This window comes from Hemiscyllium ocellatum, chromosome 34, assembly GCF_020745735.1.
Source record: "Hemiscyllium ocellatum isolate sHemOce1 chromosome 34, sHemOce1.pat.X.cur, whole genome shotgun sequence".
Lineage (NCBI taxonomy): Eukaryota > Metazoa > Chordata > Chondrichthyes > Orectolobiformes > Hemiscylliidae > Hemiscyllium > Hemiscyllium ocellatum.
This window is the reverse complement of record NC_083434.1, coordinates 16,983,063-17,055,151: the sequence shown is the minus strand read 5'-3', so window position 1 is coordinate 17,055,151 and position 72,089 is coordinate 16,983,063. Positions and strand designations below refer to the sequence as shown.

At 39.9% G+C, this 72,089-nt stretch overlaps 1 protein-coding gene across 1 annotated transcript; it reads left to right on the top strand.

Annotated features, from left to right (window-relative positions):
- The first annotated feature begins 18,548 nt into the window (after nt 1-18,548).
- matcap2 (microtubule associated tyrosine carboxypeptidase 2) lies at nt 18,549-64,429 on the top strand. Its single transcript, XM_060850036.1, has 7 exons — nt 18,549-18,903; nt 25,055-25,716; nt 37,058-37,201; nt 51,826-51,958; nt 53,711-54,016; nt 56,322-56,419; nt 64,094-64,429. Exons 1-7 carry the CDS (start codon nt 18,879-18,881, stop codon nt 64,250-64,252), a joined length of 1,527 nt encoding a protein of 508 aa, XP_060706019.1. The 5' UTR covers nt 18,549-18,878; the 3' UTR covers nt 64,253-64,429.
- Nucleotides 64,430-72,089: the final 7,660 nt, after the last annotated feature.

Genomic DNA, 72,089 nt, shown 5'->3' with positions numbered 1-72,089 from the left:
CAGTGTATTTTATGGGCCCTCTTGTAATACATTAATAATGTCCCTACCTTGTCTTCAACTTCGATCTGCTCCAGAGATGTGTAATAACATCTTGAAATAGGTTGATTAGAAAAATAGGTAAATAAAAGAAAAGCAGAATATTTTTAATAAATGTGAAACTTATACATGTGATATTCAGAGAGAGTTGGGTGTAAAAAAACTTAGTATGCAGATACTGCAAGCAATTAAAAAGACGCAAAACAAGTAAGCCTTTACTGAAAGAATTTAGGATACAAGAATAAGAAAATCTTGTTGCAATTGTATAGAACATTGGAAGACTGCATCTGAAGCACTGTGTGTAGTTTGGTCTCTATATTTAAGGAAATATATACTTGCCCTGGAATCAATACAGCTAATGTTCACTCTACTGGTTCCTGGTATGAAAGGTTTATCCTAGGATAAGATGTTGCTTACAAAGAAATTTTACTTTTTGGAGCTTAAAAGAACCAAGTGATCTTATTGAACTATATAACTTTCTGAAGGGGCTCGACAGGCAGGATGGTTTCCCTTGGTTGGGGAATCTAAACTGTAGGGTAAGATAACAGGATAAAGAGATAATAATTCAGATCTAACACAATGAGAAATGTTTTCAATTATATGGTTATAAATCTTTGCAATCCTCTACCCTGGGATGTTGTGGATGCTCCATCATTTAATATATTTAAGGCTGCAAAAGACAGACTTTTGATTTTTCAGGGAATCAAGGGATATGGGAAGTTGGTAGTAAAGAATTTAAGCAGAGGATTGAATGGCACAGCAGGAACATATCGTCAAAACTTGCTCCTAGTTTGTTTTTAACTGTCAAAGTTAATATGGTAATAGTCACAAGTGATGTGCTGAAGGATTATTGACTCACATTTATAAAACTTTTCTCAGGCTGGAAGAAGCCATTTTGGATAAAGAGAGAGGGGAGAATTGAGAGAAATAAATAAGTAAGTAAGCCTGCTTTTCAGTGCAGTGAGTTTTTCATTGCATCGCTTTCTCATCACTCTCTGGTAATGTAACCAGATTTTTTTTTGACATATCTGTGTAACGTCTTAATAGGAATTTAAATTATAAGTTTGATGTTTGAAGTGCTATCATGTCTGAGTTCGTGTTATGCACAAATAACAATTCAGTAGTATTTATTGGAATGTATTGATCAAGCTTCTTTGCAAAGGTTATGTTATTCTATTCAAACATTTTACCAATTCCAGGTTTTATCTGATAAATTCTGTCACAGGGCAGGGATGTCTGGCTAACTGGATTGCTCTACCATCAGTGCAGAATAGTGTGGAGAACATGCATAAGACCACAGCTATCAAGCATTATATTTTTAAACAAAGGTCCAATCATGGTGGTGCATTCAGAATTACCCAATTTAAATACATTAAATATTAATTTAATAAATTAATAATTTTGTTTTAAATCAGGAGTTATGACATTAAAATGCACAGAAATGAAGAGTTCTGCAGACGGCTCAGCTCATTAAAGGAATAAGTGCACTGTTATACTGAGCCAAGTGCATTATGCGCAAATGTGTGTGACACATTTCCTCTTGAAATGGCAGTTCAATACTTGCAGTGCAGGAAGTAGATTGTTGTTAATGGAAGGTAGCTGGAAAGAGTATCTGTAGTATGTATTGGTAAAAAGGAAAATAGTACCTCACTAAATTGTAAATGCAGTGGAAAGTAAAGTTCTTATAATTGTAGCACAAAATACATCTTTGAGCAGTGATTGGCAGAAAATAATTTTTCAAATGGTTTTAGGGCTGTTAAATGTGGATTTATCTAAATGTCATTTTTTTTGAACTGCTTGAAAAGGTTGCTCCTGCCAACATTTGTAATTGAGTAAACTGTACTGGCTAGTGGCAGACAGTGTTTACAAGAGATATTTGAAACATCTTAAATTATCATAGACAAATAGCATTCCTCTATAATTTTTTAAGTTTGTTTATTGATCTCCTGATATGTCTCTCTCTTCCTGTGCAAGCAAATTATTCTACACAAAGCTGTAACTGGCTGAGCATGAATCCAAAAATTGACTGAATCATATTAAACCAATGAAATTTGTACATTAACAGATAAAAAAACTTTAAAAATTAGAAGGGATTATCAGTTTTCAGTTTGGCTTCCTCAAATATTTGGAATATAGAACAGAATACGGAAACACTAAATTAGGCATTTGAAAATATTATTCCCTTATTTGCATTCTAAAATGGAACCATTGTATGTCAGCTGCTAAACAGAAGTACAGGCTCTTAAAAAGCATTTTTTTTGTAGTTGCCAGAGCAAGATAAATCAATGTTTATGTATTATGAAATTGCAGCCAACATCACCTGTGCTGCTCTGGATGCATTCAGTATAAAAAAGCACCTCCTATTTCCAGCATGCCCAAGAATGAGATAACAGTGTTTCTCAATGGAATCAGTGTTTATTTGCTGAATGTTATATTGTTTAATAGAAAATCTACCTCTGTTGTTGTCTTAAGAGAATCTGTTAATGGCATTTAAAAGAGCCCTCCAATACAAGTTTTCACCTATGGAGAGTATTCAGTAAATTTTACAAAGTAATCCTGGAGGAGGAAGATATCTGTCAGAGAAGTGTAACAAAATGCCTAAGTAAACACTGCCAGGTTTAAAACACTATACAGAAACTGAAGTGGGTCAAACACAAAACGATTGTGCATTCCACTAGAAGTATCAGCTTGGTTCCATTAGTAACATTCTTGCTTTCAAGCTGGAGTTAAGATGTAAACCCATAATATAGCTTGATACTTCAGTGCACTGGAGGGAATGCTGCACTGTTGGAAATATTTCCTTTGTACATGACAGTAAAATAAATATTCTCCTCATGTTTCCTATTTTAGTGGCACATTTCGAAGAAGAGCAGAATGAATGCCTTGTTTTCAAATGTACACTCACGACATCCAAAATTATCAGATTATCTAATGTCCAGTTCTGGATAAGCAAACATTTACTTCAGTTAAATATTCAGAATACTGAAACCGATGCTTTCAGTGCCAGCTGCAAATTATGTTCCCTATCAACTGAGTCAATGCTTCTCCTTGGCAACTGACAGGCACTAAAGCAGACTGTTGGTGATTTTGGTATACATTTGAATTTAGTATGAGCTTTCAACCATGTATTAACACCATTACTATGATTACTTCCATCTCTGTAATATTGCCCGACATTGACCATCTGCAGCATCTTCTATTGAAACTTATTCATACATTTTTCATCTTTAGACTTTCAATACACTTCTAGCTGGACTTTTGCATTCTACTCTCCATAAATCTGAGTTTATCACAAACTCTACTACTTGCATCAAATGCTGTTAACCTATCAGCTCTGTGCTCGCTGACCTATCTCTATAATCACATGTAGCCTCATAAACCTTCTATGTTCATCTTTGGCCAACTCTAATTCTGATTAACTGAACCAATGGTTGCAGTGCCATCAGCTGGTATGCCCCACTCTCTATCATTTTCTCCCAGCAACTCTGTTTCTTTACTTCCTTTTCCACATTTAAAACATTAATTTAAACCTACCTCTTTAACCAAACTTTAGGCCCTTGGACCTAATTTCTCCTTATAAGTTTGTAATTTTGTAATACAGTCATTCCTCTGTATTCATGAAATCAGTTTTCACAAATTCGCCTGTACCAAAAATGAATAAACAATTAATTAATATCTGCAGGCTAAGATCATGTATCTGAGACCACTTTCATGGCTGGGATACTTGTGTAGACTGTGCTGCGTTGCATTAGCTATGGTCTGTCACTTAGGCTACTGACCGTACAAATACTGACTGTATACACTTCTCTTTGTGCGAATTTTCATTCTCTTATGTTACAATATCATATTCTATTTAATTATTGATATAATGTCACTAACGCTTCTTATTTTAACTCAAAAATAATGGGCAAAAAGTCATAATCTTAAGATCAAGGAACCTAAAGCTAGAATTATTAAGCTCTGTACTCACGAATTCACCATTCATGAGGGTTTTCAGGAACAGAACCCTTGCAGATATGTAGGAAAGACTGTACTTTTGTGAATTGCCTTGGGATCTTTTATCTTGCTAAAGGTGGTATATAAATATAAAGATGTTGTTTCTTTTTATTGTGTCTTAGCCAACATTCCTAATCTATCAGCACACCCCAGCAGTGGGTTAGATGATCATTGATCCCATTTGCAGTTGTTGAGAAATACTATGCACAAATGATTACACTTGTCTAATATAACACTAGCTATATGAAGCTTTTCAGAAGTCTGATGAAGAATTTATCAAAGGCTTTCTATTAATTTCCATTTAGACATGTCAGCTTCTGCATATTATATTGTACATTTCAACTTCAATTCTAATGCTGCTGTCTATTAAAAACCAGAATCAAGGTTCAATTAAGCTGACCATCACTAAAAATGAACTTTGTCTTTTTTTGAAATGGAAAATATTTTGTCATGCCATTCATCTCCCCCTGCACATAGATCCCTTAAATGGCAGCAGGATCAAAGCCGAGGGATACTTCAATACTCTGGACAGGATCTGATGAAGCTCTTTGATGTACGTTAACTGTATACAGATACTAGGGTTCGAGTAATTTGCAGACATGTTACTAATATATCTTTGGGAATGAATTGAATGTATGAAACATACAAATACAGAAACCACTTTGACTCTCAGGTTAATTCTTGCAGGATGAACAACGGGAAAAATATATTATATCATGGCAACATCTAATAACCAGTTACTCGTGCTCATTTTTCTCTGATCTTAGGAAAGCATTAGTTTGAGGTACAGTTCCATAAGTACCAGTAGTCCTCCAGTATCATGCTTAAGTAATGATTTGTTTTGTTGACATGACACCTGCAGTACCTATTCTTCGGCTATTTGGCAGTTCGGGGTTGGTGGGGGAGAAATCGAGTCTGTCAGGCCTGACAACAGAGTGTAAAAGGCAAGAGGGATCTAGGGGGGGAAGTGCAGTTGTGGCCCTGGGATTGAGCATCGGCAGGATACTCCAGCACTGGGGCCATGAGCTAAGAGCAAAGTACAATTGTGAAGGAAATTAGCAGGATCTACAAGGGAGGGATATGGTAAAGCATGGCTGGGAAGGGTATCATGTGGGAAACGGTGTCATCCATGGTCAGGAGCACTCTGGCTTTGGGCAGAAGAGTTGCAGGTGGGTGAAGGTGATGGCACCATATGACCACATTAGGCATGGTCACTACATCTGCCAGGGGTTGTGTCGGTAAAGTAGAGTGGTGCAGACTGCAGACATATGTGGACAGGCTGGGTGTGGACTTACAATGTGTGAAATGTGGGGGTTTACAGGATGGGCTACTAGCAAGGAGCTCTGGATGTTTAGATGCTGAGCATGAAGTTGGATGCATTCCTGAAGAAGGACTTATGCCCAAAATGTCGATTCTCCTGCTCCTTCGATGCTGCCTGACCTGCTGCGCTTTTTCAGCAACACACCTTTCAGCTATGAAGTTGGATGCTACTGGCACAGAAGCACTCACTGTTAACTTCCATTATGATATAAGTCACAAGTGTACAATGGGCAAGAAAATGGCTGCATGCACTAATGGAGAGGGTGGGATAAGTGACTAGACCTGTGAGAGCAACCAGTGATCATAGGGATTTTAAAGGGAATGGATGTTGATCACATATCTATGTGATCTACAGTATTCAGATATGCAGGGTACCTACTCCCCGGCAATCCTTTAGCATAGGGCCAATGTATATTGCACCTCCCTGGCAGAGGCATTGATGGACAACTTGTTGACACTAAAACTTTACACACTGAGGGAGCTGAACACTAGAGGTGTTGGATGAGGACCTGACCCAACTCCATGTATATGCATTGTTCCCCAGCTTCCATATAGTGCAGTAAGCCTCCACTTATTGGGGTTTCAGCAATGACTATGACTATGTAACAATGCATTTAGTGCCGACAAAGAAAGACTAACAAACACATGTAATGTGAAAGGACAAACATTTATAGTCTTAGAGCATTGAAACATACCATTCGTTCCAACTCATCCATAAAAACTAGATTTCCCAAATGTCCCATTTTCCTGGATTTAGCCCATATCCCTCTAAACGTTTTCTGTTCATGTACCTGTCCAAACGTTTTTTAAATATTATATTTAAACAATACATGCCTGCATTTATTGCTTTTTCTGGCAGTTCATTCCATTTATGCATGACCCTCTTTGTAAAAATGTTGTCCCTTAGGTCCCTTTTAAATCATTTCCTCTCATCTTAAACCTATACCCTCTAGTTTTGAACTCCCCTAATCTAGGCCTTTACAATTGACCTCAACTATGCCCCTTACAATCTCATAAATGAAGCTGACAGTCATGTACAAGCCATTGTTACTGGTATCACCGAAGTGTCCTCAATAAGTTTTCTTCCCTCCCTCCCTCCCACTGCATCTTAGTGTGCCCCTGTGTTCCACAGCTAGAGTGGAGGGAGCTTGCTTGGCTGTCAAGCCTGTTGGCCCTGGAGGTTTTCTGGTGTGTCTCCAGAAACAAGTTGAACCTCCACAGCTTGAACTTCCCAGGGTAGATGTGGAAGGCCCAACCGCATCAGCAGTCAAAATTGCTGAAGGACCTGTGTGTTGTTCTTCTCCTTGATGTGTATCTTTTGTCAACAACCTGTCTCATTTCAGAGAAGGTGTTGGATGAGAACCTGACCCAACTCCATGTATATGCATTGTTCCCCAGCTTCCACAGAGTGCAGTAGACCTCTACTTATTGGGTTTCATCAATGACCATGATTATGTAACAATGTGTTTAGTGCCGACAAAAAAAGACTAACAAACACATGTAATGTGAAAGGAACGGTGTTGAAGTACCCCATCCTTGTTATCATGACATCTGTCCAATGGATGGAGTGTAGGTTTGTCTGCATTTGAAACAGACCCTGAGGGTTCTGGGCCTGGCATTCCATGGCAATTGCCAAACTGTCCATGGAGGCTGACACATAGTTGCATGATTCACTGTGCTGATACAACTTCTGGATTATGAGGGCCATTGCTTCCCACATATGGTCTCCCACTGCTGTTCTGTTATGTGCATTTGGATTGGTGACACCACAGGGTCCTCTCTTGTCTGGGGCTAGCAGGTGCTGATCTTCAGTCATCCTCTGAATACCAACGGACTGGGTGTTTCTTCTTCAATCAGCTGCAAGGCTGTCACAGTGACGTGCTCACTAGCACGTGCTCCCACACTCTCTAAGCCTAATGTCTCTACCAAGATGTGAGCTGATTGGGCATTTAAGAAGCAGGCAGGATGCTTCCTGTGAGGCCTTGGTACTCTTGTCCTTCGGGCTTGAGGGTTGACTTTTAGTGGAGCTGGGCATTTTTCCCCAGAGGATATGGGGAGGCGACCTTATTTGCAAGGTACAAGAGGGAGACTCCATTTTAGCCAATAGTTAGAAATGGTTGTGCAATGAATGAGACTAACAACACAGTCACTGGGAAAGTGCTGCAGAAGCATGCAGAGTGGCATTCGTTCATTTGACTGGACATGGATGTCCCTGCAACCCTGTGGGAGTGGTCCCAGACTTCTCCTGCAATGGCAAAGGTTCTCTCTTCCTCCTGGGTAATGACATTTATATTGATCTATATCTCCAACAGAGGAAGGAGAAGGAATAAGAATTTGTGACTAGAACCTAACTCACTTTCTCTGCCTGATCTCTCATCACCTTGGGAAACACTGGCCAGTGAAAAACCAATTTGAGAAAATAAGCATTCACCAAGAGTCTATATATCTATAGACCTTGATACTGCTGTGACTGCACATCCACAAATTAGCCAACTGTGGCCTCGGGTTTAAAATCTATAATTTTAATGCAGTAAGGATTCTTACTTTGTTTGACTTTAATTTTCCATGTATCGCTTTTTTTGTTACAAAATGTATTCATTGTGTTTGATATCACAATTTTGTTTTCTTGGTGGATTAGTAAGTAATAAAATTACCTTTTAATAAAACCTGGGTAATTGGCTCTTCCATTTTCTAGCTCATTACATTTTAATTGAAACATGATAGCTGCGTGCTAGGAAGTAAATAAAATGAAGAACTACAACCAGATCCTCCTCCTCACCTGTTGGATCTACTTCGGGGCTCAGAGTATGGAATATTCACAGAGGTGCAACACAGCATTGGAATTGGGGAAAACAAATTATTCATTTGAAAACAGTTTTTTTTTAAACACTGCAAAATGGTTTCTTGAATCTGTCAGATTAAAGGTGCTAAGATGTACATGTATGATATGAATCCTTTTGTACAGCATAACAAAGTTACATACAGAAACTAAAACCCTTGTCCATTTAAGATTTTAAAGGTGTAGCTAGGCACTTAGAAGTGATGTTCTGTCCAAACACTACAAAAACAGAAATTACAAAATAGTGATGAAATATCTCGAGGTAGAAACTGAAGATAATGAAACATATAAATTAAAACTGGAGCAGCAAATTAGAATTCCAGCAACAAAAAAAGAGAGGAAAGAGAATTCCGGAGATGGAATTCCAATTGAAACAGCTCAAGTCGAGAAGGGAGAATGAATGCAGCTCTGGAGAGGGAACTACACCAAATTTCGATCTAAAACTTGCATCCTGGATTGTTGGAAGCAGAGGCAACAGAGATAATTGATGCAATGGTAATAATTTCTCTAACTTCCATGGTTGTTGAATTATTCCTGCAGATTGGAAGCTTGAAATGTCACCCCAGTAGTTAAAAATGTAGCAAAGGTAAAAACAGGAAACTACAGATCCATCAGGCCTACATTAGTAATAAGTAAAATACATAGGATGTGGCTGTTGCTGGCTGGCCACCACTTATTGCCTGTCCCCAGTAGCACACAAGAAGATGGTTGTGTCCTGCCTTTTTGAACCACTGCAGGCCACATGCTGTAGGTTGACCCATAATGTCTTTATGGAGGGAATGCCAGGATATTGACTCAGTTACAGTGAAGGAGTGCAATATATTTTCAAGTCAGGATGATGAATAGGCTTGGAGAGGAATTTGAAGGTGGTTATGTTCTCAGGTATCTGCTGCACCTACCCTTCTGGATGGAAGTGGTTGTGGGTACAGAAGATGCTTTCAAAAAGAGCCTTGGTGAATTTCTGCAGTGTATCTCGTAGACAGTACACACTACTGCTCCTGACTGTCAGTGGTGGAAGGAGTGCATGCTTGTGAATGTGATGCCAATCAAGCAGGCTGGTTTGCTTTTGTCTATCTTAAAGGATGTAATAACTGGCCACTTGAATAAAAATGATGTGATTGGGCATTGTCAGCATGGATTTGGGAATAGAAAAATGGGTTTGAAAAGCTTTTTGGAGTTTTTTAGGATGTTACTAACAAATTGATAAAGAAAAGTCAATGGATATGTTATACTTGGATTTTCAGAAAGAATTTGTAATGATGCCACAGAGGTTGCTTAAAAAAATTAAAACTCATGGGATAGGAGGTAGTGTACTGGCATGGATTAGTTATAGACTAACAGACACAGAACAGACTGCAGGAATAAATGAGCATATGTCAGGTATAGACAGGATAGATCAAGTGAATCCTTAGAAGAATATAAAGGAAGTAGGAGTATACTTAAGAGGGAAACCAGGAGGGCAAAAAGGGGACATGAAATAGCTTTGGCAAATAGAATTAATGAGAATCCAAAGGATTTTTAAAAATATATTACGGACAAAAGGGTAACTAGGGAGAGAATAGGGCCCCTCAAAGATCAGCAAGGCGGCCTTTATGTGGAGCCGCAGAAAATGGGGGAGATACTAGATGAATATTTTGCAGCAGTATTTACTGTGGAAAAGGATGTGGAAGATATAGACTGTAGGGAAATAGATGGTGACATCTTGCAAAATGTCCAGATTACAGAGGAAGAAGTGCTGAATGTCTTAAAATGGTTAAAGGTGGATAAATCCCAAGGATCTGATCAGGTGTACCCGAGAACTCTGTGGGAAGGTAGAGAAGGGATTGCTGAGCCTCTTGCTGAGATTTTTGTATCATCAATAGTCACAGGTGAGGTGCCAGAAGACTGGAGATTGGCAAACATGGTGCATATGTTTAAGAAGGGTGGTAAAGACAAGCCAGGGAACTATAGACCGGTGAGCCTGACCTCAGTGGTGGGCAAGTTGTTGCAGGGAATCCTGAGGGACAGGATGTACATGTATTTGGAAAGGCAAGGACTGATTAGGGATAGTCAACATTGCTTTGTGCATGGGAAATCATGTCTCATAAACTTGCTTGAGTTTTTTGAAGAAGTAACAAAGAAGATTGATGAGGCAGAGCAGTGGATATGATCTATATGGACTTCAGTAAGGCGATCAACAAGGTTCCTCATGGGAAACTGATTAGCAAGGTTAGATTTCATGGAATACAGGGAGAACTAGCCATTTGGATACAGAACTGGCTCAAAGGTAGAAGACAGAGGGTGGTGGTGGAGGGTTGTTTTTCAGGCTGGAGGCCTGTGACCTGTGGAGTGCCACAAGGATCGGTGCTGGGTCCACTACTTTTTGTCATTTACATAAATGATTTGGATGCAAGCATAAGAGGTACAGTTAGTAAGTTTGCAGATGACACCAAAATTGGAGGTGTAGTGGACAGCGAAGAGGGTTACCTCAGATTACAACAGGATCTGGACCAGATGGGCCAATGGGCTGAGAAGTGGCAGATGGAGTTTAATTCAGATAAATGTGAGGTGCTGCATTTTGGGAAAACAAATCTTAGCAGGACTTATACACTTAATGGTAAGGTCCTAGGGAGTGTTGCTGAACAAAGAGACCTTGGAGTGCAGGTTCATAGCTCTTTGAAAGTGAAGTCACAGGTAGATAGGATAGTGAAGAAGGCATTTGGTATGCTTTCCTTTACTGGTCAGATTATTGAGTACAGGAATTGGGAGGTCATGTTGCGGCTGTACAGGACATTGGTTAGGTCACTGTTGGAATATTGTGTGCAATTCTGGTCTCCTTCCTATCGTAAAGATATTGTGAAACTTGAAAGGGTTCAGAAAAAGATTTACAAGGATGTTGCCAGGGTTGGAGGATTTGAGTTATAGGGAGAAGTTGAACAGGCTGGGGCTGTTTTCCCTGGAGTGTCGGAGGCTGAAGGGTGACCTTATAGAGGTTTACAAAATTATGAGGGGCATGGATAGGATAGATAGACAAAGTATTTTCCCTGGGGTCCTGGAGTCCAGAACTAGAAGACATAGGTTTAGGGTGAGAGGGGAAAGATATAAAAGAGACTTATGAGGCAACTTTTTCACGCAGAGGGTGGTACATGTATGGAATGAGCTGCCAGAGGAAGTCGTAGAGGTTGGTAGAGTTGAAACATTTAAGAGGCTCTTGGATGGGTATATGAATAGGAAGGTTTTGAGGGATATGGGCCGGGTGCTGGCAAGTGGGACTAGATTGAGTTGGGATATCTGGTTGGCATGGACAGGTTGGATCGAAGGGTCTGTTTCCATGCTGTACATCTCTATGACTCTATAACTCTAGTGTTGGCAGATTAGTCAGATATCGCAAGGATCAGTACTTGGGCCCTAGCTGCTATATGTGAAAACCAAATGTAGTATTTCCAAAGTTGCATAAGATACAAAGTTAAACAGGAATGTGTATTGTGAGGAAGATATAATGCTCTTTCAGGAGGATTTGGTCAGGCTTAGTAATTGGGCAAGAACATGGCACATGAAATGTAACATTGGAAAATATCAGGTTATCCACTTCATTAGGAAGATAAAATATGCAATGGATTTTCAAATAGTGAGAGGTTAAAAAGTGTAGATATTCAAAGAGACTTGAATGACTTTGTCAATAAGTTACTGAAGGCTAACGTGCAACTGCAGCATGTTTTTAGGAAGGTAAATCACACGTTCGCCTTTATTGCAATAGGATTTGGGTACAGGAGTAGTGAAGTTTTGCCTCAATTACATAGCAGTTTGGTAAGACAGCATCTGGAGTAGTGTGTGTAGTTTATCTTAGGATAGGTCTTTTAGCCATAAAGTGCAATGAACTTGCTTCTGGGGTGGCATGACTGTCCTTTGAAAGGAGAATGGACAAACTGGTCTGTGTTCCTAGAGTTTTGAAGAATGAGATATAATCTCATTGAAACCTATAAAATACTTCAAAGGTATAGGCAGGTTAGATGCAAGTAACATGTTTCCCCTGGTTGGGGACTACAGTTCAAAGTGGCACAATTTAAAATTAAGGGGGATGCCATTTAGGATTGAAATAAGGAGATTTTTTTTTCCCTTGGAGGGAGTTGAATCTTTGGAATTCTTTACTCAAAAGGCTATGGAAGTTCAGTCTTTGAGTATATTTAAAGTAGAGCGTGATAAATTTTTAAGTATCAATGGTGTAAATGATTATGGAAATTGTGTGGGTAAAAGACTTTGGCTTGTTCATTTGGCTATGATCCTATTAAATGGAGAAGCAGGCTGAAGGCCTACTCCTATTCCTATGTTTCAAAGAACTGAAAAGTTATCACAGTGGCCAGTAGAGCAATGGACAATGCAATTACAGAGCAGATTGACAGGGGGAAGCTTATGAATTTTATTCACTCTTACCTGAGGAAAGTGCCTCCAACTATGAGACAGCAAATTTTTGAGTCATATTTTCACATGATCCTGCTGACAATGATGTGGTTGGACAGGTGACTAAAAATCAGACGTGAACATTGACAACTTAGGCTTAGTCAATCTTACTATGCTGTCAATAGTTTAGCCTAATTTAAACCTAGTTGGCGAGGTTTGTGGAAAGCAAAACGTTAATAAAACAATACGTAGAGGTCTTTTGAAACTTGACCGATGTGGATGAGATTATACTTTCATGATAAGTTCTTATTTCAAATTGAACTTCTACACTTCCTTTATCAATGTGACTTAAGGCAGACCCAGCTTTTGTTTTTAATCTGGTTGACAGAGATAACAAATAACATAAATGTTTTTGACAGTGCCCTAATGCAGTCATTGTCTAATGCAGTCGTACAGTTGAAGGGGCCACAGACTGTTCAATAGTAAATGATTTTCTGTCTATCTGTTCATGTTGTATCCCTGTTTGAAACGGTGGGGGCTCAGGAAAAGAGCTCTTGGGGGAGGGGGCGGGGAGGAGCTGTTGTGACCAAAAAAAGGTTGAGAATCACTGCTCTAAAGGAACTGTATGGAGATGATCTAGCTCTGGTAATAATACAATAAATAAGTATTCTGACAAAGTGAAGATTGTTTTATAAGACCACTTATTAAGCGCATTAAAATAATGTGGTCAAAAAATTGGAAGCTGAGTGACAGCATAGAAAACGGGAAATTGAGGGGGAGGAGATTATCTTTTGAAGGGGGATAATCTGATCTTTTATCGTTTGAAGCTGGGTCTGCCTTAAGTCTCGTTGATAAAGGAAGTGTAGAAGTTCAATTTGAAATAAGAACTTATCATGAGAGTATAATTGTGTCCCCGAGGATAATAGAATAGAGAGCAATTGCAATAATAGTGTAAAAGTTCATTACCTGAGCATTTTAAATTTTAATCCACAACTATTTGCCTCTCCTCTACTAACTATTGGAACTTTACACTTTCCATGATGACATGCAATTGCATGATAGCGACCTTCCTTCCCAAACTCTTACATATAGCTATAATTTTCCTGATAAGAACATGTTAGGATAAACACTTTCAGTGCATACCAGCTAGTGCCAAAGTGTTTAGGAAATATTCCATGCCCTGAAGAAATGGCCTGACCAGACTTACTTAGCTCGCTTTTGACCAATCGATATGGACATGAAAACCTTCAGGAGGTAATTTTCCTCCAGATAATTTTCTTTCAGATGTTTAGAACTTCAAAACTCTTTTCAATCCAGACACATAACAGAACAGAGGGTAGCAGGATCCAGACAAACAGCAATTCTGGCTATCGGTTAATGCAAAGACTTATAAACTCAGGGAATGTAGGCTCTGGGAACTATCACAAACTAGAGAGATAAAGATGAGGTGATAACTCCTGAGATAAGCTGGAGAAAAGAAAAGCCAGGCAGAAAAAACAGAATTGCCTTTGACTATGAACTGGGGAAATATAGATGAGAGGCTGGTGGGAAACCATCCCAAGCGTGCCTATTATAGGAACCCAATACATGTGAAGAAAAATTGTTGGCTCTAGATTCTTCAGAAAATCAAACTGCAAGACCAATGTCTGAAGCATAAAAGGTGGATATTGTATGGTTAGGCTTGACTGTTGACCAGGCAAGATGTCTGGAGTTCGTGTTCAAATGAATGGTGACCATTGACTGTTTTCAAGAGCCAGAGAGAGAAATTAGTATAATTCAAAACAAGTGCTCACAGACTTTGCCAGCGTGTGAAATAACAGATTTTGCACTTGAGAAAAAAACTAAATTACAGTTTGTTGATCAAAGGTCAAGTGGAAAAGAGCATACAGAGGAACGGAGCAGCTCTCAGTCAGGACAGGAGAAAGTTAAGGTGAAGCTTCATTGGAAGAGGGTAGCAAAAGCTGAACCTCCAAATGATAGCAGTAGTACTCCAGGGAAAGTGGAACAGGTTAAGGGAAGACCCCTTCCCAAAACAAGGGGAAAAGGCAAGGGAGCATATACTGCACCAGACACCACTGGCACTCAGGGGTTAAAAAAGGTACTTTCTGTGGTCAAAGGAAAGAACCAAGGTTCAGTTCTCAACATGTTCAGTCAAGCTGAGATATATTTAAATGAGAGTGAGCTGCAATATGCATGTACAGACATCCTACAGCAGGCAAATATCAGATTATTGCCCATTGACAACCTTCTTTGGAATTCCCTGCCTCAGAAGACATTGGAGACATGGACAGAAAAGGATAGATTCTTTTTGGGCAGGGGAATTAAACAGATCAGACATGATCTCATCTAACGTGGAGCAGGGTCAAGGATCCAAAAAGTCCGCTTCTGCTTCTGTTCCATACGGTTGTAATAGAACATAGAATATTTATGTATTCTCATCTTTTAGGTATTTCATTCAACTATTTAACATTGACACATCAAAATTACCATCTGATCTAGTATGAATGCTCAAATAGTTCAACTAACCAATCAAGCTTCACACTTGCACTGATTCTTCTTCAATGCAACATAATATTTTTCTGAAGACCCAGTTTAATTACTGGTGATGGGACTATCACTCTCCAAATGAGATTATTAATTAACAATAAATAGAAACTTTTAAGAAATAATAAACCTACACCTTGAAGATGCTTGTATACCCTTCTTTAGATGACCTGTATAATATTGCACAATCAATTTTCAGTAAACCTGATCTCACAAAAAAAACTTCACCCTGGAGAATCACTCAGATCATAAGTGCATTTGTTTAATTTCCACAATTTTCCATCTCCATTTGGTGCCTGCAGAAATGAGACTTTTTATGATGAATTATCTACATTTCGCTGAATTTGTGGCTGGAAGAGCTGAAAAGATTTTAACATTTAGTTTTAAAGTTGTGGGAGAGTCACAGTAACACCTATATCACCCAATCATTCTTCAAAGCCCTTAGCAATTAGGTGTGCTTTAGCATTTTAAGTTCCACCTACAAGCACTTCCATACAAATCCACGAGTAACAGACAATGTTTCTTCTAAACTGCATGATTGTGAGCACTGAGAGGTTCTGCACATGCCAGCTGACCATATGTTAGAACTGAAAATAACTGGAAAAGGGTAGTATTTGTACTAGGATTTGGGGTTAGGGTGTGGAGGTGAATAGAATACATGACATAGTTCTCAGGGAGTGAATAAGAAAGGGATAGGCAGCCTTCAAGACTCAACATTCAGTTTAACATTTTCAGAAAGTGTAAATTATCCTTCCTGTTTGTTACCCTTCCTCCACACCCCTAGGTCATGTTTGGTATGGGTTGCTCCCAGAACAGCCATTTCTTGGAGCTCCCAGAACAGAACATTTTCAACCATTTACACTCCCCATTCACATCATGCTGAGCATGTCTTTCTCTATCTTGCCTTATCATAAGCTATTTCTTTGCCTTTTTCTTTTCTTCTCTCCCTGGGCATTTTCCATGTATTCTATTCACTCTCCACCACTGTCCCACCCTTTCCCAACTACTTTCAGTTCTGACAAAAGGTCACTGGATTCAAAACATTAACTCTGTTTTTCTCTCTATAGATACAGCCAGACCCCTGCAGGAATTTCTCTAATTTCTAATTTTGCTTCTGCAGAATAGGTTCTCCAACAAGTCCAGGTAAATGCATCTTTGGTATTACTTTCTACACTGAGGGTAAAACCTCCACAGTCTTCTTGTTATTTGTTTCTCTCACCTCTCCTCATATGCAGAGCTCTACCTCTGCTGCTAAAGGTATTACCTTTAATCATTATGAAAACTAATATCTGAGAATTATTCTTCCACTACCAACAACTGACTACTCTGCACTAAGCTGGATTCCCAATGTCTGGAAACCTAATCCCTTCTGTCCATGTGATTACAATGCCAGTCTCAGACCCTACCGTACTCCACCACCACCTTGCTTGCCTAATCAGGAATTAGGCATTGTCCTATTGGATTTGCTGTAGTACTGACAGGAATAGCTGTGATTTTGATACAACTCAAGGGTCCTATCATCTGGATTTGATTCATTGGATTTCACTGTTGGGGTAGAGAATTGGAGGACACATTGCAATAGTTACAATTGTTCCAATTTTTCATCATCTTCAGCTTCTCCAGATCCAAACTTTGTTTTGTATTCAAATGATTGAACCTCTTTGCCTCAGACTATAGTCCCTTTTGTCTTTAGTGGCACCTGCCCGCTACCCATTGCAGATTTTCATATCCCACCATTCTTCACTTCTAGACTTAAAACCTGATACATATTTAATTTTTTTCCAGTTCAGATGAAGTGTTCACAACATTTTTATGCAGACACTTCATGTCTTACTGACTATTTACAGCATTTTCAGTTTTAATACAAAATCACCAACATCCAAAGTCATTTCCTCTTGTAATTTGTTGTACTAGTGATGTTTGGGAAATGAATGGTTGTACTAGTGATGTTTGGGAAAGCCTTTTGCCTTTCTTCTAGTAGTGCCAGGGGATCTCCACATCCACTGAAAATGGTAAATGGAACATTAAATTAAAGTTTCACCCAAAATATTGTATCTTCAATAGGATGCCCTCATCCAGATAGAACATGTAAGATTCAAGCTCACAATCTTGGTGAGTGTTTGTAAGCCCTAATACTTTAACCATTATGGATTAATCACTATATGTTTCATGATTCAAAATATTCAGCAAATGATGGGTAGAAAGCCATTCTATCTAATACTCCAAATATCCATTTATAACATCTTCGCTGCCAATACCAATGATTACTCAAATTCTCTTGATTTGGATTTACTTTGATTCAGAAAATTTCAATATGTAAAGTGTATTTCCTATGTAAAGGGCATTTATGAAAATTTGCAAATCATGGAATTCAGTATTAGCAACAATGAGCATCCACTGTGATCTGAACACCTCCAGACAGAGTTGTTTTCTCTGCAAACTTGCCTGAAAGAGTATGTCAAAAGTATTATAATTTAAATCAACAGGTTGTGCTAAAATCAGTTGAAATTAAATTTTCCCTAATTTATGTTCTCTTAATTATCTAGGTCTAATTGCCACAAGATCTGAATTTACTATACTTGTGCAATGTAATATTGTTTGACTTAAAAAAGTAATTATCGTCACAGTAATTTATTCTCTTCACACATTATGATCCCTTGTATCTTCTGTAATGCACAAGGCTGGTGTACTTTCAGGCCAATACAACTTAACTATGTTAATATGGTATTTTCCCAGAGAACTACTCCTGATATCTGGGGATATTTCCTACCTCAAGGAGTGTTGGGTACGGGTTATGAATTGTTTGAGGTAGTTCACTGACACCAATCCTTCAGTCCCTACTTTGTCGTGGGCCTCTCCAGTGATGAGTGCTGAAGGATACACCTCAGGAGTTTATTGACCGAAGAAGCATTTTCCTTAGATGACATTAACGCTTGTTTTCTGCAAATACAACTACATTTGGCCAGGCAACATTACTAGTATCTTAGGCAGTTAGTAAACACTGTAAACCTGCTCCCTTTGATTGCTCCAGAAATGCGCAGTTTATCCTATCTGTGACATTATTTGGATGGACGGAGGCAATATAACATTAACCCTTCTTACTATAACATTATGCAACCGTGAAAATTCCTGAATGCATTCCTTTGAATGGTTTAAATAGTATTTATTGGCAGCTAAAATATTCGTTATTTGGATTTGGAGGTGGAACGAAGTCAGAGTGTCCATCTTTCCTGAACGTATTGGCTTGTCGTCTACAAACATTGGATTTCCAACATGTTATTTTCTATTAAACTAGAGTTTAATGTTGAAGGTAACCATTGCAATGAGAAACATACGCGATGTTCCCAAGTGACGAACGTCACATAGCGTCGGTTATGACGAAACAGAGGGTTACCTTGGGAACACAGAGCAGGGGCTGGAAAGCGGAACGTGAGAATGACAGGTGAGGAGTCGGCGACGCAGTCGCCATGGAGGAGTTGGGAGACTGCGGCAGTTCTGCGGAGCTGAGCCGAACACAGGCTGTCCAGGTACACACTGTATGGTGAAAGCTCCTTTAACCACGATGGAGTTCAGTGCAAATTACAAGCCCGCTGCTTGTCTTTCGTGACGATGCGTCGAATTGATGACACTGTTGTCATATATATGTATGTATAGAAATTGTGCACCGTCAATTTATTTTTGTCCTTCTCTGCAACTGGAAAGAAAAGTATAAAACGGGATCCATCCTCTTCTGGTGGTTTCATCTTGCAATTGCCGGTCATCAGGGATGTTGGAATCAATCCGAGTAACCGGTACGTGTCACTTCCTGTTCTGCGGGGACATTGAGCAAAATATCCAGTTATTACTGTAGTGAGAGCGCGGGGAGGTTAGGTCCGTCTATTCACTGCTTGGAACATTTAACGAGAAAGTCTGACTTAACACCTGCCGCATTGCAGTTGTCGATGGTGTCAACTTTTTGTCATTGATCTCAATCATGTCCATTTTTGAGAACGTTTCTTTTTGCTTTTTTTTCAAGCAGACACCTAGGAATATTGTTTAATCAATGATTTATTTTCGTACAGCTTGAACATTGGAAGATATATTTTAAAATAATATTTAATGAGGCGTTTGTCTTTAAAACATTTCCAGGCATCACGTTTCCACTTGATTGACTAGGCTGTTCTGTTATTAGCCAAATAATAGTGCAGAGATTAAAATGAATAGTTCTGATGATATTTATTTATATTATTTGCTACGTGCTGCCATATTTAATCCCCAAACGAGTTTACCTCTAATCTATCGTCATAATATAGAATTCGTCGTGAAGATTGACGTAGTTTATTCTGAGACTAGGGCCTTTAACTTAAATAGAGGAAAATATCACGATATAAGAAGCTGATTAGCTGTGAAAAATTGGGAAACGTTATTTGAAGGGGTGCTGGTCGTTAGGCAACGGCAAATGTTTAAAGAGTTTGGAGGCAGCATAATGATTATACTTTCCATTGACACAAAACTAAAATGAGAAAGGTGGACCGATCGAACATGGGAAATTCATGGTAATATTGGATCCAAGGAAGGGGGTTAAGTTGGCCTAAAAAGCATCAGACATGAGGATTGGGGTCAGTTTAGATTTCAGCAAAGAAGGAAACAGGGATTGATTAGGAGAGGGAAAGTAGAGCGTGAGAGTAAACTTGTGGGTTGTACAAACAGATTGTAAAAGCATCCACAGATATATGAAGAGAAAAAGGTTAGGGAAGACAAATGTATATATCTTACAGTCAGAAACTGTTGAAGTTATAATGGGGAACAAAGAAATGACACACTAATTAAATATATACTTAGGTTCTGCCTTCACAAAGAAATGTACAAATAACGATGTCCCAAAAATGTTGGAGAACACATGGTCTAGTGAGAGGGAGGAACTGAAGGAAATTATTATTACTGGGGAAATGGTGTTGAGGAAATTAAAGGGCAATAAATCCCATAGCCTGATAATCTACATCCCAGAGTACTCAAAGAAGTGGCCCTCGAAATAATGGACGGGTTGGTTGGCTGTCAAGATTCTGTAGACTCTGGAGCAGTTCATGTGGATTTGAGAGTAGCTATTTAACCTCAACTGTTTTTTACAAAAAGGAGGCAAAGAGAAACAGAAAATTTTAGACCAATTAGCCTGACATTGGTGGTGAGAAAATGCGAGAGTTCAATATAAAGTGTTTCATAGCAGTTGGAAAATAGTGATAGGATCGGATAGAGTCAGGAAGGATATACAAAAGAGAAATCATGTTTGACAATCCTACTGGAATCTTTGAAGGATATAACTGATGGATTAATAAGGGGGTGCCATGCATATTATTTTGTCAGACTGTCAGAAGGCTTTCAATAAAGTTGAAAGCACAAAATTAAAGCACATGGAATTAGGATAAATGCACTGACATAAACGGGGAACCTGCTGTGCTTTCCCAGTTTCCCATCTATGGATAGGGAACTGTTGGCAAATGGAAAATGAGGAGTAGGAATAAAAAAGTTCTTTTCCAAGTGGCTACCCACCAGGATCAGTGCTTGGATCAACCTGTTGATATTAATGATTTTAGAGGAGGGAACTAAATGTAATATCTCAAACTTTACAAATGACGCAAACTGGATAAGTACTTGAACTGTGAGGAGGATACAGAGATGCTTCAGTGTAATTTGGACAGGTTGAGCAAACGGGCAAATGGATGGTAGAGGGAGGTGGATAAATGCGAGGTCATCCAGTTTGGTGGAAAAAAACAGGAAGACAGATTAATTTAGGAATGATGATAGATTGTGAAAGGGGGAGGTGTAATGAAATCTGGGTGACTTTGTATGCCAATCACTGAAACTAAGCGTGCAAGTGCAGTAGGTGGTGAAGAAACAATAAGTATATTTGCCTTCATAATGAGAGGATTTGAGTATAGGAACAGGGATGATGTTCTGGGCCTTGGCAAGACTGCAACTGGAATATCCTTCATAGTTTTGGTCTCTTCATCTGACAAAGGATGTTTCGGTTTTGGAGACAGTGTACTAAAGGACTACTGTACTGAATCCTGGGATGGTAGGGCTGATATATGAAGGGAAACTGGTTTGGTTAGGACTGTGTTCACTGGAGATTTGAAGAATGAGGGGGTAATCATATAGAAACCATCTTCTGAAAGGACAGTACAAAGTAAATGCAGGAAGGATATTCCTGATGAGCGAGGAGTCCAGAATCAGTGGCCATAGTCTAAGAATATAGGCTAGGCCATCAAGAACTGAGAAAAAGAGGAGTTTTTTTCACCCAGAGAATTTTGAGCCTGTGGACATTTCTGCCACAGAAAGCGTACAAGGTCAAAGCGTTGAATGTTTTCAAGAAGGAGTTACAGCTCTGAGACTGAAGGTATCAAGGAGTATGGAGTGAAAGGAGAAACGGGGTACCCAGTTGGATGATCAGCATGATCACAGTGAGTGGAAGAGCAGGCTCAAAGCGCCAAATGGTCTACTCTTATTCCTGTTTTCTATGTTTCTACCTCTAGGGCAGCCTATTTTACCCCTATGACAGGCTATGCATCAGTAATGTGTTATAGAATCAGACAACACCGAAACAGACCCTTTAGTCTAACCAGACCATGCCAGCCTTAACTCCAAATTATACTAGTCCCACCTGCCTGCTCTCAGCCCATACCCCTCCAAACGTTTTTTTATTCATGTACTTCTGTAAATGTCTTTTAAATGTTATAGCTGTAACTGCATCCACCACTTCCTCTGAACATTCATTCCACACATGAACCACACTCTGTATAAGGAAAACAATGCACCTCATGTCTTTTTTGTCTGAATCTTTCTCCTTTCACCTCAAAAATATGCCCCCTTGTCTTGAAATCCACCACCCTAGAGAAAAAGACACCTGCTGCTCACCTTTTTTATACCCCTCATAATTTTATAAACCTATGTTAGGTGACCTCTCAACCTCCTACACTCCACTGAAAAAATTCTCAGCATATCCAGTCTCTCCTTAACCATATCTTTTGTTATCTCTGGGTTTTCACCCAGAAATATTCACCCAGATAGTCCTTTTAGTCCAAGTAGCATAATTGTAACTGTTTCATTTGTGTTCGTCATTATAATATTGGAATTAACTGTACTACAGTCCTAACAAAATAATCTTTACGATATAAAAGACAGGTAAAAAAATCCTTCAGTTAATTGATCATGTATCCTTTAGTAAGTAATACAAAGTACTGCTCCCTCTAATAGAGTACTTGCTTCTCTTGGGGTTTTTGGTAAGTCAAGAAATTTAAAGCTTTGTCCTTCTCTAAAATCTAGTTGGAGTTTATATTTAGCACATAACTTTAACCTTAACTTGATTACTTCACGGTGCTACAAATTAGTAAGTAAACTGTGTCGTGGGCAGCGGCTATTCAGTTCATTTATAATCTGGTTGAACTTTTTATTTGGTCAGCAAGGGCTGCTCCATGTCTTTTAAATCTTTGCAAGTATAAAACCAGAAGACTTGCACTAAAAAGCTAAGCACCATGAAGACTAACATGACAGAATACAATTTCAGTAGGGTGTTTCACTTTGAAATTTAGTGGAAGAGAACATTTGGTGCAGAGATTTTATGATTTTCTTTACAACTTGCGGATTGGTCAAAGTGGAACAACAACCAGAAAAACCTGTGAATTGGGATATTAATTAAGTAAGAAGCTGGTGATAGGTTGGTGAATTTTATAGTTTCTTAGGATTAGGACAGTAGCTTGCACAAAGTCTAGGAAGTCATAAGCCCTTTGTTAAAGTTATAGTTTAACTAATTAATCTAAATATAACTACAAATAATCTTTAAGTCATAGTTCAAAATATGAAACCCTGATCAGTTAAAGAAAATATTATTGAGTTGGCAGAGTGTGTGATGTAGTTCAGCTGTAGCATGTGGGAGCTGCTGGACACATTGTGATGTACAGCAAGTACGGTTATAGTTAAGCATCTACAGCTTGAGAAACGTTAGCTCAGAGTTGAAGAACTCTGTCCAGTTATCAGACACTGCAATGAATCAGGACGGGAAAAAAGTTCCCTGAACACATTGACCCCAGAAATTGTCAATCTTTCAGGATAAGTACTTCAGTTTGGTACAGAAGATAGCACTGGAACGAGCTCACACATAGTATCTATCCATCTGATATCAAGTTTTTAAAACCTCTGTGAGCGGGGAGATTGAGCAAACTGACCACAGCACCATAGATTGGAAATCATCCAAATTGGGAAAGAAGAAAGAATGTAGCCATTGTGGAGGGCAGTATAGTTAGTGAGTAAATATTTTTCTCTATCGCAAAAGTGAGTCTTGAAGCCTATAATGCTTGCTTGATGCTAGTGTTAAGAACGACTTCTCATGGCTAGAAATGAACATGAAATGGAAGGGGAGGAATCCAGTTGTCTTGATTCACATGGATACCAGTGACACAGTTTGAACTAAGAACAAGGTTCCAGTAAGGGAGTGTCAGCAGCTCGGGACTAAATTAAAATGCTTAACCACAAAAGTAATAATTTCTGGATTACTACTTGAGCCACAAACAAAATTAGCATAAGGTAATTAAGAAGAGAGAGTTAAACACATGCTTCAAATATTAATATGGGAGAAATTGATTTCAATTCATTGGCAGTGGATGCATATAGTGAAAGAGCAAACTCTTCTGTTGAACCATGCTCTGACCAGTGTCCTGATTGAAGGGAGGGCTTTAAATTAAATAACTAGGGACAGGTGGGTAGTTGGTGCTGCAAAAGATAGGGCAGATTTTAAGAAAGCAATTAAGAAATCTCATGAAATGGATGATGACAACCAAAGCATGACAGGAATGGAAACAGTGTACCACCAAATTAGACTAGAGTTGGGAAAATTGTTAAAAATCTTTTATCTGAATACTTGCAGCATTTTAAATAAGATAAGAGCTATAGTCAGCACAACTAGAAATAAATGGGAAGGTGTAATTGTGATTACAGAGAGATAGTTGAAAACTGATCGAGGCTGGAAACTGAATGTTCAAGGGAGTTTGACATCTTAGAAATGGTGGGAGGGAATAAGAGCTAGGGTAGCACTGTTAGTAACGAGTGAGATCAGTACAGTAGGGGGGAATGATACTGGAAGATCAAATGCAGCTAAGACCGAGCAGAAAAAAGACCGCCTTAGTGGGATTAGTTTACAGGACCCTTATCAGGAGCTACACTGTAACACAGAGTATACTGAAAAGCAGGAATTATAATTTGTAAAACAAAAAACAGAATAATTGTGCGTGATTCTAAAATTCATATAAATTATACAGATCAAATTGGCAATAGTGGCCTTGGGAATGAGCTGGAGAATGTATTTTGAATTGTTTCTTGGAACTGACCACGCACCTTCCCCATCCCAATTATATCCTGAACCCTTGAAATTATGCCCACACTCTCCCACCTGTCTCTTGTGCATACCCACCCTTCCATTTAGTTTCTCCATGCCCATCCTACCTACTATACCATGCTACCCATTCACTAACATTGAAGTACTTACTTATTCAGTAACACTTATTATCGTTTAAACTTGTACAACAGCTAATGAGATAAAGAGAAGGTCCGGGTTCCTTTCCTACCCCAACACTACTCTGTTGCAATGCTGGTCTCCAAGGAACGCTATGTACCATGATTCTGGAACAGCTGGGCTCAACTGAACCAACCTCGGCACTGAAGACAATTGTACAAGGGGAGATAGTCAATATGTGTGCTTTTAGCTTGTTTTAAACAATTTATTCTTCTGTGCAATTGTAGTTAAAGGGAAACTTAGCATTATCCTGCTTACCTATTCCCTTTTGCATTCCTGTCAGTTTATCACTGAGATGTTTACTCTTGCTAATTACAGGGAACATATATGGAAATAGTCCACAAATGAGGGCCAATTCATGCAAAGTTACATTGACCCTTTTTGTTTTCCAATCTCTGCAGAAAAACTACGTTGGCCAGAATTGGAACTAGCCAAAAAATCAGTTCTTTTGAATCCCTCTGAAAAATGTGACCCAAGCCAAGCAGATCTCCAGCAAGTCTCTGTCAGCATCTTGAAGGAAATATTTACAGGAAACAATGGTTACAATGTCTTGTTGCCAGCAAAGGGAGAGAAAAAACGGTTATCATCCAGCCATCACAAAAAGCACCGAAAATCTGCCAAGCCTTCAGCTGTATTGCGGTACAAGGAACGCCGGACCCCTAGCTCCTCTGTGCCAATGGTTGACAAGGACTGGTGTCTTGGAAGTGGGCATACTGCATTACTCATGGGTAACTTGGTTGCAAGTGATTCAAAATTTCCACTCGGCATATCAGTGGTGGGAAGTGGAATCGGTCTGTCCCAAAGGCCAAAGGGTAAGATAAAAAGACTTTACTTTTCAAGCCTGCAGAGGTCCAGTCTATCGGTTGGACAAGGGAGAGACGGTGAAAGCAACACTCGTAGACTCTGCATCCTGACTGCTGTTAAACCATCAAATGTAGAAAAGGAGAAGATCAAGTTCTTCAAATCTGAGTTCACCTACAATCCACAGTTTGAATATGCTAATCCTGCTTTGCCCAATGTGTTAGCAAGACATAGTATCGCTTCAGATAAATTTCTTCCACAGGTACAGTCATGTTGAGTTCATCTGGTGATAAAGCTGTATTTGAAAAGCAATATCCTTTGCTTTTGCTTTTATTAAATCTGATTTGTACACGGTTTTAGCATCAAGGACATTTTGCTTTTTGTGTTCTGATGAATGATTACAAGTCTCTGTAAGCTTTTGAACTGCTCCAATGAGTCAGAGCATTTGGTTGCAGTGGTTAAAAATTAGGAACAATATCTCATGAAATTCTATCTCATGCAAAGAAGAGATTTCCTCTTTGAAGTATAATGGGCTTATTTTTATTGTTCCTTCTATATTGACCTAAAAGGGCTTTACAAGCAATGAAGTACTTCTGAAATTTGATCACCATTGTAATGAAATGAGCATAGTAGCTAATCCGGAGGTTCAGTTCAGCATTTCATCTGAAGAACTGCACTTCCAATGATGCAGCACACCTTCAGTACTGTGCTGGAGTGTCAGCTTAGATGATACACTCAAATTTTTAGAATGGAACCTGGACTTGTATTATATGAAAGTGAAAAATTGTTTCTACCTTCAGAGTAGAAAATATGAAAGCATCTCAATAATAGTAAAAAAAATACAAGAGGGACAACAAGGAAATATGAATTTAAAACAATTATGATTACTAGTGGAAAAAAAACTGATAGCATATAACCTGAAAAGTGACTAAAGAAATCATGGATGTAGTGATGGTAATCTTTCAAAATTCTCCAGATTCAGATAAGTCCCAGTGAATTGGAAAGTTGCAAATGTAGCATCTCTAGAAAGAATTAGAAAGCTGGAAAGTATAAGTCAGTTAGTCTAATATCAATCATTGGGAAAATGCTACAATTATTAAGGAGGTAGTAGCAGCAGAAAATTTAGAAAATCATAATACAATCAAGTAATGTCAACATGGTTTTGTCAAAGACAAATTGTGTTTGACAAATTAACTAGTATATTATTGAGTAGTTAAAAGGGAACTAGTAGATGTATATGAATCTTTCGAAGACATTCGGTAATGTGCCACATAACATTCATGCAGAAAATAAGAGTTCATGATGTTGGAAGTAGTATATAAGTAGTGCAAGATGACAGGAATCAATACTGGGGCTTCAACTATTTACAATCCATATTAATGATGGTGATGAAGTGACCAATTGCATTGTAGCAAATTTTGCTCATGATACTATAGTGATTGTAATGAGGTCAGCCAGGTGGATGCCATTTGAAGATGAGTTCCTTGATTGGACCAGATTAATAGCCCCAATCAAGGAGCCCTGGCTGACATATAAGAATAGGAGTATTAGACATCCTGCTTACTCTAAGAGCTGGATCAGTGTCAACGATTCTCCATGTCTAAGTAACAGGTGATATGGTGACAGGCTTGTCTGGAGTTATTTTAGTGACGACGAGAGAAAAGCAAACTCCTGAAGAAATTTACTCACAATAGTCGTCTTTGAGTTGGGGGTAAGCATTTCTGGCTTCATGCATCATTATTTGGGAAGCTTGACTCATTTGATCCTGCTGTTGAAGGCTGTGCCCAAGTGTGTGGAAAGAATGCATTATTTTTTCTGGGACAATGACTTTGGGGCAGATGAAATGCAATGAGTAATTCTCCTGACGGCTTATGGAACTGCAGCTTTTTTGGTTATTAGGAGCCTAGTTTTCTCCAAAGTACTAGATTCTAAAACCTTTGAAGAGATGATGGATTTAGTTAAGGAATATTACAACCACAAACCACCTCTAATTCTCAGGTACTATCAGTTTTATTTGGCAGTTTGAGAACCAGGGAATCTGTATCCAGATCTTTGACAAGGTTAAGTTGACTGCTAGAGACATGTGATTTTAGTTTAACCCTTAATGAGATTTTGAGAGACTATTGTATGTGGGATTAATGATGTAACCATGCAAAAGCACTGACTAGCTGAAGCCCATCAAACAGGCACTCCAGCTGGCTTTATATATTGAGAAGTGCGGCAAGCGGAGCATATGAGTTGCACAGGGTAAAAACAATGACTGCAGATACTGGAAACCGAGGCTAGAATAGAACAGTGCTGGAAAAGCACAGCACTTCAGGCAGTAAAGGAGGAGCAGTAAAATCGATGTTTCAGGCAAAAGCCCTTCATCAGGAATACAGGCAGAGAGGCTGAAGGGTGGAGAGATAAATGAGAGAAGGGTGGGGGTGGGGAGAAAGTAGCATAGAGTACAATAGGTGAGTGGGGGAGGGGGTGAAAGTGATAGGTCAGGGGGATGGAATGGATAGGTTGAAAAGAAGATAGGCAGATAGGACAGTGCTGAGCTGGAAGTTTGGAACTGGGGTGAGGTGGGGGTAGGGGAAATGAGGAAACTGTTGAAGTCCACATTGATGCCTTGGGGTTGAAGTGTTCCGAGGCAGAAGATGAGGTGTTCTTCCTCCAGGCGTCTGGTGGTGAGGGAGCGGTGGTGAAGGAGCCCAGGACATCCATGTCCTCGGCAGATTGGGAGGGGGAGTTGAAATGTTGGGCCACAGGGTGTTGTGGTTGATTGGTGCAGGTGTCCCAGAGATGTTCCCTAAAACGCTCTGCTAGGAGGCGCCCAGTCTCCCCAGTGTAGAGGAGACCGCATCAGGAGCAACGGATACAATAAATGATATTGGTGGATGTGCAGGTAAAACTTTGATGAATGTGGAAAGCTCCTTTAGGGCCTTGGATGGAGGGTGGAGGTGTGGGTGCAGGTTTTGCAATTCCTGCAGTGGCAGGGGAAGGTGCCAGGATGGGACGGTGAGTTGTAGGGGGGGCATGGACCTGACCAGGTAGTCATGCAGGGAATGGTCTTTGCGGAAGGCGGAAAGGGGTGGGGAGGGAAATATATCCCTGGTGGTGGGGTCCGTTTGGAGGTGGCAGAAATGTCGGCAGATGATTTGGTTTATGCGAAGGTTGGTAGAGTGGAAGGTGAGCACCAGGGGTGTTCTGTACTTGTTATGGTTGGAGGGGTGGGGTCTGAGGGTGGAGGTGCAAAATGTGGGCGAGATGCATTGGAGGGCATCTTTAACCATGTGGGAAGGGAAATTGCGGTCTCTGAAGAAGGAGGCCATCTAGTGTGTTCTGTGGTGGAACTGGTCCTCCTGGGAGCAGATACGGTGGAGGCGGAGGATTTGGGAATACGGGATGGCATTTTTGCAGGAGGTAGTGTGGGAAGAGGTGTAATCCAGGTAGCTGTGGGAGTCAGTCAGTTTGTAAAAAAAATGTCTATGTCAAGTCGGTCGTCATTAATGGAGATGGAGAGGTCCAGGAAAATGAGGGAGGTGTCAGAGATGGTCCAGGTAAATTTAAGGTCAGGGTGGAATGTGTTGGTGAAGTTGATGAATTGCTCAACCTCCTCGCGGGAGCACGAGGTGGCGCCAATGCAGTCATCAATGTAGCGGAGGAAGAGGTGGGGAGTGGTGCCAGTGTAATTACGGAAGATGGACTGCTCTATGTAGCCAACAAAGAGTTGCAGAGTGTTCCGATGGAAGTGGACACCCTTGACACTCTGACTGTGTTTGGGATACACAACTTGGGTGAAGGCAATTGCATAGCCTCACTGCCATTGGGATATCATCAGCCTGTGCAGTTTTTCAGTGGACGATGGAGATTTTGCAAGGTCTACCCAAGATCACCACTTAACTAGATGACCTGCTGATAACAAGGAAGACCAAAAAGGAGTATTTAGGGAACTTAGACATTGCCCATAGACATTTCTACCAGGCTACTGTATGCCTTAGAAAGGAAAAAAAAAACAGGCTTTCCAGGCACACCAAATGATCTACTTCTACTATCGCGTCGACAAGACCAGGGTACACTCAGAAGATATAGTGAGGGCAAACAAAGGTGCCTTGGCTTCTTTGTTCGTACCAGAGCTTCAATCTTTCTTTGGGCTGGTGAATTATTACAGAAGGTTCATACATAACCTGGCCTCCATCCTGGCACCTTTACATCAACTCTTTAAAAAGGGTCAGCCTTGGAAATGGTTGCCTGGCCAAGCCATTGCTTTCAGGGAAGAAGAAACAGCTGTCCTCCTCTAAGGTGTTGGCACACTATGATCCCAAGCGAGATTTGGTATTGACATGGAACGCCTTCCATACGGCTTCGGGTAGCATTAGCTCATGGGCAGTCCAGTGGAGAGAAATATCCAATAGCATGTGCATCTTGGACTTTGGCTAATGCAGACCAAAAATACACTCAGATAGAGAAGGAAGGTTTGGCAGTCATATCTGGAATTGGGATGTTGCACCAATGGACATAAATTTGTGATAATAACGGACCATAAACCCCAGCTACAGCCACTCAAAGAGGACAAAACGTGCTGCTGCCCATAGCTTCAGGCCAAACTTGGCGGTGGGCTATAACTCTAAGTTTGTATAATTATAAGTTGGAACATTGTCAGGGAGGCCAAGTAGTGAATGCAGATGCATTCAGCCACCACTCACTGGCAAATACATCACAGGTGCTACCACCACTGGAAGAGTTCATAATTATTTCTGGACATATTTCCAGTCACAGCTGACAATATCAGACTTTCGATGAAGGAAGATCCGATCTTGGAAAAACTGAAACACCTGGTGGTGATGAGGGAAACCAAAGGACCGTCATAATCAGAATCGAAACATTTTTGCAACTGAGAGACCAGATCACAGTAGAGGCTGGCATTTTATTATGGGGAATGAGTGATTGCCCCGAGCAAAGGTCGCTGCCAAATATTGGCTGAACTTCACCAGGGTCATCTAGGCATTTCCAAAATGAACATGTTAGCAAGAAATTATATCGTGGCCAGGATTGAATGCAGACATAGCTGCGCTCAGGGGCAGTGCCCAGACTGCCAATAAGGACAAATATTATTGCCAGTAACTCCCCCATTTGTGGGAATGGCTGGGTAAACCTGCACTTGGTTACTTGTCGACTACACCACTCCTTTCATGAGCTCAATGTTCCTCATCATCGTGAATGTCTAGTCAAAATGGCTGGAAGTGTGCAGATTTCATTCATGTAACATTGGGATAACGATAGAAAAACTGCATGCATTTTCTTTGGTTGACATTGTCTCTGTGGACTTCAGCAATGCATTCAACAAGATTTTGATTGTAGACTAGTTAGCAAGATTAAATCACATGGAATCAAGGGAGAGCTAGCCGTTTGGATACAAAATTGGCTTGAAGGTGGGAGACAGAGTGGTGGCGGAAGGTTGTTTTTTGGACTGGAGTCCTGTGACTAGCAAGGTGCCACAAGAATTGGTGTTGGGTCCGCACCTTTTTGTTATTTATGTAAATGATTTGGATATGAATATAAGAAGTGTGGTTAGTAACTTAGTAGATGACACTAAAATAGGTGCTGTTATGGACAATGAAGAAGATTATCTCTGAGTATAATGGGACCTTGATCAGATGGGCAAGAAGTGGCGGATGGCGTTTAATTTAGATAAATGTGAGGTGCTGTATTTTGGAAAAGCAAATTAGAGCAGGACTTGTACTCCCAACTCCACGGTAAGGTCCTGTGGAGTGTTGCTGAATAAAGAGTCCTTGGAGTGCAGGTTCATAGTTCTTGAAAGTGAAGTTGCAGGTGAAGAAGCATTTGATATAGAACATAGAACAATACAGCGCAGAACAGGCCCTTCGGCCCTCGATGTTGCGCTAACCTGGTATGTTTTCCTTTATTGGTCAGTGCATTAAATATGAGTTGGGAGGTCATGCTGCATCTGTAAAGGATATTGGTTAGGCCACTTTTGGAATACTGTGTTCAATTCTGGTCTCGCTGCTATATGTAAGATGTGATGAAACCTGAAAGGATCCAGAAAAAGTTTACAAGCATTTTGCCACAGTTGGAGGGTTTGGGAGAGGCTGAATATACTGGGGCTATTTTAATTGAAGCATCAGAGGCTGAGCGGTAATCTTCTAGAGGTTTATAAAATCATGAGGGGCATGGACAGTGTGAATAGCCAAGGTCTTTTTTCCAGGATAAAGAGTCCAGAACTATAGGGTATAGGTTTAAAATAAGAGGGAAGATTTAAAAGAGACTCTAATGGGTAGCATTTTCCACACAGGATGGCACATATGTGGAATGAACTACCAGAGGAAGTGATAGATGCAGGTACGGTTACAACATTTAAAAGATATTTGGACAGGTAATGAATAAACAAAAGGTTTGGAGGAATATGGGCTAAATCCAGGAAAATGGAACCAGTCTAGTTTAGTAAACCTGGTCAGCATGGATGAGTTGGACCAAAGCGTCTGTTTAGTGTTGTACAACACTATGACTGTAGTGGCTAAAAAGTTAATAGATGCAGTATAGTGTAGGAACCTATAATGTAAGGTTGCCCATTTTAGTGGTGAGAATAGAAAAGCAAAATATTTAAATGGTAAGAGAATGGTGTAGTACAATGGGAGCTGGATATCTTGCAATTAAATTAGAAAGTTAGCATGCAACTACAGTAACTAATTAGGAATGCATATGCATGTACTTTTATGATGGTATAAATTATGGAAGGTTTGCAATTCACTTTAGATCACAACGCAAGTACTGTGTACAGTCCTGGTCTCCTTCCTTAAGAATTCCAAGATTTAAAGGGAACTTTGATTTTAATTTTAACCTGGGAACATGGAATTGAAAAATGCCTGAGGAAGGAACATTTTCATGGCTACAGTAAAAGGCAGACTATGGAACTAGCTGAACAGCTCTTGCAAGGAGCCAACACATGCACAGAATGATGCACTTTTGGTGCTGTAACCATTCCATGATGGATGTAGCTTTTAAGGGGCATCTTAAGAATAGAGATTAATGAAGAGAATGAGCAATGGAAATCACATAGAAATGAAATGGGAGAATGAATACATATTAACGACATTGCAGTAAAACAGGTGTTATCCAAATTCTTTTTCCTTCTGATTCTGCATTAGACTTGTCACAAAACAAGCAATCCATGAGGTGTTAACTCATTGCATAGTTCTTTTTAAAGGAATATTTTCATACATTTGGCAAGAAAAATGCTGTTTATTGCTGCACAAAACATAGAAGGCTTAAACATGCATAATGGAAAGTCACTGTATGGTACTGCAGTGCACTCTGCAATGCTCTGGGGATATGGATTTGAAACCCACCATGACAGATGGTGAAATTTTAATTCAATAAAACCTGGACTTCTTTTTTATCAAAAAAATCTACCTCAATAGTGACCATTGAACAATTGTCAATTGTCAAAAAAAACTACCTGGTTCATGTAAGTCCTTTTGGAGAAGACAATCTGTTGTTCTTACTTGGTCTGGCCTATATGTGAATCTAGATCCACTGAAAAATGGTTGATTTTTAACTATCCTTTGAAATGGCCTTTGCAAGTCACTCAGTTCAAGGGAATTAAGAATGGACAACAAACAAAGCTGTAAGTTTTTAAAAAAAAATCAGAGATTTAGTTATTTTATTTTTCTTTAGAGGTTTAAAGAATAGTTTTGTCTTTAAATGCAAATTAGATTCAGAAAACAACTTATTAGAATACAACATTAAATATAGTAATTTCTTAAATTAAACTGGAACAGGTGACTAGATCTATAGTTACCAAAGCTGTGATTTTCCTTTGTGAACTACCTGATAGAGATGGATTAATTGCTTCATGATCGTATATTGACTACCTAGCACATTGCAAGCAAGATTGAGCTTTATTGCTATCTAGCAATTCATATTTTTTCTATTGCAGTAATTGTACTGAAACCTGTAATTAGATATGATCAAGTTCAAAATGACTACTGTATTCCTGCTCACTAATCATCACTAGATGGAGCTATTCTGACAAATACCGTTCAGTTAGACCTCACTAAGTTTGGAAAAGCTCCCACATAAATTCTAATTTGCAGAACCTCCTCTTGAGTGAACCTGTGACTCTGAACAGTTGTTCTTGGGTATGGACAGAGCCAGCAGGATTTACTAATTAAAATGTCATGTTACTTTCATAACTGAATTTTTTAAGGTTCAAATACATAGTCATACAGTCAAATAGCATGAAAATACACCCTTTGGTCTAACCTTTCTGCCAGACATCCCCAATCTAATCTAGTCCCATTTGCCAGCATTTGGCCTATATCCCTCAAAAAATCTTGTTATCCATGTACCCGTCCAGAAACCTTTTAAATGTTCTAACAATATCTGCCTCTCCCACTTCTGGCAGCTCGTTCCATACATGCACTACCCTTGTATGAAAAAGATGCCCCTCAGGTCCTTTTTAAATCTTTCTTCTCTTGGCTTAAACCCGCACCTTCAAGTATTGGACTCCCCTGCCCTAGAATAAAGACTTTTGCTATTCACCCAATCTAAGCCTCCTATAATTCTCTCAACCTCTATAACGTCACCCCTCAACATCTAATGCTCCAGAGAAAATAGCCCCAGCGTATTCAGCCTCTTGAGCCTCTCCCTACAGATCAAACCCTCCAGTTCTGGCAATATCCTTGTCAATCTTTTCTGAACCCTCTCAAGTTTAACAACATCTTTCCTATAAAAGGATTACAGGAATTGTATTCAGTATTCTGGAAGTGGCCTCACCAATGTCCCAACTCTTGACTAATGAAGCCAAATATGCCAAACACCTATTGTATACGTATACGTATTGTATTGCCCTGGTTTGCCTGACCAAAATGCCTCACATTTATCTCACAATGAAACTCCACCTGCCATCCATCTTATCAAGGTTCCGTTGTACACTGAGATAATCATCTTCACTGTCCACCACACTACCTATTTTGGGAGGTAACTGGAATCCTGTGTAGTCTAAACCAAATTTGTCTGGCAGGCTCCCTTCCATTAAAGAAACTGTGTTTTTACAACTTCATGGTAACTTGCTTTCTCTGGTGCCAGTCTACAAAATGCCAGAGTTCAGTTTTATAGTTGAGATTTGACCTAATGACTGTTACCATGTTGCTAGCAGTGATTTAATAACATTACTATACCTTAGAGTCAAAGAGTCCTACAGGCCTTTTTGGCATAAACTGTATGTGTGTGTACCTACTAGAGAAGTACAAAACTTGACCTACTCTTGGGAAATAAGGCAGGGCAGGCATCTGAGGTGTCAGTGGGGGAGCATTTTGGGGCCAGCGACCATAATTCTATTAATTTTTTAATATAATGATTGAAAAGGATAGACCGGATCTAAAGCTTGAAGTTCTAAATTGGAGGAAGCCAATTTTGACATTATTAGGCAAGAACTTTCAAAAGTTGGTTGGGGGAGGGGGGGTGGCAGATGTTCGCAGGTACAGGGACAGCTGGAAAATGGGAAGCCTTTAAAAATGAGATAACAAGAGTCCAGAGACAGGTATATTCCTGTTAGGGTGAAAGGCTGGTAGGTGTAGGCTATACTGGATGATGAGAGAAATTTAGGTTTTGGTTAAGAAAAAGAAGGAAGCATATGTCAGATATGGACAGCAAAGATCAAGTGAATCCTTAGTATATAAAGGCAGTAGGAGTATACTCAAGAGTAGGGCAGAAAGGGGACATGAGATAACTTTGGCAAATAAGGTTAAGGAGCATTCAAAGGGATTCTATAAATACATTAAGGACAAAGGTTAACTAGGGATAGAATAGGGCCTCTCAAAGTTCAGCAAGGTATTTGGAAAAGCAAATCAGCGCAGGACTTATACACTTAATGGTAGGGTCCTGGGGAGTGTGCTGAACAAAGACACCTTGGAGTGCAGGTTCATAGGTCCTTGAAAGTGGAGTAGCAGGTAGATAGAATAGTGAAGAAGGCATTTGGTATGCTTTCCTTTATTGGTCAGAGTATTGAGTACAGGAGTTGGGAGGTCATGTTGCGGCTGTACAGGACATTGGTTAGGCAACTGTATATTGCATGCAATTCTGGTCTCCTTCTTATCGGAAAGATGTTGTGAAACTTGAAGGGGTTCAGAAAAGATTTACAAGGATGACACCAGGGTTGGAGGATTTGAGCTATAGAGAGAGGCTGAATAGGCTGGGGTTGTTTTCCCTGGAGCGTTGGAGGCTGAGGGGTGACCTTATAGAGGTTTACAAAATCATGAGGGGCATGGATAGGGTAAATAGGCAAAGTCTTTTCCCTGGTGTCGGGGAGTCCAGAACTAGAGGGCATAGGTTTAGGGTGAAATGGGAAAGATGTTCACACAGAGTTGTGCGTCTGTGGAATGAGCTACCAGAGGAAGTGTTGCTGGCTGGTATGATTGGAGGGAAAAACTAATAAGGTAGTTAATGGTCTCTGTCTGAAATATTCACTGAAATTTCCAGGACTTGCTGCATCTCAATCACTTTTCTTTAGGTACTTTCACTTGCTTGCACAAAAGTACAGACTGACTGGTTCATAACTTGTAAAGTCTCTGACTTCTTGGTTAAAACCCACAGCTTTCAGCAATTGGTGATGGAAATGGGTATTCTTCAGGCTTTAGATATATTATATTGCAGAGAGAAGGACAACACCTCCCTTCCCAGAGGTCAGAAAGGTCCTACCCATTTTATTCACATCTATAACTGTTCGCCTACCGAGAGCAAATCATCTGGTGATTGGCCAGCAGAAAGCCTTTGTTGTCAAAACCTTGTTATTATTCTACAGACCAATTAGCTACTTGTCGCCAGACAAATCTCCTTTAGTGCAAACCTCCTGGCTCCAACCCCACCCAAAGTAACCTCCCCTGCTGCTTTAGCAAGCAGCAGTGTAAAAAGCACTTACAGTGAGCATTGGTAGCCTGCTTCAAAAAACACAATATTTCATTTCCCAATCCTTAATTTTTGAAATAGCACTTTCCTATTAGAATCTACAGTGAAAAAGATGGAGAAAATAAGAGATAGTTTTCCCATTATAAATATCCTCTTTTGGCTGCAAGCAATCCATTAGGGCCCCTTAGAAATTATTATGTAGTGACTTAAAGTGCATAAAATATAAAAAATTTGAAATCTCTGTCATGAAAGAGCTTTTATTTATATCACACTTTGCTTCTCCTTGGGTTGCTCATTAATCAATGTTGCCAAAGGGCTGCTAACTGGTTATTTATCTCATTCCTGTTTGTAGGATTTTGATGAAAACAAGTTGACTGTTTCCCTATATTCCAACAATAATTGCAATTCAAAACTGAAACATTTTTGAATATCGTGCAGAAACGAAAGAGGGTGGTTGATGTATCAACAGCCTTCAGCCTACATTGTTATTGCCTAGCTTGGGCATAAAGTGGTAATTATTGAGTTAAAAAATTGAAACTCAGTGAAATGCTTTCTTGTCGGTATGCATGCTTCATTTACCAGGTAACTGTAAGACTTTGACGTTTTGTCTCTGAGGTAGAAGAAACCATTTTCTTGCATATTCTGTTCCATTTTTGACAAATCTATGTCAAAGAATCTTCTTTCTTCAATAGGCAATAAAAATAATGAAAATGGCGCTGAAGAAATATGGCAGCTATGAGAAGTTTGAACAAGCAACAGGGGGAAACCTGCTCACCAAGAGCCGCATCTGGTTTTATGTGAAGAAATACATGGAAAGGGAAGACTGCCTTGGTGATGTAAGTAACAAGATCAAGGGCTGACATTTATAGATATAGTTATGCAAATGCTAATTTGTGTGAATGTTGTTTTTCTGTACGGACCAAAGACTGTACACTGAAAATAGTATTATCGAGGAATGGGTTAAGTAAGCAATAATGGGTATTGTATCTGAATTGCAATGTCATTGATACAGGACTCTATTATAAACATAGAAAATAGATGCAAGAGCAGGCCATTCATTGTTATTCTTTTGATCATGGCTAATTCTCTATCTTAATACCATACTTCTGCTCACTCACTCATACTCCTTGACACCCCTAGCCTCTAGAAATTTATTTGTCTATTAAATATTTTTAGTATTTTGGCCTCCAATTCCTTTGATGGTAGAAAGTTCTGCATGTTCACCACCAGGTGAATGAAGAAATTTCTCCTTCCAATCCAAAATGGCTCAAACGTATCATGAAACTGTTGTTTTGGATTTCCTGGCCAGGGGAAATATTATCCAGCCCTAAAGAAAGTTTGAAACCCTTCTCATTTCTTCTAAACTCCTAATCTGTTTTCAGAAACAAACCATCTATCACAGGAATCAATCTGGTGAACCTTTGCTGCACTCCTTCAATGAAAAACTGCATATCATACTCCAGATGTGGTTTCACCAAGGTTCTGCTTGGCTGCAGTAAGGCTTTCTCATGCCCTACTCAAGTCCTCTTGCAATGAACACTGACGTACCATTTGTTTTCCTAACTGTTTCCTGCACCTTCATATTTGATTTGATTTGATTCATTATTGTCACATGTACAAGATACAGTGAAGAATATTGTTTTGTGTGCTAACCAGCCAAATCTTACATATGTAAACAGGGTAATAGAGTAGATTGCAGAATATGGTGTTGCAGCTACAGAGAAGGTGTGGAGAAAGATGAATGCTAATGTATGAAGGGTCTGTTCATAAATCTGATGATAGTGGGGAAGAAGCTGTTCTTGAATCTGTTGGTACGTGTTTTCAAACTTTTGTATTTTTTGCCAACTGGAAGAGAGACTAACCAGGGTTAGAGTGGTCTTTGATTATGTTGGCTGCTTTCATGAGGAAACAGGAAGTGTAGCAGAAGACGATGGAAGGCTCATTTTCATGACATACTGGGCTGTGTTCACAAGTCTCTCTAATTTCTTGTGTTCTTGGGCAGAGCAGCTGCCATTACCAAGCTGTGATGCATCCAGATAGGATGCTTTCAATGATGCATCTATAAAAATTGTAAGAATCATTACGGACATGCTGAATTTCCTTAGCCTTCTGAGAAAGTGTACAGGAATACCCAGATCCCTTTGTACATCAACACTTCCCAGTCTGCTACTATTTAAATAATATGCAGCCATTGAAATGGACAACATCACTCTTATCCACCTCATTCTGTTTCTGCTGTTCATTTGCCCACTCACTCAACTTATCTAAATTGCTGTAGGCTCTTTAAATCCTCCCCACCACTCTCAATCCTATCTGGTTTTATGTCATCAGCATATCTGGAAATATTACATTTGATTCCCTCATCCAAATCATTGATATAAACGCGTTGTGAGTAGCTAAAGGCCAAGCACTGATTCCTGCGATATCACACTTGTCATTGCTTATACTAAGAAAAAAACTCTTCATTCCTTGACTTTGGTTGACTTTTTCTCAAAGTTTGGCTAAGCATTAATTTCACAGTAGGTGTCTCTCTATGAGCTCTAATGAATTTTCTAGTGCAGTTTTACCTTGCTCACCCTTTATGTATGGACCACACCTCCAAGGGGCTTTTCCCTCTACCTTGCATTCACCAACAGCAGAAGTGCTCACTGTTGCTGGAACCTTCTGTGTTTGCTGCTCGTGGCACCTATTTAAATTCCAGCTGTGCACCAGTTCAAACATTGGTTTTCAGGAGGAGCCAGTCAGAGTTGCATTATGTGAAGAATTTCCCCACAGATAGCCAATAGCACCTTGCTTTGCCAACAGGGATCTGGATGTCCTGGTAGATGGTTATTTCACAAGAAGATCATCCTCTTTTGTCAGAACTGCCAGAGGTGACTAGAGCAACAGCCTTTGTCATTGCCACATGTGCCAGTGTGATGTCCATGGCCCCAAGAAATGTGCAGCAATGCTGTAGATAGCTCAGTGACCTTCTGCACTTCACAAAAACTTCACCGCCACCACCATCTATCTGGGACCTTACACTCTCTAATTCTACTCTTGCAATACCTCCTTTCATACAACATCTTCTCGCAAATGCTCTTAACAACCTCATTCCCCCAAATTACAAACCTTGTATGCTTCTGCATTTCCTGCTCACTCACTTGGGACACCTTTCCTGCATCAATGTTAATAGCTGTGCCAGCTACTCCAGTCTCACTCAATCTCTCTTTTTGACTCAATCCGGAACAGAATGGTCCACAATAAGTCAGAAAGGGCCAAGACTAGTGATGAGGTGTCCACGTTCACCCCTCCAAGAGGATAAATATCTTGCCTTAATGGGAGAGAACCATGACCACACATGCAGGGATGCTGAGACCTCCATGTTCCAGTCATCAAATAAGATTCATTGCTATATGATACGCTACTCTCCCATTGCAACCACGGCAAATACATTCTTAACATGCCTAATCCCTAGCCCTATTTCATGACTCCCTCCCTTTCTGGATTATTTATGCAAGGTGGCATTTATATAGTCTCCAGTATGAAGAGACCAGCCCCTCAGGTTATTACTCTGTCTTCCACCTCTGAGCAAGAGGTCACAGACCTCTCAGAGCAAGCACTGACAAGAATGTTTCCTGCAACCTCCACCAGCTCAGATACTGGCACCTTGATTGGTACTTTAGCTAGCTTAGTGTCAGGAACACATTTGGTGAGCATTTCACTGGCACGTCTTCACACGTGTCTGGCAGTCATTGACTGCTCAGTCGCAAGCAGAGAGGACTCTATGGTGTTAGCTATTAACAACGTCATTAAAATTCACAAAAAGCTACAGGATCAACAAGAAGCTTAGTTGGAGAAGCTTACAAAACTGGATAAATGTTTGGAGGAGCAATGCAAACCATCCTGGCTCCAGCATGCATATGTCAGCTATCTCTATGGACAGGTTGGAGTTTTCATGCGCAGCCAGGTCCAGCTGAATGCTCATTGGCTGGTGGAGATACCTGCAGACTCCCTCACTTTAACCATTGGTAGTCCATACCAATAGTGAGACAGCAAGAGATAAGGGACTACGACCTTCCTCTAGGTGTCCCTCCTCATAAGGGTGATGCCAATAGGCACCCAGCTGGAGGAGGAACCACACACAGGCTATCCAGAAACATCCTCTCAGGATGCTCCAGAGATCTGCAGTCCCTCAACCTCCATACTGCCTGTGACCCTCTGCCCAATGGAGTTCAAGCTGAGGAGGGTGAGGCTACATCTGGCCAGTGCACAATCAGCATGTCTGGTACTTTTGGACGTGAATGGCACCTTGGAGTGGTCTGCCCACACCTGCAATGCTGACAGGCTCCGAAGTGAGGCAATCTACATCCACCCCAGCAGCAGACTCCTAGACTACTCATAAACACAGAAGAAAGGCAGGGAAAATGAAAGTCTTCTGAGAATACATTAGTGGCACATTTGCAAGATAGTGGTATTTATGTTATTATTGTCTGATTAACTGTCATTTTAACTGCACATACAAGAATGAAGCTACAGAAGATCTACACTGCTCTATGATAATGAGAATGATGTTTCTCCTGGTTCATGGTGTTGTCATCTTCGTAAGATTACCATTCTCCCAGCTCTTCAGTGTTCATCACTTCCCTTCTTTGCCTGTTATAGTTGTGTGGAGCACTCATGCTAGGATTATGTGGTACACTGTCCAGCGTGGATACCAATTCCACTCCCAGATGATTCCACAGTTTGGAATCTCATCTCATGTATGCCTGTCATCTGCTCCCCGATGCAGCCCATTCTTCCACCAGGGGCAATGTGTCTATGCTTGCAGGTTACCTCATGGATTCATAGAGCAGTCTTGTCTGCCACCAACATTCGTGTAAGGCATCTAGCCCTTGAAATGAAGCAGGAACATGAGAGTTATCCTTGATTATGGCACCTTCTAGGGTATCTAATGCAAACGTGTAAAATGTGGTTGCGATGATTGCAGCTGATTTGGACATTGACCAGATGGAAAACTTTTCTATGATTAAAGTCAGCTGTGTTCTGATGTAGTGCTCTCAATGTGTGTATAGTCTAAAATGGCCTGTACTTGGGAGAAACTAGCTATGTTGATGAAATCTACTGCCTTGGCTGCAACACTGACCTTGTCACAGAAAAAAGGAGATAAAGTGGCTTGATGTTAAATTACATTGATAATAACCTTTCATGTGTTTGTGTGTTGAGAGATCTATACAGGTTCCAAATGGAGAGTTGGAAGTAGCCAGTCACAGACACAGTAAGTGTAGCTTCACCTTGACAACCACTGGGAAAGGATGGTCATTGAGACCCTTGCAGATCACATGTCCTGCTAAAGCAGATGTTCCTAATCTCTGACAGTTCCTGGGACCTCCTCACTTAGTGACAGCACTGCACCTCCCTTAATTGGAGAAATTGACATTGAGGACATCAGACTCTGGGCCTTTTGTACTTCCTCCACATCCTGAGAAGACATCTCAATGTGGAGGCTGTTTGGCGGCTGCTGGCATGTTTGTTCCTCCTCAACTTCTCTGGACCTTTGTGCATTACCCACAGTGACAGTAACGCCTGCTGTGGCTGTATCCTTTGGTAACAGTTCCAGAAAGGAAATGTCAGAAACAATATGTTTAATAACATGAGTAATCATCACTCACAGCAGACATAAATTAGATCACCAAAGTTCTTGATACATTGGGACATGAAAGGCTCTGACAAGTAGTGCCATGGGATGCCTCTATGTGAACTTTTTAACTTAGGCCTTATTTTGATGTGTACATCACAAGCCATTTCATGGAAGTATAGTTGGAGATTGTAAATGCACTAGCTTAAATGAAACCTTGACACCACCTCAACCCCATATCAACCAAGAAGGCAGCATTGAGTAAAAGAGCATGTTGACTTAGTTCCAGTTCAAGCTGATAGGAAATCAGCTCTGCTACATTTTGTGCAGTTAATGATAAATTTAGGAATGTCTTTGGAAACTGTAGACCTCTGGTGACTCTTTAATGTTGCCTGGGTAACTTGGATCCTCTAGGAGAAAGTGAGGACTTGGAGATGCTGGACATCAGAGCTTAAAAATGTGTTGCTGGAAAAGCGCAGCAGGTCAGGCAACATCAAAGGAGTAGGAGAATTGACTTTTCGGGCATAAATCCTTCTTCCAGCAACACATTTTTAAGCTCTACTTGGATCCTCACAGATATTACCTTGATTAGCTTGTGACTAATGACATGATCAAGGTTGGTTGGGGCTGTGTTTTTTATTCCCCAAAGTCAGCGACTGCACAAGGACCAGGTGAAGAATTCTGTGATTACTGACGTATAAAAATCACACAACACCAGGTTACAGTCCAACAGGTTTATTTGGAGGCAGTGGCTTTTGAAGCGCTGCTTCTTCGTCAGATGTTGGTGGAACAGAACCATAAGATACTGCAATCCTGTTGCTATAAATCCTGTGTCATGGAATTTAATATTAAACAAATTTAGATTAAGTCTTTCATTTTTTAGAATGATCATATTAGTTTTGGTTCTTTGTTTGTAAATCCCAGAACTTTTTTAAAATTACTTTCTCAAGATATTTTTAACAATAGGTGCCATCTCAGCTGAGAAAATGCATTGATGGGGTAAGGTTAAAGTCTGCCTGTGTCCCTGTGTACAGAATCTTACATGGATTTATGGAGTTTTTGAGCAAAATAAAATGTAATTCTGCAAGTACAAATTCACCCCCAAAATTTGTGTGTGTGTGTGTGTGTGTGTGTGTGTGTGTGTGTGTGTGTGTGTGTGTGTGTGTGTGTGTGTGTGAGAGAGAGAGAGAGAATGTGGGGGTGTGAGTGTTTGTGAGAGAGTGTGCAGATGTATTTGTGTGAGTGTAATGTGGTATATGTCTGAGAGGGTGAGTGTGGATTGTCACTGTCTGAGCATATGAGAGAGAGCTTGTGTATGAGAGAGGGTCTGCGTGAGCGTGTGTGTGTGTGTGTGTTTATGTGAAAGAGAGTATATAGTGCAGTAAGGTCACCTGCAGTGTCTCATGAACCCAAGGTCCCGGTTGAGGCCATCCCCATGGGTACTGAACTTGGCTATCAGCCTCTGCTCGGCTACTTTGCGTTGTTGCCTGTCCCAAAGTCCACCTTGAGGGATGGTCAACTGAAGGTCTGAGGCTGAATGTCCTGGACTACTGAAGTGTCCCCTGTCTGGGAACCTGTTGGACTATAACCTGGTGTTGTGTGATTTTTAACTTTATCCACCTCAGTCTAACACTGGCACCTCCGAATTGTGATTACTGATGTGTTTAACCAAGGTGCCTGGTTAGTGCAATTGTCCCCAGAAGAACATCACATCAATCACAGGTACAGCCCCATCCCTCAAAGAAGAAAAGTATATTTAACTGCCATCTCCTTTATGCAGAGTATCATTTAAATACCTGAAATCCCTTGTGCAAGTAAGATGTTGATTAGTGTAGCTCCAAAGTGACTCCCAACAGTTCCATATAAGAAAAAGATTTTATGCATTGACAGTCAGTAAGGAGCATGATCATTGAGAGTACAGACTTCAACTGAATGAGACAAGGGCAGAGTGAGTACATCTGGGAATTTGGGGTACTGAGCTTTCAGTAATGCTCACTGTAAGTAGTCTCTCCAAATTAAGAAGTGAGTGAGAGAGGGTAAAAGGCATGAATCATGAGTCCAACATGCACTGAGTCAAGCGATGTTGTGACATTAGAACCGTGATGTGATGTAAGTGCAGGGTAAATATCTGTTTGGTGAGAGGAAATAGACAATATTTATTCTGGCCTTTAAAGGGTAAATAAGGTCTTTTCACTTAGTGTTTAGGTCTCTGATTTTTTTTCTCTTTTCAAAATAGTTTGTTCAGTATAGAATTAGTACTTACAGTATAAAGAGCAAGGATTTTACAATAATTAATAAATTAAATAAAATACAACTGTGATGGCAGGAAATGCTGCAGCATGTGGAAGCTGCTGGGTACCAAGGTAATCCAGAGTGAACACATCTGCAGAAAGTATTTACAGCTTCAGGAACTGGAGTTTGAACTGTGGACGTTGCAAACATCAGAGATCGGGAAGACCGAGACAGTTGATCGCACACAGAGAACATTACAGCGCAGTACAGGACTGTCGGCCCTTGATGTTGTGCCCACCTGTGGAACCAATCTGAAGCCCATCTATCCTACACAATTCCATTTTCATCCAATGACCATTTAAATGCCCTTCAAGTTGGCGACTCTACTACTATTGCAGGCAGTGCGTTCCACATCCCTACTTTTCTCTGAGTAAAGAAACTTCCTCTGACATTGGTGGCTCAGTGGTTAGCACTGCTGCCTCACAGCACCAGGAACCCGGGTTCAGTTCCCGCCTCAGGCAACTGTCTGTGTGGAGTTTGCACATTCTCCCAGTGTCTGCATGGGTTACTTCGGGTGCTCCGGTTTCCTCCCACAGACCAAAGATGTGCAGGTTAGGTGAATTGGCCAAGCTAAGTTGCCCGTAGTGTTAGATGCATTAGTCAGGGGTGAATGTAGGGGAATGGGTCTGGGTAGGTTGCTTTTCGGAGGGTCAGTGTGGACTTGTTGGGCCGAAGGGCCTGTTTCTACACTGTAGCGAATGTAATCTTAAATCTAATCTAATCTGTCCTATATTTATTATGCCTCAATTTAAATCTATGTCCCCTCGTGCTAGCCATCACCAGCCTAGGAAAAAAGCTCTCACTGTCCACCTTATCTAACCTTCTGATTATCTTATAAGTCTCAATTAAGTTACCTCTCAATCTTCTTCTCTCTAATGAAAACAACCTCAAGTCCCTCCACCTTTCCTCATAAGACCTTCCCTCCTTACCTGGCAACATCCGAGCAAAACTCCTCTGAATCCTTTCCAAAGCTTCCGATAATGCGGTGACCAGAACTGTACACAGTACTCCCAAGCGTGGCCACCCCAGAGTTTTGTACAGCTGCAGCATGACCTCATGACTCCAAACTCAATCCCTCTACCAATAAAAGTGAATATACCATATGCCTTCTTGACAACCTTGTCAACCTGGGTGGCAACTTTCAGGGATCGATGTGCATGGATACCGAGATCTCTCTGCTCATCTACACTACCAAGAATCTTATCATTAGCCCAGTACTCTTTTTATTCCTGTTACTCCTTCCAAAATGATTCAGCTCACATTTTTCCGCATTAAACTTCATTTGGCACCTCTCAGCTCCGCTCTGCAGCTTATCTATGTCCCTCTGTAACCTGCAACATCCTTCAGCACTATCCACAACTCCACTGACCTTAGTGTCATCTGCAAATTTACTAACCCGTCCTTCTATGCCCTCATCTGGGTCATTTATAAAAATGACAAAAGGTAGTGGCCCCAATACAGATCCTTGTGGTACACCACTAATAACTGAACTTCAGGATGAACATTTCACATCAACCACTATCCTCTGTCTTCTTTCAGCTAGCCAACTTCTGATCCAAACCTCTAAATCCCCCTCAATCCCATGCCTCTGTATTTTGTTCAGTAGCTTACCATGGGGAACCTTATGAAATACTTTACTGAAATCCATATATACCACATCAACCACTTTACCCTCATCCATCTGTTTGGTCACCATCTCAAAGAACTCAGTAAGGTTTGTGAGGCACAACCTACCCTTCTCAAAACCGTGCTGACTATCCCTAATCAATTTATTCCTCTCTCGATGATCATAAATCTTGCAACCTTTTCCAACACTTTACCCACAACTGAAGTAAGGCTCATTACCAGGGTCGTCTCTACTCCTCTTGAACAAACAGACAACATTTGCGATCCTCCAGTCTCCCGGCAATATTCCTGTAGACTAGATAATTCAAATTTGTTGTGCGATGAGGGACAGGTTGGTATGACTGCAGGGGAGGCTGAGGACAGAGAAGTAGTTTTTTTAAGGAGCTTTGGCCCCTGCAATTGTCCAACAGTTATGAGGTTCTTGCAAGCTATGTGAATGAGAGTGAGAACTACAGGATGGATGTGCAATCTTGTCATGCGACAAGGTTCCATTCAATAATAATGTAGAAGTGGTAAGCACCAATATAGTTAGGGGAATAATTACTGATTTCTGCAGCCATGAAGGCTGTATTCCTAATGAAGGGCTTTTGTCTGAAACATTGATTTTCCTGCTTCTCAGATGATGCCTGACCTGTTTTGCTTTTCCAGCACCACTCTAATCTTGAAGGCTGTATTGCTACTCAGTACCAGAATTTGGACCCGGAGAGGAAGGTAGAATGGAAGTTGAGGGATCCAGATGTCATCATCCAACATGAGTAATAATGTTGAAAGGTTGAGAAAGGAGGTTCTGCTGAAAGAATTTGAACAGTTAGGAGCTAAATTACAAAGCAGAACCTCCAAGATGATAATGCCTGGCTAACTACCTGAGCGATGGGAAAACTAGAACAGGGTAAATAAAGTCAAGGAATTATATATGTGGCTCAATGATTATGTGGGTGGAATCGGTTTTAGTTGTTGTACCAGTATTGGTCTGGAAGGGAGCTGTTCCAGTGTGGTGGGTTTCACTTAAGTTGTGCTGGGACCAGTCAACTGGCAAATCAAATATGTAGGACTCTAGAGAAGCCTTTAAGTTAATGGGATGGAGAGGAGGTTTGGGAGATGGGAAATGTGGGTTTACAAAAGGATTTGGAAATATTACAGGACAGCTATTTCGAAAATGATCCCCATCGTGGAATGAGAATGGACGGAATGTATATACATATAAAAGCATCAGCACAGAGGGTCAAAGAGGGGAAATATGGTAAACAAATAAAATTAGTGGCTTTTAAATGCAGTAGTATCTGGAACAAAATTAATGACTCAGAATTTAAAGGGCATAATCTTATTGCCATTACAGATTCATGTCACAAAGAGCTTAAAGCTGGAAGCTAAATATTCAGGGATATGTGACTTTTCGAAAGGTTCGGGAAGAAGGAAATGTTGGAATGGTAGCTTTGTTAGTATAAGACCATAAGACCATAAGACATAGGAGTGGAAGTAAGGCCATTCGACCCATCGAGTCCACTCCACCATTCAATCATGGCTGATTGGCAATTCAACTCCACTTACCAGCGTTCTCCCCGTAGCCCTTAATTCCTCGAGACAACAAGAATCTATCAATCTCGGCCTTGAAGACATTTAGCGTCCCGGCCTCCACTGCACTCCGTGGCAATGAATTCCACAGGCCCACCACCCTCTGGCTGAAGAAATGTCTCTGCATTTCTGTTCTGAATTGACTCCCTCTAATTCTAAGGCTGTGTCCACGGGTCCTAGTCTCCTCACCTAATGGAAACAATTTCCTAGCGTCCACCTTTTCCAAGCCATGTATTATCTTGTATGTCTCTATTAAGTCTCCCCTCAATCTTCTAAACTCCAACGAATACAATCCCAGTATCCTCAGCCGTTCATCATATGTTAGACCTGCCATTCCAGGGATCATCCGTGTGAATCTCCGCTGGACACGTTCCAGTGCCAGTATGTCCTTCCTGAGGTGTGGGGGCCAAAACTGGACACAGTACTCCAAATGGGTCCTAACCAGAGCTTTATAGAGTCTCAGTAGCACATCTCTGCTTTTATATTCCAACCCTCTTGAGATAAGAGACAACATTGCATTTGCTTTCTTAATCACGGACTCAACTTGCATGTTTTCCTTTAGAGAATCCTCGACTAGCACTCCCAGATCCCTTTGTGTTTTGGCTTTACTAATTTTCTCACCATTTAGAAAGTAGTCTATGCTTTTATTCTTTTTGCCAAAGTGCAAGACCTCGCACTTGCTCACGTTAAATTCCATCAGCCATTTCCTGGACCACTCTCCCAACCTGTCTAGATCCTTCTGTAGCCTCCCCACTTCCTCAGTACTACCTGCCTGTCCACCTAACTTCATATCATCGGCAAACTTCGCTAGAATGCCCCCAGTCCCCTCATCCAAATCATTAATATATAATGCGAATAGCTGTGGCCCCAACTCCGAACCCTGCGGGACACCGCTCGTCACTGGCTGCCATTCTGAAAAAGAACCTTTTATTCCAACTCTCTGCCTTCTGTTAGACAGCCTATCCTCAATCCATCCCAGCAGCTCACCTCGAACACCATGGGCCCTCACCTTGGTCAGCAGCCTCCCGTGTGGCACCTTATCAAAGGCCTTTTGAAAGTCTAGATAGACCACATCCACTGGGTTTCCCTGGTCTAACCTACTTGTTACCTCTTCAAAAAATTCCAACAGGTTTGTCAGGCATGACCTCCCCTTACTAAATAAGATGGAATAGGTACGATATCAAGAAATGATCTTGATCGGAAAATGCAAAATCCATATGGGTGGAGGCAAGAAACAAGAAATAAAATCACACTGGTGAAAGTAATCTCGCGGCCTCTAATAGTGACTATATTGTTGGACAGCAAATAAATTGGAAAATGGTGAGGGCATGTAAAAAGGCACGATACTTCATGTGTGACTTTAATCTTCATGTAAATTGGAAAAATCAAACTGGCAGAGGTAGCAATGAGGAAGAATTCATAGAGTATATTCGGAGCAGTTTTCTAGAACAATATATTTTTTATTCAACCAGAGATCTAGGCAGGTTTAATAAATGACCTCCGTGTAAAAGATCATCTGGAAAACAGTGACCATAACCTCTTTGACTGATAACTGAAGGATTTATCTAGACTAAACAGTAAGGCAAACATGTTTTGTAAGTCTGTAATTTCTAAATGAGGCACCGATGTTCAAAAAAGTAATTCAAGGTAGAGATGCTGTCAGCAACAAAGTAGGCACAGACTGAGTGAGTGCTCAGAAAGCAAATTAATATGCCTGAAATGCACCCTGTTCCAATGTATGAGATGGGTGGACATTCCTACATGACTGGGCAGCCTGACAGCAGCATTACAATAAACTTTGTTGGTGAGGTCCGATGTCCACTATTGAAATACAGAACTGTAATATGTATGAGATGTGCGATGATGATATGAGACTGGTACTTGACAAATACCAGCCTCCATGAATGGAAAGTGCAGATGGTCCATACTCAACGAGCTTGGCTTGGGATGTTTGTGAATGCTGGTCAAGATAGATGCCTTAAGAAGATGCAGATGAGTTGCAGCCTCCAGGTAACTGCCCTGGTTTTCGAGCTGGGAATTGTCACCACCTAGTTTCTCTCTGCTGCCTTGAAAAATAGCAACCTGCATATTAATTATACAAAATTAATTCTATGTTACTGCATGCAAACGGACCCACTAACCACACACTAGCAAGATTCTCCTGTAGCTGTTAAAAATGTGTGTGCAAATTTTTCGCCTTTTTTGACATTGGTAACCTCATTATTTATGTCTTCCTAAATTTACCAACTGTCTTGCTGTTGCTCATTTTGTTTAGTGTTTGGGAAAATTCAGTCTCCTGTCTGCTAAACAATTGTCAACTTGTGCCAGTATATTATCACCAATCCCATGTGTTTTGATTTTGCACACAAACATCTTACATCAGACTTTTTCAAAAGTTTTTTGAAAATCCAAATATATCACATTCACTGATTGTCATTATTAATTCCAGTAATTACTCAAAAAAAAACTCGAGTCAGTTTGGCAAACGCTATTTCTCTTTCATAAATCCATGTTGACTTAGTGTAATTCCATTGTTGTTTTCTAAGTGTCCTGTTATTCCAGATACTTTATAATAGACTCCAGCATGTTGGGCGAATCAATCCACAATTCCCAGTTTTCTCCTTCCCTCTGTTTAAAAGGTGGCCTTACATTTGCCACCCTCCAATCTGCAAGGATGGTTCCAGAAATTACATAGCTCTGGAAGGTCACCACCAACACATCTGCTATTTTAATGACAACCTACTTTTGCACTCTGGAATAGTGATTTATAAAGCCTTGGGGATTTAACAACTTCCAGTCTCATTAATTTCTCCAACTCTTTTAATCTAATCTCTTTTAATTCCTCGTGACCATTGACCCTTGCTTCTCTTGCATTTTTGGGACGTTATGTGTGTTTTCTGTGAAGACCACTGAAGTAGTTGTTTAATTGTTCTGCCATTTCTTTGATCTCCATTATCAGTCTCCTGTTTCCGATTGTAAGAGGTCTGCATTTGTCTTCAATAATCTTTCTCTTTTTATACAGCCACAGAAGCTCTTGTAGTCTTCTTTTAAGTTCACTCTAAATACTCTACTTTTTCCCTCTTCAGCAACCATGTGGTCCACCTTTGTTGAACTTTTAAACAGTTCTCAGGCTTGTGACCTTTTCTAGTAGCTTTATATGATTCCCCTTTGGTTCTAATATTATTGTTAACTAGATCTGTTTGGAATCCTCATTTTAAATTGGACTCCTTCACTTTCTATCCTAATGAAAATGTCTATCATATAGTGGTCACTGTATTCCTAATGAACCTCTCAAAAAAAAATTCATTAATGCCTGCTTATCTCACAAAACCAAATCTAGAATACCCTGTTCCACCGTTGGTCCCCAAGACTTCACAACAATCTAAGAATTCATCTGCCACAATATCATTGCTAAAATGGCTTGCCCTGTTCGTTTGTAAATTAAAATCACCCAATTTTTACAGTTGCACCCTTGTGTGCATCTCTGATTTCCTGTTTAATGCAAACCCTTTCCTTACTGGCACCACTTTCCTCACTGGGAGGCTATATACTGCTTCCATCAATACGTTCCATCCCCTGTTGCGAGTTCTGACTCGACTGATTTTATGTTTAGATTTTCTGCACTTAATATTCTTTCTCACTATTGCACTGAATTTACTGTATTCAGTTCCCAGCCTTAGTCACCTGCTGTCATGACTTTGTATTCACAATCATATTGTACTGATTTACAACTTTGTGTGCTGTTAATTCTTTTGCCTTATTGGGAATGATTGTGCATTTAGATGTAATACGTTTCGACTATCTGATATTTTATACTTGTATATTTCAGCCCTATTTACTCTAGCTCTTGTTTTCTGTTTTGTTTTCTGCCTTTCATTTCCCTCACTCTTGTCTCCTCACTCAGGTTCCTGATCCCTACCACTCTAACATGCTGTTCCCCCACAGTACTAGTGAATGTACCTGAAAAAGTGTCAGTTCCAGGAACCCTGCCTGATGTTTCTTTTTGTCTCACTGTTCTTGAGATCTGATATCAGTTCATGTACCAGTTCCAAAGATAGCTCTCTTGTGGCAGGCGTTGAACCTGGGCACTCTTAGATGTGCATGAATCATTTCCCTACAAGAAGAAATCTATTGTACTAGATTCCTCTGCAAATGCTTATGAAACTCAAGAGTTAATGCTGAGTAAATGAAGTCCATGAGTTCAAGGGTACTTTTTATTTCATAGTTCTGTTTCATTAGATTTCAATGAAAGATTTCTGTATATTTTTCACATTATTCACTTTTCCTTAGTTACTGCAAGTTGTTGATGTTCCATATACATTCTAAGTACAACTTAGTTTTTGAACTCTACAGATTGCAGTCCATTTAACAGATGATCTGCTTTCTCGTGCCTCCATGACGATAGTGAATGGACGCCCGACTCTGACCATCAATGTTTCCACTGCTCGAGAGCACTGGCTGGAAGGGATGCTGAGACATGAGATAGGTGTGAGAATCTTCATTGATGTTTCAGAACTGAGCCTCAAAATAGGGGAGTCAATGTTGTCTTGAGGTGATAAACCAGAGCATTTGTTCCAACTTTAAAATTCAAGACTATTTTAGTAAGTTGAGAGTTTGTGCACTAACTTTCCAATACTAAACAAAATCTTGAAATATATCCCCACAAAACCAATCCTTAGACCCAAATAAAGTGAACATATATTAGAAAACTGGGCTGACATAAAGATATTTATGGTGAACCTGCAGCCTGCTCTCACAGACTTGCATGCATTTTGTGAAAGTTATGTCTGGGTGGTTGTAATCCCAGTTCATTGCTCTTCAGAATCATGACCCCTGAGCTGCTCACTGGAATTACTGCACCACTCTTGAGACCTGAACACAAGCATCATCATCATCATCATCATCAGCTTTCTGATTGATTTCTTACAAAGGGGATCAAAGTTTCTCCAACTTAGACACCAATTTTTATCATTTGGATTCCATTTTACTTTTCTGTCTTCCAACTGATGATGTGTCCACACACTGGGCTATCATTCTTGGGTGATATCTCCATCTCAGTTGAAAGCAGCCTAAAATGTCACTATTGTGGGTGGCACAGTGGTTAGCACTGCTGCCTCACAGCGCCAGAGACCCGGGTTCAATTCCCGCCTCAGGCGACTGACTGTGTGGAGTTTGCACGTTCTCCGGTTTCCTCCCACAGTCCAAAGATGTGTGGGTCAGGTGAATTGGCCAGGCTAAATTGCCCGTAGTGTTAGGTAAGGGGTAAATGTAGGGGTACGGGTGGGTTGCGCTTCGGCAGGTCGGTGTGGACATGTTGGGCCGAAGGGCCTGTTTCCACACTAAGTAATCTAAAAAAAAAATCTAATTTAATCTTGTACTCTTTGTGCTGACAGATACAATGTGGTATCTGTCTCCTTGTGTTAATATAAGAAAACTTTGGTAGATGTAAATATCTATGGAGCATTCACTTTTACTATTTCAGTGGACAGCAGGGTGCTGATATTCCTGACAAAGCAATGCAGACAAACCAAGTAGATTTTCTGTGCTGCAATGTTCCTTAAAAGACTGGTTCAAATATTAAGCTTTCAAATAGTTTTTCTATATTGTGGCTTTAATATTTTTTTAAAAAATCAATATGCTTCTTCTATTATTCTGAGAATATGATTTGAACACTGTTTACACAATTATGTTTGAATTGGTTCATCAGAATTGAGTGGAGAAATGATAATATCCTTAAAGGATGGCACATCAATTTATTTCTAATAATTTCTCCAGTCATTTCAAAGATTTCAGCAACAGACCTTCAAATGCAGTAGTGCACAAGTTTTCTCTGAAGATATATCTTGAGAGTAATATTTCCTTGACAGGTTTGTTACAGATGTGTACCTATCACTACAAAATTATTTTTAATAATTGAGATAGACTGAGCATGTGATATTAGTGAGTGATTTGGGGAAAAAATGTTTAACTACAGGCACCACCACACTCACTGACAGCAACAAATGGAAACTCGGGCAAACCTCTGTTTAACAGCATAAAAAGTTTGGATCCAGTGATGAGAGAGAAAAAAAAGTTTTTTTTTCTCTTTAAATTAAACCAATCTGCAGTAGCATTTGAGGGAATGCAAAAATTGTGTATTGTGTCAACATCTTTATTTGGGTTGAAGGATTGGTTAATATATCAACTATGTTCCTTTTACAGCCCGTTTTATGAAATTAACAGTGAATTCCTTATGCAGGGACCCATTATCTTCGAGGTTTAAACAACAATCTACAGCCCTGGTGTAACTGGAATGGTCGTAAAAAATATGGACTTAAACCAATTAACCCAACTGAAGAAGGATTGGCCAGTATCCACAGTGTGCTGTTCCACAAAGACCCTTTTCTCTGGAGAGCAGCTTTGCTATACTACACAGTCTACCAAGCCAGCCACATGTCCTTTCGGGAACTCTTCCTCGACATTGGCAAATTTGTGGAAAACCCAAATACTCGGTGGGATTATTGTGTGCGAGCCAAACGTGGTCAAACTGACACATCCCAACCAGGTAGAGAAACTTATTCTGGTGAAACATGGTTAGCAATCATATGCATGGAGTAAAAGCTTGAGATTTTTGTTTCTACAACTTTGAATGTTTGCAATCATGTAACCAGTCTGCAGCCTTCCTTTGCAAGAAATTCAAAGGTGATCCTTATCTAATGCAAATAATTATATGTGAGTTATAGCACAGAAACAGGTCATTGGTCACAACTGATTGATGTTGGTACTTATGCTTCATCTGAGCTGAGTTCTCATTCTACCATCATATTCTTCTATTGTTTTTCTCCCTTATGCACCTACTTAGCATATGCTTAGCCTTCACTATTTAATGATACGTTGATCTCCAAGAGATAAATGGGTATCTGAACAATGTAGACCAGGAAGGCTCCAAATTTGATCCTGATCTGTGCTGACATTTGCAGATCTCAGCTGTGAAACCCTGATGTCAAATAGGATTTGTCAGTGTTCTTGTTCTACTGTCCAGGGACCTTTTGCAGACACGTATGGACATTAAAGCGGATAGCATTGGACTTAGCCTTGATGTTATCAGAGATAGAATTCCACACCGTTGTTTATTGGCTTGTGTTGAGACAAGCAATCAGCAAGTTGACAGTGTATATGGAACTGGATCCCAAAAAATGATTCATTCCTTCACAAAAAGGAGAAGGGAGAAAAATAACCAGAATTATCTAGCATTATATAGATAATTTCTAATTCCCTGTAGGTAGTAAGGCAGTGATGTTTCAGCATCCACTCTCTTGATATCCATCATATACAGTTTGTAGGTTGATTCACAGTCCATCTTCACTGTACATGTGCTTGTTGGTAATGAGTAGGAAATAGAGACAAAAACCGAAGCCGAATTCCTAGCAAGAACTCAACAGTGCTGAAAAGTACTCTCCTAGCTAAGACCAGCCTTACACTAAGTTCCAACAAATCTACCCACTTCCAATTTTAATGGATGTGCAACAGGAAGTGTTTGATTATACACTGTCAGGATGTGGATATCAGCTACTGATTTTATTGAGGTGATGTGCCTCCATTTTTACTTTATTTTTAGAAACCTTCTTGGAGATATGATGAGTAGTATCCATATGTTAAGTTCCTTAATAGCATTACTTGTGAGCCTTGAGTGAGAATGTTCCTCCCATATCCAAGCCACCAAGTGTAGTTGCTTCTCGCTTCATGATTTCTGACTCTCTTATGACCTCCTGTACCTTCATGGTTTTTTCTCCATTCTATCCCTTTGACCTCTCAAAGTATCTATTCCCCTACCCATCACTCTGATCAGGATCTGCCTTTGCACATATATTACCTGCTCTTTGGTCCTTGGCTGTATCCATTTGCTGCATTTCCTACCTCATGGGCAGCCAGCTTGTCAATCAGGTGGGAAACTATAGAAAAATACAAAAAATGTCCACCTTGTTATCATCTGTATAGCATCCAGGAAAACAGTACTAGCAGATTTTCCAAGTCAGAATGATGAATGGTTTGGAGGGGAACTTGCAGGTGGCCATATTTCCATGTAACTGCTGCCCTTGTTGTTCTGGATGGAAATGGTCTTGGGTTTTGAAGGTGCTTTCTAAGGATACTTAGTGAATTTCTACAGTGCGTTTTGTAGATAGCACAAACTGCTACTCCTGAGCATCTGTGGTGGAGGGAATGGATGCTTGTGGATGTGGTACCAATCAATTGGGTAGCTTTGTCCTGGATGGTGACAAACGTCTTGAGTGTTTTTGGAGCTGCACACATTCAGACAAGTGGGGAGTATTCCATCTCATTCCTGACCTGTGACGAGTAGGTGGTACACAAGCTTTGGCGAATCAGGATTTGGGTTACTTGCTGCAGTAAAGTTTCTGGTCAATGGTAACCCCAAGTATGTTGATTCTGGGGGATTCAGTCATGGTAACACCAATGAATTTCAAAGGGCTGTGGTTAGATTGTTTCTTGTTGGAGGTGGTCATTGGCATTTGTTTGGAGCATGTTACTGCCCAATATTTAATTAGAGCAAATTTTCATTCATCCTAAATTGGGTGTCTGCTAAACATTGAAAGTCACTGACTTGCCAATCAACCAGCACACTCCACCTTTTGTATAAATTTTGGATTTCCCTTTGAATTGGTATTTCTTGCAGATTGTCCTGATGAGTGCAAGATGAAAACCTTCAATAATATGCACCTCTTTCCCCCACACACTGTTTCTTTGTTTCTTTATTCTCCTTCCTCCCAACCCTAATGACAGACATAACAAGGAAGTTATTCTTGATCATTGAAAAATGATTAAGGACAAATATTCACTTTTGTCTTATACAGGTTGTTTCAGCAAAGACCAAGTCTATTTGGATGGCATTCTTAAAATTCTGAGACACAGAGGTAACATTGACTTTCAGCTTTTAACAGCATTGGGAAAGGTCAGTTGAATTGATGGACTAATTTACTGCTGTTGATACTATCTTTTCTGGTCTTGATACAACCATTCATAGTACTTTCAGCCAATTCTCAATTGATACAAATATAAATAACTGAAATGGTTAACTAACTAAAACTGATAAGGCAGCCCTGGACCCTTCCCTAGGAGTCCATCGAGCTATCATCTCTTTAGCTCATTCTTTGCCAAGCTCTGACTCTCAAAACAGCAGCAAACTCTGGAATATAAAGCAGGACTATAAAAAGCTTCCAAATCCATATTCTCATGATTGATTTTAAGTTGCCTTGTTTAATTTTCTGACTTGATTTAAAAAAAAACTAGAGATATTAAACTACTAAAGACCAGTGTCATGGATATAACAACAATTTTACATTATATTCAGACACTTGATATTAAAACATCTATAGTGATTTTGTTCATTCTGATATCAATGGAAAACTGACAGAAGTTGCACCATTCCAAATTCAAACCAGTTATCTGTCAAATTCCTAAGTATCAATTTTAGCAGTTAGCATTTTGATTGAACGCTAAATTTAGATCATGGTGTCCAAATTGAAAATCTCTTGAACATGCCACATGTAAAGTTCACTGTGTAAATGACTGAATGCCCACCATGAAGCCAGTCTGAGCAAATACATATCTGATATTATATATCATACAGCCACAGTGTAGAATGGTGCATAACTGCCATTCTTGTTTGGAAAGGTATCAAAATAACTGAACGACTAGACAAAGTTTCACCCTGGTTAGTCAAACGTAGTGATTTGGTCTGTGCGCTAAACCCAGAGTCAGAAAGTTCTGTTGAGGAAAATCTTATTGATAGAAAGGACAATCATTAATTAGAACCTCAAATATTAACATTTATTGAACAATAAAAATTGACATTTGACAAGTTAAAGCATGGTATAATATGTCTTTTTTTGTTGTACACTCCCTTCACCCCCTATTCCTATAAGCCTCACAGCAACTGTCATGTTACAAATACTACCCCTTGCAGTATCAATATTTTTAGACATATTTTGCAGGCATCCTTTGCAATATTTAGCCTAAATATGTACGTCTATTTACATATTTGCAAATTTTTGACAATGAGAAGAGTTCTCCAAAGTTTCCTACAACAATCTTGCCTTGTATTCCATTTCACCAGAGGTTGTAATCAACTTGAATCCTCAGGTCATGCTACTACTCAGTTAGTATTGCAGTCTAGGCATCTACTTAGTAAGCTAATACCAGACTCATTGCAGTCCAAATGTGCAAATGCACCCTAGATATAAATGCAGGTCTTCTTTCTCAAAGTTACATACGGAGGTACACATTTGGAATATGCCAAATTAAAATCTTCTGAACAACATCCCAACAACACATACAAATTATTTTCTAAACTTTTGAATCGCTAAGTTTACATACAGTATAACTTGACATTATTAATTACATAAATGTGCCAACAAGATAATACAAAGTAGTCTCAAATTTCCTTGAGGCACATTGTTAATAGAGTAAATACATCCAGGGAAGTTATTTGGGTGGAACTGTGAAATAAGAAAGGGATGATTACCTTATTTGGATTGTATTATAGACCCCTTAATAGTCAGAGGAAAATTGAGAAACAAACTTTTAAGGAGATCTCCACTATCTGTAAGAATAATAGGGTAGTTATTTTCCAAACTTTTTAACTTTCCAAACATCGACTGGGACTGCCATAGTATTAAAGGTTTAGATGGAGAGGAATTTCTTAAGTATGTACAAGACAATTTTCTGATTCAGTATGTGGATGTACCTACTAGAGAAGGTGCAAAACTTGACCTACTCTTGAGAAATAAGGCAGGGGAGGTGACTGAGGTGTCAGTGGGGGAGCACTTTCGGGCCAGCGACCATAATTCTATTCATTTTAAAATCGTGATGGAAAAGGATAGACCAGATCTAAAAGTTGAAGTTCTAAATTGGAGAAAGGCCAATTTTGATGGTATTAGGCAAGAACTTTCGAAAGCTGATTGGAGGCAGATGTTCGCAGGTAAAGGGACAGCTGGAAAATGGGAAGCCTTCAGAAATGAGATAACAAGAATCCAGAGAAAGTATATTCCTGTCAGGGTGAAAGGGAAGGCTGGTAGGTATAGGGAATGCTGGATGACGAAAGAAATTGAGGGTTTGGTTAAGAAAAAGGAAGTATATGTCAGGTGTAGACAGGATAGATCGAGTGAATCCTTAGAAGAGTATAAAGGAAGTAGGAGCATACTTAAGAGGGAAATCAGGGAGATCCAAGATGGCGGCGACTCAGCAAGTCTGAGTTTACAGTGCTCTTCCCAAAAACTGGGTAAAGTGAGTTACTCACCCCCACCACACTTACCAAACCACCCAAAAAAATTTTCTAACCTTAATTAGCTGTTTATTATTATATTTAAGCAGTTTAATATTAAGTGGATAATGAGTAAACCAAGGGGACCCCGCAGCTCTCAGAAAACAAAGACCCCTCCCCCACCCTCCTCTCCTCCTCCGGCTGCAGCTGATGTAAAAACAGGCCTTGAACAGATGATTGCCAGGCTGGAAACGACACTCGTCAATTTCATTGTAGAATCCAGACAGAGATGGAATGCATTCGAAGAAAAGCTACAAAAGTACAGCCAGGCTATTGAGGAACTGCAGGGCCGAGTGGAGGGGGCGGAGCTAAAGGCCACGACCTCCGAGGCTGCAGCACAAACAGCTGCAGAACAGGTGCGAGCTCTGGAGCAGAGAGTCCGGGCCTTTGAAATCTACATGGATGACCTGGATAATAGAAATCGGAGAAAGAATATCCGTCTTCTGGGCCTCCCTGAACAAGAAGAGAAGGGACAGTTAGCAGTATTTCTGGAGCGATGGTTGCCCCAGCTTTTAAACCTGGGGGCTGAAACTGACCGGGTAAGGGTGGAGTGGGCCTACCGGGTCGCAGCACGCGGATCTGGCCCAAACCAGCGCCCACGCCCGGTCCTGTTCCGGCTGCAGAGTTATAGGGAGAGGCAGATACTCCTGGATGCCTCCAGAAATCTTGGAAAGGATCCTAAAGCTATGATTCATGAAGGATCCAAGATTATGTTATTTCAGGACTTCTCCCCGGCTTTGGCACGAAGAAGGAAGGCGTTTGATGAGGTGAAAAAATGTCTAAGGAACTTAAATATTCAATACACCTTACGCTACCCAGCGACGTTATGCTTTAACCACGAAGGATCCGAGTATAATTTTAGATCACCAGAAGAGGCTAAGGAACTTTTAGACTCGTTTAAATAAATCGTAAGAGACAATTTATGTTGGCTTGCCTCTTCCACACTCCGTGGGGAGAAGTGGATACTTTACTCTACTTTACTTTTGCTTCTGGGAGCAGGGTTGTCTTCCTTTGCTATTTTATGTTATTATACTTAACTGTAATTTGTTGGAGTTGTAATTTTATAGTTATGTGTGTTTGTACGTGGCATTGATGCTATCAGATATACTCAGGTATGGGTGGGGGTGGGGCGCTCACTGTTAACTCTAGCTCGGTATTATATCTAAATCCTATTAAGGAGCGCCCGGGTCAAGGGTGGGACACTGTTTGGGAGAGGATATGGTGGACCTTTAGAAAGGAAGTAAGGCCCCCTGAGAACAAGGGGGAGGATCTCCATTCAAACATGTTTTTTTTTGTTCTTATTGTTTGGAAATAGTTTCCTTTTTATTATACTGTTATGAGTGTATTAGAGAACATTTTCTCTTGTTTGAAGGATGTAAGTGACTCAACTATACACTCTGGATAATTGTGGATTAGATTAGTAGTTAACTGAGTTTCATTGTTTTTCTTTCTTCTTTAGTATCATTCCTTTGAATTTTGATGATTATATATTTAAGATCTATTTTTATATTAATGTTTGTGCTTGAAAGTTCTGTTTATTTTTGTAAATCTGTCAAAATATTAAATTTCTAATAAAAATATCTTTTAAAAAAAAAAGAGGGAAATCAGGAGGGCAAAAAGGGGACATGAGATAGTGTTGGCAAATAGAATTAAGGAGAATCCAAAGGGTTTTTACAAATATATTAAGGACAAAAGGGTAATTAGGGAGGGAATAGGGCCCCTCAAAGATCAGCAACACAGCCTTTGTGTGGAGCCACAGAAAATGGGGGAGATACTCAATGAATATTTTGTAGCAGTATTTATTTTGGAAAAGGATATGGAAGATATAGACTGTAGGGAAATGGATGGTGACATTTTGAAAAATGGCCAGATTACAGAGGAGGAAGTGCTGGATGTCTTGAAATGGTTAAAGGTGATAAATCCCCAGGACCTGATTAGGTGTACCTGAGAACTCTGTGGGAAGCTAGGGAAGTGATTGCTGGGCCTCTTGCTGAGGTATTTGTATCATCGATAGTCACGGGTGAGGTGCCGGAAGACTGGAGGTTGGCTAACGTGGTGCTACTGCTTAAGAAGGGCGGTAAATTCAAGCCAGGGAACTATAGACTGGTGAGCCTGATGTCAGTGGTGGGCAAATTGTTGGAGGAAATCGTGAGGGACAGGATGAACTTGTATTTGGAAAGGCAAGGACTGATTAGGGATAGTCAACATGGCTTTGTGCATGGGAAATCATGTCTCACAAACTTAATTGAGTTTTTTGAAGAAGTAACAAAGAAGATGGATGAGGGCAGAGCAGTAGATTAGATTACTTACAGTGTGGAAACAGGCCCTTCGGCCCAACAAGTCCACACTGACCTGCCGAAGCGAAACCCACCCACACCCATTCCCCTACATTTACCCCTTCGCCTAACACTACGAGCAATTTAGCTTGGCCAATTCACCTAACATGCACATTTTTGGACTGTGAGAGGAAACCGGAGCATCCGGAGGAAATCCGTGCAGACACTGGGAGAATGTGCAAGCTCCATACAGTCAGGCGCCTGAGGCGGGATGTAGATGTGATCTATATGGACTTCAGTAAGGTGTCCGACAAGGTTCCCCCTGAGAGACTGATTAGCAAGGTTAGATCTCATGGAATACAGGGAGAACTAGCGAACAGGCTGGGGCTGTTTTCCCTGGAGCGTTGGTGGCTGAGGGGTGACCTTATAGAGGTTTACAAAATTATGAGGGGCATGGATAGGATAAATAGGCAAAGTCTCTTCCCTGGGGTTGGGGAGTCCAGAACTAGAGGGCATAGGTTTAGGGTGAGAGGGGAATGATATAAAAGAGACCTAAGGGGCAACTTTTTCACGCAGGTGGTACATGTATGGAATGAACTGCTAGAGGATGTGATGGAGGCTGGTACAATTGCAACATTTAAGAGGCATTTGGATGGGTATATGAATAGGAAGGGTTTGGAGGGATATGGGCCGGGTGCTGGCAGGTGGGACTAGATTGGGTTGGGATATCTGATTGGTGTGGACAAGTTGGACCAAAGGGTCTGTTTCCATGCTGTATACCTCTATGGTGCTGTACTTAATTCTGTGCACGTCACCTGGAAGCACCTGATTTCGGTACTTGGTGCCCAATTTCTTTATTCCTTGAAATTCATCAGAGAACAAAGGCTGGTTATATTGTGAACTTTAGCAACAACAGGATACATATTGTTTCCACTTTAATTCTGCAAATTGGGCATTTGAGCCTGAATAAAATTCAGTTTCTTCTTAATAAAATGTGAGAATGTATTCAATGAAAAAGGGCCATCAGGTCTTCAGTGTCAGTCCTTCTATCTCAACCAGTACACAACCAGAAACTATTCCATCCATCAGGTTGATCCAATAAACAGTCCCTTGCCCTTTAATCATCCACTTTTAAAAGCAACTCATAAATGTGATATGGGTATCACTGGGTCAGCCAGCATTTATTGCTCATCTAGAATTGCCCAGAGGGTTGCATAATCACAATCAGATCGCTTTTTTTAAAAATTCAATATTTTTCATTGAATTAAGTTTCACCATTTGCCACAGTGAGATTTGAACTCGTTGTCAGAATTCTGAACTTCCCCAAATATCTATTCAATTTTTCTTTAAAGTTTCCCATTCAGTCCTGCTTCCAGCATGTTTCCAGGCAAAATAAAAATATTTTAAAAATAGAACATTGTATTTGTGTTTCCAGACAAGTCTTGCCCACAAGTGTACCACCCCCTTAGCAAGACGATTAAATATAAGCAACTTTGACATTATCCATTTTTAAAGTTTGAGCTTGCATATACAGATTCTGAACTTTGTGCCAATCTCCCAGGAGAAATTCTGCAAAATTCTTACCTACTCCTCCAAAAGTTTAACATAGGTATAAAATTTTAAGTAAAGATTTTTTTTGATTGAGAGAGAATTATAGTAGGGAGGGTGTTGCTGCAGAAGAATTTGAAAACAAATGAGAATTTTGGAATCAAATGTAGCTCAGCAAGTACATGGGTGTTTTGAAAGGGCTGGACATTTATTAGGATGCAGAAATGAGTTTTGAATTACTTCAATTAATAGAAGGTAGACTTCTAGAAGTAACAAAGGGCATAGATGATGAAGCAGGGAGCAAGGTACTGGTAATGAAAATCAATTCTGTTTTTAAAGGTGTCTTGCTTGTATCAGCAGGAGCATGGGTGTTCATTGCTATAGAAAAATAATCAATTATCAATACGCTATGTTAAAGTGCAGCATTCAGTCTGCAAACTGCAGACAAATCAGGTTAGTGTGGAACTCTTTATGGTCGAGAAGTTGCTCTGATTGTGCAAGACTCTGCATAAGAGTGGGAGTCCTGCCTGGGACTCTTATGACAACACTCTAGACTATGGGCTAGCAGTAGCTACGCGTGCTATTTTTTGCAAGAAAACTGACTGCTTCTCCTTATGCTTGGTGAAGAAAAATGAACATAGTGGCAGGCAAAGAGCCAAGATCAGTGTAAAGGTTCCAGATCTTCATTTCTTGATCTTGATAGTAAAGGAGGTGGCCAATGGAACTAGTCACAACTTCATGTGATGATTCAATTGCTGATGGTGAAAAACAAGTTTCATCAAGAAGCTGCAGATAATCAGCTACACTGTGAGCCACTTATGATTTTCCTTTCTTTCCATTGTTGCTGCAGGCTTCTCTTTAAGCTCCTTGGGTGTCTGCTGCAGTGAAAATGCAAAAGGGCCTGGAGGTTGATTGGGTTTGCAGGAATGGTCAGCTTATGCCCCATTGTCATCTTGCTTTTTGTGGCTTTGCTCTTTAGTTAGACCAGCTCTGCTCCTCCTAGTTGACTGGCTACAGCATGATGACTTTCAGCAGGCCACAAGATACCATAGAGTCATAGAGAAGGAAGCAAAAGGAAGTATACACTCCACATCTATTTTATCCAGACCTTTCATCATCTTGAATACCCGATTTGATCTCCCCTCATTCTTGTAAATTCCAGAAAGTACGAGCCTAAACTGTTCAATCTCTCTTCATACAAAAAAACCCCTCATTTCTGGGATTAAATTAGTGAACCTCCTCTGAATCGCCTCCAGTGCCACGACATCTTTCTCAAATAAGGTAACCAAAACTGTGCACAGTAATCCAGGTGTGGTCTCACCAATGTTTGGTATAGTTGCAACAATACTTCCTTACCTTTACATTCTATTCTATTCTGAAGTATTTATTTGAAACAGCCCCCTAGCCACACACAAGAAAAAGAGAATGCCAGCAACTAATACAAAAAATGAACTATGTTTCTATTTTCTCTTTCCTTCAGGTGTCTTATGAAGATGTAGACCGGCTAAAGGTTATTGCCTTATTGCAGAATGCCCAAATACCTTATTTCATGCAAGATCAGAGTCGGTATCTGGAGCAATTGGACAAGATCATGGAAGTGAATGGGTTGACTGACTGTGAACTCCAGATTTTGGTCTGACAGGAATTGACCCAGTTTGAAACTTGAGATATTGCCATATTTATAAGAATGATGTACTAATCCTGGAACTGGAAACATGTTTAGCAGGCAATTTGTATTTGGTTATGTCTAATGTTTGTAGTTAATAAATCACTTTTAAGGCAAAAATAATTTCTCATTGAGGGTTAAAATGTGAAGTACAGCAGATTATGTGAATGTATTTTATTATGTTTATGGTATTGAAATGAAATCCAATATTTTGTTTTTTAAAGCAAAATAAAAAAAGGAACAAGCTGCCAGAGGAAGAGGTAAAGATTACAACTTTAAAAGACATTGGGACAAGTACATTGATAAGAAAGGTTTAGAGGGATATGGGCCAAACACAGGCAAATGGGACTAGTTCAGTTTAGGAAACTTGGTTATCATGGTTGAGTTGGGTTGAAGGGCCTGTTTCTGTGCTGTATGTCTTGATGACTTTTTATAATTGCCTGATAAACATTTATTTGTGCAGCTCAGAATGAAAGAGGTGCTATGTATAACAGGAATATTCTATCTGGAGTAATAGACCAAAATGATAAGCAGAACTGTGATCATCAGCATGATATTAAATTTGCCTGAATGTTTACACCCTGTAAAGCATTACTTAACATGTATAGCGTTTCACTCTAGCTATGATGTGATGGATGCATTAGCTTACCTCTACAAGGAAGTTGTGTTCTAAGGAATGAACTATTGTGTGGCCTGCATTAAGAATAAACATCAGTGTTAAACAGAATTTCTGCTAAAGAAATTATGACTAGTAATGCAAATTTTTTTTAAAATGGTGTTAAAATTGTCATGTTTATAATCTTTGAATATTATATCATTTCACATTGTCTACTCATGTAAGCTCTGGAACTGAAAAAACACAGTTGTCAAGTTCCATCAGTTGTTCTCTAAATTGATCTCTTTGACCTTCGAGATGACTGCTATCTGGGCCCTCAAAACAAGAGATCACTAAAGATGCCTTCAGTTTACCACTGTATAGAGTGTACAGCGCAACTGCAGGTCATTTGGCCGTACTTATCCATGATCACATTGATGCTCCACATTAAACATCTTTCACCATTCTTCACCCAGGCCTACCATATTGTTCTATTATCTTGAAGTATGCATCATTTGGTTGCCCTCCAATACATTTACACTGTTTATTGCAACCACTCAAAGGAGTTCTACATTCCAATTGCTCTGTGGGTAAATATGTTTGTCCTGAATTGGATCTATTAGTGACCCTTAGTTATGGTGTCCTTCTGTTTCGACATGTCATAATGTGTACAAAATCTACCCTTAAAGAAGCTGAAGCACACTAGAATGCAACTTTTCAGAAGCAGCGTTTTGGCCCAATTAATTATTTTTATTTGAGGAGGGATGGGAAGTAGAGAATATTTTCTTTAGAGTAAATTTGAGGAGAGAATATTTGACCTCCAAGGGTTCTTGCATTGTCTGCTACTGCTAACAATTGATTGATTTTTCACATGCCATTCTTAGTGTTTACATCTTAGCACAAATAAATACATGTAAGGAATATGCACTTGCTTTCTTGGACTGGGCTGTGCATTACTGAAGGAAAATAAGTGCTATTATTAAATTGTAATGAGGAACATTGTGTACTACTGTGTTCCTTTGGTACTTTACCTTGTCAGGCCAGCAAGATAAGATTGTGGATCCCATCTTCTATGAATAAACCAAACACAGCTGATTATTCCAGTGGTGTGTGATCAATATATGACGAAAATCCAGTCCTACTACTCTGACCAAAGGATGATTTCATATTTCATCCCTTTTTGCACGTTTGACAGATGAAGGCAAGCCCATGGAATGTTGTCATTCCTTGTGACGCAAGTTATTTATCAACCAACCAAAGGGGCCTGGACCTTTGCTGTGACCATGATTCTAATGTTATATTAACCTCGAACCAGGGTTGTTTGATGTGATTTTTAATTCATAATCTGAACTACAAGTCAAGCATTTGCCATTAGTAGAGCTCCGAAGATTTAAAACTTAAAAGAATTGCTGATGCTGGAAATCAGAAATAATAAAAACAGAAATTGCTGGAAAAGCTCAGCAGGGGTGGCAGCATTTGTGGAGAGAAATCAGAATTAATGTTTTGGGACCAGTGACCCTTCAGAACAGGTTTTCTGTTTTGGCTTCTCGGATTTATCCTTTCAACACACAGCAAGAACTCTTTATTTTCCTATCAGTTAAATGTAGGTGAGAGATTCATGGTTTTGTTTTGAGAATGGTTTTCATTAAAAAAAAGCATTGCTATTTATAACTGGTACAGAGAGGTGTGTGTAAAACTAGATTGATTCATTTTAGCCAAGATGCAATAGATTCAGTTTATAGAAATTTTAAGTACACGTAATTTCAGATTTTCCTTAATCACTTCCATCCTTTGGAATAGTTATTGCGCTCCCCTTGCACTGAACTCCCCCACCACTTCCATTTTGTGACTTCTGTAAACCTGAGGAGGAAAAAGGAATCCTTACATTTTGGAAGAATTATTTCTAATAATAAGGCAACCTCAATCCAGTTGATGACCTCTTTCAACTTCACCCACATGTATTCAGTATTTACATAATTGTTTGGTTTAGTTGTAACTAATTTAATAGACAAAATTACTTTGGTTCTGGGGAGCTTACCTGGATGTCCATTTGTCTCGTTTCCCCTGGTTTTTTTTTTGTTTTGATTCACTGAAAACGCTTCAAGCCAAAATAATTTGAATTTAATTTTCACAGATCTTTTGTTTCCTTAACATTGTTGCTTTATGAACATTTAATTTGTTCATTTTTCTTATTGAATATTCAGTGCTGGGAAATATTGTATTAAATATTACTTTTTGTATCACTTGCATTATTTGAGTACTACTTTTTAAAATCCCTCAGAATAAATCTTTCAAATGCTCACCTTCCTCCTGATAATGACCTTGAGAATGGGCAGGATTGGCTTTTAAAAAATCACATTCTGGGGCTAAAGGCATTTAATTTATGTATTTAAACTATAGGTTTATGAAAGCTCCGATTAAATGTACATTCCACACAAGACATTCTGTGGGAATGAACTCCTGTGGTATTCACAAATTTATTGGTGAATGTTTCTTTGGGGGTGTTTCAGTTTTTCATCCATACTGCTACAACATAGCAATTCCACAACTATTGGTGTAAATGTGGACATGTGTGCTAAATGAGATGTTCTTGAACTAGCAGAACCAAATGATTGGGAAGTGGGTGACTCCAAGTGCAGCAATATGTTCCATACTGGGATTGATATCACATATTATTGTGGTAGTAGATTTACAAATGATGGCGCATGTGATTGTTTATTACAGATGAATTCTGTCAGCTTTTTCTCTTTAAGCAGCCACCTCTTTGTGCTTGCAGTTTTGTACATGTGCATTTGGAGTATTTGCATTCTGATTGTTCCATCAGTTCTGAGTACTTTCAGTCACTGTTTTAGTCATCAAGTAAGTGTATCATTGGAAAAAATAAACAATTATTTAAATCAGTCCTGGAAAGTGATTTTTTTTCTTGTTTTAGTGAATGATAAACTTAGTTCAGAATGTAACTCATAGTTTTAGATCTAAATCTACAAGTATAATAAATTGAATAAAACTAACCTTTGTTACAGTAACACAATGTTAAAGCCAAAAATCACACACCAGGTTATAGTCAAACAGGTTTTTTTAATAGATTTTTTATTGGAAATTTAACATTTTTGCAAATTTACAAAAATAAACAAAACCCTCAAATACAAACATTGATGTACAATTAAATCATATATACAATAGTCAAAATTTAGCAAAGAGAAGAAAAAGAGAAAAGAAAAGGAGAAAAAAAACAAGAACCAAAAAAAAAACAAAACTCAACTTTCTACTAATCTAACCTATAACTAACCAGAGTGTATACCTAAGTCTCTTACATGCTCGGAATGTATTAACATCAAATATAATAAAACCCGTATTCGTGCGGGATTCCTCTCCCAAGGGGCCCCGGAGCAGCCAGGTCTGAAATCTTTACTAAATAAAAGCCCTTGTTAGGATGGCCGAAATATCTGCATTTATATAATTCAAAAAGGGCTGCCATATTTTATAAAATAATTCAGTCTTTCGGTGCACCATATTTGTGAGGAAGTCAAGGGGGATATATTCCATAATTAATCTGTGCCAATTTGAAAGTCCAGGGGGGCCCTCAGCCACCCAGTTCACCAAAATATTTTTCCTTGCACAGAAAGAGAGAAGAGAAAATAGTCTCTTCCCGTGCATATCCAGAGATGAAAGGTTCGAAAAGCCCAAAAGGAGAGATACAGGGTCCACCCTAATTTCCGTTCCTAAAATTTCTGTCAGGGTACTTGCTACTTTAGTCCAGTATCTGCGGATTTTCTGACAAGTCCACAGACAATGTACAAGAGTACCCACCTCTATTTTGCATTTGGGACACATTGGAGATGCTCCTGCCTTAAATTTTGCCAGTCGAGCCGGTGCTATATGGGCCCTATGAGTATCTTTAGTTGGATAGCCCGAGTTCTGTTACAGATAGTAATTCTTCTGGCATTTTCCCAAATGTCATTCCACATATCCTCAGAGATTTCTAGCCCCAAGTCCTGCTCCCATGTTTTAAGCAGGTCATCCATGTCTCCTGAGACTCCATCGTGTAGCAAATGGTATATAGTACTAACGGAGGATACCCCCGCTGGTCATAGGACATTACGTTCTCTGTCTGATTTATAAAGACTATCTATTAATGTAGTCTTCCTCTGTATATAATCTCGAATTTGGAAGTATCGAAAGAGATCCCCATTAGGTATTCCGAATTTCAGACACAGCTGCTCAAAAGACATCAGGATCCCATCTTTAAATAGGTCCCCTAAGCATGAGATGCTCCTGGATCTCCAGAGTTTAAATGTGGCATCTGTAATCCCCGGTTGGAATCCCCATGCGCCTACTATTGGTGCATGGGGGGATGTTTTATGTGAGTTACCCTCATTTTGCCGCATTATATTCCAGGCCTTAATTGTGTTTAATATTATGGGATTTTTACAGTGGTCTGTAATGATTTTCCTCTTATCTGAAAATATAAGGTTAATAAGTGGATATTTTATTTGGGAGGCTTCGATATCCAACCAGATTGATTGTGGATCAGACAAAACCCAATCAGCTATGTAACTTAGTAGGGAGCTTAACTGATATTTCCTAAAGTCTGGGAAATCCAGTCCTCCCCTTGTCTGTGGAAGCTGTAGCTTCTTCAGCTTAATAAGGGGCCGTCTATGGTTCCAAATAAAGGAGCCCAACCAGCCATATAATTTACGTAGGGCTAGCCTTGGCAGCATCAGCAGGAGCATTCTCATAGGATATAAGAGACGGGGCAGAACATTCATTTTAATTAATGCTATTCTCCCTAGCCAGGAAATCGGAAGGTCTCTCCATCGCTGGAGGTCCTGCCTTATCCTTTCCATTAATTGTACAAAATTAGCCCTATACAGCTGACCAAATACTGACGTGATAAAAATACCTAAATATAAGAAGCCCTCCAGGGACCAACGGAAGGGAAAAGGGGATCCGTCCATTAGGTGGGGTATCATAACCAGGCCACCCATTGGCATAGCTTCCGATTTTGAAAAATTAATTTTATAGCCTGAGAATGCACTAAATGTATTAATAACTTGAATTAGATGTGGCACTGACATTAAAGGATTACTGAGGAATAAGAGAACGTCATTTGCATAGAGGGTAATTTTGTGTTTGCCTGTACCAATCCTCGGGGCCGTTATATTAGGATCAGTCCGGATGGTTTCTGCTAATGGTTCGATTATCAGCGTAAACAACAATGGTGAGAGAGGACATCCTTGACGGCAGCCCCTACCCACACTGAAGCCATCCGATCTTAACCCATTAGTAATAACAGCTGCTTTGGGGTCATTATACAATGTTGAGACCCATTTGGTAAACACCTGTCCAACGCCAAACCTTTCCAATGTGTAAAATAAATATGACCATTCAACCCTATCGAATGCCTTTTCCGCATCTAATGAAATTACTACTCCTAGTATCTTTCCCTGATGGCAGGCTTGGATCATATTCAAGACCCTTCTGATATTATTGGATGATCTGCGGCCCTTAATAAATCCCGTCTGGTCCTCATTTATGATGTTTGGCAGTACCCTTTCTAGTCTCAGTGCTAACAGTTTTGAGAGAATTTTAAAGTCTACATTCAGTAAGGATATTGGTCTGTAAGATGCACAGTCTTCTGGGTCTTTTCCTTTTTTGAGGATAAGAGAAATATTTGCTTCTTTCAGCGAGGGCGGGAGACAGACCTGACTATGTGCAAAATTATACATATCCATAAGTGGGTCAGCCAATATTCCTGTAAATTCTTTATAGAATTCAGCTTGAAAACCATCCGGGCCTGGTGCTTTTCCGCTCTGAAGTTGCCTAATTGCCTCAAGTATTTCTTGGACTGTTAAAGGGGTATTTAGGGCCGACACCTGTTCCGGAGTCAGGTCCGGGAAGGTCAAATTTTTAAAAATGACTGCATCCTCCTAATCCTATCTTCGCAGTCCTGCGATTTATATAGTTCAGAATAAAATTCTTTAAAGGTCGCATTGATCTTTTTATGAGCATAAGTCAGGGTACCTGTACTTTCCTTGATAGTCGGAATAGTTTGAGGGGCTTTCTTTTTCTTTGCAAGAAATGCTAAGTATCTACCCGGTTTGTCGCCATATTCATATAATCTTTGTTTCGCAAATAATATTTCCCTCTTAGCCGTTTGAGTAAGCGCGGTGTTTAAAGCTGTCCTAAGAGCTGTAATCCTCTGCAATTTTGTGATAGAAGGTCTATCAGCGTATGCTGTTTCGGCTGCTTTTAGGCGAGCTTCGAGCAGACGCTGTTGTTCTCCCTTCATTTTCCTCTGGGTCGCTGAATAGAAGATGATCAAACCTCGTGCATAAGCTTTGATGGTCTCCGACATCATTGACGGATTGCTAGCCGTACCTGTATTAATTTCTAAACAAGTTTTAAGTTCTTGGGAGAAGTACTTTAAAAATTTGCTATCTTTTATCAGGAAGGGGTCCATACGCCAATGCCGAGCGGATGTCCCATTGTTCTTTACCTTAGTTTCCATGTATACAGCGGCATGGTCGGAGATTGCTATAGTACCTATCTTACAGGTTGATATAGAATTTAGAAAAATCGATGGGGCAAAAAACATATCAATTCTTGTGTGACATTAATATGGATTAGAGTAGAAAGAAAAATCTCTACCCTGTGGATGGAGACATCTCCATACATCTACCAATCCTAATTCTTTATTCAGATCCGCCAGTTGTCTAGATCTGGGAGACACTCCAGCGGCACTCTTGGGAATCCTGTCTGTTTCCGGATCCATAATACAATTAAAGTCTCCCCCTATAATTGTATGATGGGCACCAAAGGCCATCAGTTTTGAAAAAGCTTCCGTTATGAATTTAAAGGGGTGTGCCGGGGGGCAGTACACATTTAAGATCCCATATTCTTCTCCATTTATGAGGGCTTTAATCAAAATATATCGTCCAGATTCGTCTTTTATCTGATTTAGAATTTTAAAAGGGAAATTCTTCCGGACAAGGATAACGACTCCCCTGCTTTTTGAGTTAAAAGAAGAAAAAAAGGCCTGATCAAATCCGCCCTGTCGTAATTTTAAATGTTCTTTATCTGACAGGTGTGTCTCCTGTAGGAGAGCTATATCAACTCTCTCCTTCTTAAGATTTGATAATATTTTCTTCCTTTTAACTGGCGAATTGCTCCCCCTAACATTCCAAGTGCACCACTTAACCGACTGATCAGCCA

Coding starts and splice junctions, on each gene's coding strand:
- matcap2 (XM_060850036.1), top strand. CDS start 18,879: ATGTTGGAATCAATCCGAGTAACCG. Junction 37,202..51,825: donor GGGAAGACTGCCTTGGTGAT/GTAAGTAACAAG, acceptor TGAACTCTACAG/ATTGCAGTCCATTTAACAGA. Junction 56,420..64,093: donor TTTTAACAGCATTGGGAAAG/GTCAGTTGAATT, acceptor TCTTTCCTTCAG/GTGTCTTATGAAGATGTAGA.